At 36.6% G+C, this 72089-nt stretch overlaps 1 protein-coding gene across 1 annotated transcript; it reads left to right on the forward strand.

Moving 5' to 3' along the window:
* Positions 1 to 28513: 28513 nt before the first annotated feature.
* LOC127075460 (cyclic nucleotide-gated ion channel 4) lies at positions 28514 to 50279 on the forward strand. The gene is made up of 7 exons (XM_051016926.1): positions 28514 to 29199; positions 48241 to 48456; positions 48533 to 48849; positions 48938 to 49046; positions 49115 to 49351; positions 49428 to 49514; positions 49608 to 50279. The coding sequence occupies exons 1-7, from the start codon at positions 28669 to 28671 to the stop codon at positions 50121 to 50123; spliced, it is 2013 nt and encodes a 670-aa protein (XP_050872883.1). The 5' UTR covers positions 28514 to 28668; the 3' UTR covers positions 50124 to 50279.
* The last annotated feature ends 21810 nt before the right edge of the window (positions 50280 to 72089 follow it).

Consider the following 72089-nt stretch of genomic DNA (forward strand, 5'->3'; position numbering starts at 1 on the left):
TGGGGTTCTCAATCTAGTGGGATCAATTTCTGTTTTATGTCTCTAATTTTTTCCTGGATCGCCCTTGCGGATTTTCAATCCACCGAGACGCTCATTTTTGCCTAAGCCACCCTTTCAAGTTTTCAACTTAGCGATATGTTCTTTTCTTTTTAGGAGAAGTATTTCTTGATTGCATCGGCATTCACAGGACGAGTGAACTCTTCACCATCCATAGTTGTAAGAATCAAAGCACCGCCTGAAAAGGCTCTCTTCACAACATATGGGCCTTCATAATTAGGAGTCCGTTTGCCCCTGACATCTGGTTTGAAAGATAGAATTTTCTTGAGCACAAGGTCACCTTCTCTAAACGCACGAGGCATGACCTTCTTATCACTGCTTTCTTCATTATTTGCTAATATAACTGACCATGACACATGGAAGTTAATCTTTTATCTTCAATTAAATTCAACTGATCATATCTGGTCTGGCACCATTCAACTTCTGTCAACTTGGCCTCCATCAAGACACGCAATGATGGGATCTCAGTCTCTACTAGGAGCACAATTTACATGCCATAAACAAGTGAGAAAGGGGTTGCCCCTGTTGAAGTACGGACGGATGTACGGTACCCATGCAAAGCAAATGGGAGCATCTCATGCCAATCTTTATACGTCACAACCATCTTTTGAATAATCTTCTTGACGTTCTTATTTGCAGCTTCAACAATCTCATTCATCTTAGGTATGTAGGGAGAAGAATTATGATGTGCAATCTTGAAGTCTTTGCAAAGAGCTTCCACCATGTTACTGTTCAAGTTTGATCCATTGTCAGTAATGATCTTTCTTGGCACACCATACCGGCATATAATCTGATTCTTGATAAACCTTACAACAACTTGCTTGGTTACATTTGCATACGATGCCACTTCAACCCACTTGGTGAAGTAATCAATAGCCACCAGAATGAAACGATGTCCGTTCGAAGCTCTGGGCTCAATCATGCCAATCATATCAATTCCCCATATTGAGAAGTGCCATGGAGAGGAAATGACATTCAATAGTGTCGGAGGAACATGAATTTTATCTGCATAAACTTGACACTTGTGGCATTTTTTCACAAACTTGCAACAGCCAGATTCCATAGTCAACCAATAGTAACCTGCTTTCAACATCTTCTTCGCCATAGCATGTCCATTGGAATGAGTACCAAAGGAACCTTCATGGACTTCAGTCATCAATAACTTTGCTTCGTGTCTATCCACGCATCTCATAAAAACCATATCGAAGTTTCTCTTGTAAAGCACATCATCATTCAGGTAGAACTTTCCAGCTAATCTTCTCAAAGTCTTCTTATCTTTCAAAGATGCCCCAGCCGGGTAAATCTGACTTTGGAGGAAACACTTGATATTAAAATACCAGGTCTTTTCATCTTTGACCTCTTCAGCAGCAAACATATGAGCTGGCCTATCAAGACGCAACACAGTCAAATTGGGAACTTCATTCCAAAATTTCACCACAATAATTGAAGCCAATGTTGCAAGAGCATTTGTCATCTGATTTTCATCTCGAGGGATATGATTAAACTCAACTTTTGTAAAGAAAGTTGATATCCTTCTCGCATAGTCTCTATACGGTATCAAACCGGGTTGATTCATCTCCCATTCACCTTTGATCTGATTTACAACCAAAGTTGAATCTCCATAGACGTCAAGATACTTGATTCTAAGATCAATGGCCTCTTCAAGCCCCATAATGCAGGCTTCATACTCAGGCATATTTTATGTACATTTGAAAGTCAATCTAGCTGTAAACAAAAATGAGTGCCTTGAGGAGTAATAATTACTGGCTCAATGCCATTATCATACAAATTAACAGCTCCATCAAATATCATGCCCAACGGGAACCAGGTTATGGGTCTTCTTCAAGCGATGGTTCATCACAATCTTTCATTTTCAAGTACAAAGTCTCTTCATCAGGAAAATCATACTGCACTGACTGGTAATCTTCAATCGGTTGGTGAGCCAAATGGTCAGCCAAGACACTACCTTTAATCACTTTTTGAGATCGATATTCAATATCATACTCGGATAACAACATCTGCCAACGGGCAATCCTCCCAGTTAAAGTAGGCTTCTCAAAAAATGTACTTGATTGGATCCATTTTGGATATCAACCAAGTAGTATGATTTAGCATATACTGGCACAGACGCTTAGTAGCCCAAGCCAATGCGTAACAAGTATTTTCCAGCATAGAATATCGAGTCTCATAGTCGGTGAACTTCTTACTAAGGTAGTAAATTGCATATTCTTTCTTTCCTGATTCATCTTGCTGACTAAGAACACAACCCATACTCTCATCAAGCACAATCAAATACATGATCAAGGGTCTTCCTTCAACAAGTGGAGACAGAATCGAAGGCTCAAGCAGATACTCTTTGATACTATCAAAAGCTTTCTGGCAATCTTTGGTCCAATCGCAAGACTGATCTTTCCGAAGAAGCTTGAAAATAGGCGCACATGTGGGAGTCATATGCGATATAAAATCTTAAGATATAATTCAAGCGGCCGAGAAAACCTCTGACTTGCTTCTCAGTTTTGGGCGCATGCATTTCTTGTATTGCTTTGACCTTTGCAGGATCAACTTCAATACCCTTCTTACTGACGATAAAGCCCAACAACTTACCTGAATGAACACCAAAAGTACACTTATTGGGATTCAAGCGGAGTTTGTACCTCCTCAAACACTGGAATAACTTCAACAAATGCTCAACATGTTCTCCTTCATCACTAGATTTAGCAATCATATCATCAACATAAACTTCAATCTCTTTATGCATCATATCATGAAAAAGAGTGGTCATAGCTCTCTGGTACGTTACACCAGCATTCTTTAAACCGAAAGGCATCACTTTATAACAGAATGTTCCCCAGGGTGTAATGAATATGGTCTTCTCCATATCTTCAGTAGCCATCTTGATTTAATTATAACAAGAAATTCGTCCATAAACGAAAAGACTTTAAATTTGGTTGTATTGTCTACCAACATATCAATGTGTGGTAGAGGAAAGTCATCTTTCGGACTAGCTTTGTTCAAATATCTATAATCAACACACATGTGGACTTTTCCATCTTTCTTAGGAACAGGCACACCGTTGGCCACCCACTACGGATATTCGGAGGTAATAAGAAAACCAGCATCAATCTGCTTCTTCACTTCCTCTTTGATCTTCACTGCCATATCAGGATGAGTTCTTCTCAATTTCTGTTTGACAGGCGAGAATTCTGGCTTCAATGGCAATCTTTGCTCCACAATCTCAGAATCCAAACCAGACATGTCTTGATAGGACCAAGAAAACATATCTAAATACTCTCAAAGAAGATCAATCAACCCTTTATTAGCCTCTAGACACAGTTGAGACCCAATCTTGACTTCCTTCACATCATTTTCAGAACCCAAGTTGACTAATTCAATCTGCTCTTCGAACGACTGAATGGCTTTTTCCTCATGCTCAAGTAAATGAGATAATTCATCATATACTTCATCACTAGTTTCTTCCTCAGCCTCAAACACAGGGAAATCAAAGTTTGGAGAGGGAGTGAGATCATTGTATTCAATGGGTTTGAGAACCAACCTGCATAATGATTTGATATTTTTATTTTAGAGAAGTGAATTGTGACCAAATATCATGCAGATGGAAGATTATTATTTATTTATGTTTTTTTTGTGATTACCATTTTCACAAAAACAAAAAGTTTAAATAAAACATCATAGATGTGGATGAATAAAATTGTATTTTATTGATGATAATTGAAATGCCCAACAATGTTCACTTCTCCCTTAGGCATAGAAGAAGGATTTTCTTTAAAAAAATGAAAATAAAATTACTTAGAGCGATGAACAATAGTAGGAACATCAACAGCAACCCAATTGTTGCAAATCTGGCCATGCGTCACAAAGTTGGCGCAAGCTTCGTCTTCATTGTCCTCAATCACAGTAGTTGAGTGTTGATCATTCCCATGAATGAACCCTCCACTAGGGAAACTCGGTTGCATATCTTCAGATTTGACGTTGAACGTCCCTGGTTGAAATCCCAATCCAGCCCTATTCTTGTTCTCAGTTATCTCAATCGTACTTCCCCATTGATCAACGCAGCCAGCCTCAATATCCTTTTGTGCATCCTTTAAAGAGGACATAGGTGCCCTAGTTTTCTTTACTTCATCATCAATAGACAAGGCTTAAAACGGTGTTCTAACCTCCTCCTCAGCTTCAACGTAAGAAAAGGATGACAAATGGCTTACCAATAGTGCCTTCTCTCCACCAACAACGACAAGTTTGCCATTCTTCACAAATTTAAGCTTCTGGTGTAAAGTAGACGTCAATGCTCCAGCTTCATGGATCCACGGCCTTCCCAACAAGAAGCTATAGACCGGGTGGATATCCATTACCTGGAAAGTAATTTTGAAATCACTCGGACCTATCTTAACTGGAATGTCCACTTCACCAATGACGGTTTTACGGGAACCATCAAACGGTTTAACAATCATGCCACTGTACCTCATCGGGGCACCTTGGTAAGAAAGCCTGGACAGAGTTGACTTTGGAAGCACGTTCAGAGATGACCTAGTGTCAACCAATACATTGGACATAGCATCCTCCTTGCAGTTCATTGAAATATGGAGTGCCAGATTGTGATTTCTACCTTCCTCGGGAAGCTCTTCATCACAAAAAATCAAATTATTGCAAGAAGTAATATTGGCAACAATGTGGTCAAACTGATCCACAGTAACATCATGCTCCATGTAGGCTTGATCGAGCACTTTCTGCAATGCCTCCCTATGTGCTTCAGAATTCATTAATAAGGACAACATAGAGATTTTTGATGGGGTTTGGAGCAGTTGCTCCACCATATTAAACTCACTTCTCTTTATCAATTTTAACACTTCGTCATCATCATTAACCTTCAGTTTGTTGGATTCATCATACTGACATACTGGAGCACTAACTGAATTCACCACTGGAATCATGGACTTCTTTCTGATTGAAACATCTTCTGCCTCCTTTGGGAAAACCGGACTGAACACACGACCACTACGGGTCACCTTCGCAATATCAGCTATACTCACCATAGAGTCTGCAACTAGTAAAGGAACCTCTTGATCATTCTCCACCATTGTGGCGTTATATTGATAAGGCACAACTTTATCGGATGCATACGAAATAGGGCCCGATAACCGTATTACCAACGATGATACTGATCTATTAACATTGTTGCTATTGTTACTATCAAATTGAATGACTACCCGCTCAGAGGTCTTGAACACTGGCACGATCACATTTACATCATTTATATCCCTTGACTGTTGAATCTGGATTACATTCTCATCCATCAACTTCTAGATATCTCTCTTGACAATCATACACCCACAGGGGTTCACACTACAAATTGCACAACCATCATGGTCGTGCTTATAGTCACTGATCAAACACAAGGTTCTATGCATTTCCACCAACGACCTACGGATACGTCGTACATCGAATACTCAGAAATTCCCTAGACAACCGTCCACCATGTTGAAAGTAGCATTACCATGAGCAGGCAATGGATTATCTTTCACATTAGGTGCTCTGTACTCAAAGGACACCATTCCATTTTTCACAAGTTTTTGCACTTCATACTTCAACAGATAGCAATTCTCTATGTCGTGGCCAGGGGCTCCCTGGTGAAAGTCATAGCGAAGTTCAGGTTTGAACCACCATGGAAGTGGCTCAGGAATTTGTGGAGGATTTCTTGGTTAGATGAGGTTCTTGAGAATCAAAGATGGATACAATTCTGCATAGGACATAGGAATAGGGTCAAAGGAGACCTTCTTCCTCTCAAAATTTTGCTGGTTATTATTGTTGGTGGTGGTGGTGGTGGTGGTTCTTTGTTGCAGTTGTTATTGACATTGTTGTTGTTGAATCGGAACACACTAATTGTTGGAATTGTTGGAAAATACAGGAATCACTAAAGAAACTTGATGTTGATGTTGACGAGGTTGAGAACTCTTTCTAACATGGGGCCTCATCTGCCTCCTCACTGATACTGAATTAGTTTCCCCTTCCTTCCTCTTGGAGAAACTACCCCCATGCTTTTTGCTAGACGATGCTTCTTCTTTAGACAGACGTCCTTCACAGGTTCCTTCTTTTAACCTCATCCCCGTGTTTACCATTTCAGTAAATTCATTGGAGGCACTGACAATCATACGTTCGTAATAAAGCAAACTCAGTGTCTTCAAGAAAATCTTCGTCATCTCCATTTCTTCCAATAGTGGACTAATCTGGGAAGCAAGTTCCCTCCACCTCTGAGCGTACTCTTTGAATGTCTCCTTATCCTTCTGAGACATAGACCTCAGTTGGTCTCTATCAGGCGCCATATCAACATTGTATTTGTACTGCTTGACAAAGGCTTCACCCAAATCATTGAAAGTACAGACACTTGCATTGTCTAACCCTATATACCCTCTCAAAGCGGCACCAGTCAAACTGTCTTGGAAGTAGTGAATTAGTAACTGATCATTATTAGTTTGAGTTGACAGTTTTCTGGCGTACATCATAAGGTGGATTAATGGACAAGTATTTCCCTTATACTTTTCAAAGTTATGGACCTTGAACTTCATCGGGATTTTCACATTAGGCACTAGGCAGAGCTCAACAACACTCTTCCCAAACAAATCCTTTCCTTTCAGAGTCTTCAACTCTTTACGTAGATCGAGGAACTGATCCTTCATCTCGTCCATTTTTTCATATACATATGGGCCTTCAAATGGCTCAGAATGGTAGATGGTATCCTCAGCACGAGGCAAAGTATGAACGATTGGAGGTGGCACTATCATGATCGGGCTAGATGCCGGGAGAGAAACAAAAGTGGGTGCATACTCTTCAGGCATAAAATTTGGTGGCATTCCCCAAGGGAATCCAGCAGGCATGGAAGGACCGGATTGGCTGGCAGCAATAGGAACAGTCGAGGTGACAACCTCAGAAATAACAGTCCTCTGGGGTGGAGTTGCAGGAGTTGGTGAAGACTGATTCTGCGCAGCAAGAACAGACTCCATCATAGCAGTTAACCGTGCAATTTCATCCTTTAGCTCTCTATTCTCTTGCTCTAAGTGCTCCATGATCTTCAGTTGATTATCCTGAGTGTTGTATCGGTGAGTCAGCTTGGCTGAAGCACAGAAGAATAACCAATAATACATCTGGCGGAAGCAAACCTGCTACGCAAATGATGCATGAAATGCAATGTTTTTGTTTATTTAATTTTAAGGAACATACAAAGTTCTATTTGCAAATATTAAATAATAACAATAGTAACAATTTGATTGACCATAAAATATCTTTTTATTCATAAAATTTGGAAGGATTACACTGAGTACCATTTTAGAAACCAAAATACAAATACAAGAGAAAAGGAAACAAGTCATCCTAAGGACCCTTAGCAATGGTATCGACCGATCTGGTTGTGGGCATGTACTTCCTTCGGATGCGTCGAATCTCAGACTCAAAAGATGTCTTCATCTGAGCTTTCTCAAGGACAAGTTGATCAACAATCTTCTTCCAAGCACCAGAAGGCTGGGCATACTAGAGGAAGGTGGACCCTCTGGCTCTCTCTGTCTCTTCACTACTCAGTCTTCAATAAGTTCAATAAGTGCATCCTTGTCTTTCGACTCAAGTTGGAACTCCTCGTGCTTTCAGCTCAAAGCATGGAACCGCTCTTCCCATATATCTCTCTCTTGTTTCATCTTGGCGAGTGCGTCTTCCAACTCCTCTACATCTTGGTTAGGGAGAGCTGATTGCTCAACCACAACTATAGACATAGGTCTTTCACAACCATACGGCATTTTCAACTCCAAATCTCTCTTCTTCACCCAAGTAGTGTAAGCTTCTAAAGCTACACACTTGCACGGACCGAGCTCGGATCTTCCTTTCCTATGCACACTATGCCAAGCATGTATCATCTTCTGCTTCAAATGTTGGGGATCTTTACTCCATTGATAGAAAAGACCTTATAATTGAGTGTTATTAGGTTTATCTCTCAAGGGGAACCCAAGTTGACGACGAGCCAAAGCAGGGTTATAGTTGATTCCTCCTTGTGTACCAATGAGGGGCACATTAGAGAATTCATCAAAACTATCAATAATATCCACACTACTCAATGCAGAATCATACCAAACAATATCATCACTAGTGAGAGACATAAGTCTCTAAGACCACTGTAGACATTGCTTGTTCTCCAAGAAAGCAGGCATCTGAGGAAAGTGAGAAATAAACCACTTGTACAGAAGAGGAACACAACACACAATAGTCCCACCATCTTTAGAATTCCTCAAATGCAAAGATAAATACATGTCACCCAACAGAGTAGGAACAGGATTCCCAATCAAGAAAATTCTAATGGCGTTAACATCAACAAAACTGTCAATGTTAGGGAACAAAGCTAAACCATAGATGAGCAATGAAAATATGGCTTCAAAAGCATCCATACTACCGGCTTAAGCAAAGACAATAGCTTTTCCAATGAGGAACTCAGAACTCAACCCCATAATTCCTCCTTTCTTTACCCAATGAGCCTCAATCTCATATTTCTTCAGATGAAGAGCTTCGGCTATGATATGAGATCTGGGAATCTTCTTCAATCCACTAAAAGGCACCTTGTCAGAAATGGGTATTCCCAAGATAGGGGCATACTCCTATAACATAGGCACAAGCTGATAATCAGGAAAAGGGAAGCATCGGTAGAAAGGGTCATAGAATTGAACCAAGACACTTAAGAGTCCTTCAACCACATCAGCAGATAACACAGATAAAAGCTTCCCATGATGTTTCTTGAAGTCCAAGGAATCTAATACAAAAGATGACAACTTGCTTAGCTCTTTCAAATCAGGACATCTGAAATTGTACTTCTTAGTGTTCCTTCGTCCATAATCCATGGTCTGAAAATATTTGCAAATAAGACCTCAGTTCCTTGACATTTATTTTTTTGTGATGAATGTTATGATGCGCATGTATGCATGAATGCAACAATCATAAACAAGGGATTACACACAAGGCAAACACAAACAAAGGTCAAGGGATGGATCAAGTCATCATCAAGATCAATCATCCATTTTGGTGGATTATGATTTTTCACCTTATCAACACCTAAGTTCCATTGATATTGATGAGACTTGATCGGATCAGCCGAGAATCAAAGGGTTTGTTGTGAGTCAGGAGCATGGAGTCGGGTTAAGAATCATACCAAAGGAGTGTACTAAGAATAGAAACATGTAGGTCATGTTCTAAAAAGTTCCCAGAGTCTTAATCCCATCTATTGGATATTACAGATTATGATGACTGACTCATCAACCCATAATATTCTCAAGAGAAACTCGTCTGAGTGTAGTATCGCGTAACAACTGTTATTGGGTCTACACCTGAACAGTCTCTGCACTATGTCCTAAATAGGCCAAAATAGGTTAAATGTTCTACGGTCCTTAGCTTCTCGGACCCCAAATCAGAGAAATTAATGCCTAACCACAAATAACTTGTGTGACATTAGTAACTCCAAAAGGGTCTCCACTAAGTAAATGGGTCTCAAGCCAACTTGTTAAGGACTACTCCACACAAGTTGAACATGACTATACCATCCCCTATCTTAATTGCACTCAAGTTCGGGTTAGAACTTATCTCACCACTCAGAGATCACCAAGCGAAATAGATAGATTATATCATACAAACAAATATACAATCATCAAATATACAAATATACACATAAAAAGTAGGCTAAACCCACTAAGGACTACTCCCGAGCAGAGTCGCCACTTAATTTCTATAGCGGTAAATTCATGACCATCAATCTATGGATAAGCTTAACGTCAATAAAACCAGAGTCGCCACCGCGCTTTTATTGTTTTCAAAGGAAAAGGGAAAAGTACGAACAAAACCCAAAGATAAGAAGTTTTCAAATCAAAACTAATAAAATGCCAGAGATTACAGGTAAGGGGGTTGGTTACACATAGGAAAGGTGTTAGCACCCAAAGTGTCTTAAGTACTCCTAAGGAGACCTTTTTTATGTGTGTATGTGTTTTTGGTGTAAAAGATGTTTGAGAAAAATAGAGTATGGGGATGAGAAAAGAATTCATTGATTATATTTTTGTGTTTGACAAGACCTTTAGACTTGTGCCTACGTACCAACATAAAAATGAGGGATTAAAACCTCATAGTTCGTGGTAAAAATTTCAAAGTTGGTGAATTGCTTTTAACAAAAATTTAACTGATAAGGGCACAAAGGGGCCAAAGGTTTGAATGGGGTTGTTAGTTCTTTTTGTCTTTTGAAATTTTAAGTCAATATGATTAGATTTATTTACAAGTTTGACTTAAGAAAAAGAAGTTCAAAAATTCAATGGCATAAGGCCAAAGTTTCTATTTGCAATAAGGTCTAAGTTGAAATCACAAGCAAAGAAAGTTTTTGAAAAGGGGGGGAGATTTTGAAATTTAAGAAGTGGGAGGAGATGAAGAGACTAATCCTAAGCATAAATTTAAAAGTTAAGAGTTGAAATTCTGGTATCAGATATAAGATGTCGAAGGTAATGTTACAACACTAATATTTGTTAACACACAATGGATAAACAAAAACAGAATGGTAAAGAGAATAACACAAGCAATTGTTAACTCAGTTCGGTGCAACTCACCTACGTCTGGGGCTACCAAGCCAGGAAGGAAATTCACTAAAATAGAATTAGTTCAAATACTCTTCGTACACTTCAACAAGTTACAGTCTTTATCACCTAATCTCTACCCGTGCAACTTCTACCTAAGCACTCTTAGATATGAGAACCCACTCACTTCCCTTACAATCACACACCAGTGATTTTAAACAACAATCCCTTGTGAAAAGAAAATACTTTTCAATTACACACTCTTGATTTTACTTCACAGTTTCAATCAAGAAGACACACTCTTGATCTTGCTTCAAAGCTTTGATCAAGAAGACACATACTCTTGCTTAACAACTTTAGAGTGACAAATTACAACCACAAATCAGTCCAATTCAATCATCAATGGATGACTTGAATGACCTGCAAGTCTCACGACTAAACAGACACAAACCCTAGCTCTCTCTCTATATTTCGCTCAATATTGGTTGTGTGTTCAAACAGGTTTTCCAAGTCCCTTTTTATAGAAGCACCCAGCTGGGCTTGGACATCTTGAAAACCCTAAATCTATTTTCCAATCAAATCTTTTTATAACAGCTGTTTATATCTCCTTGGAAATTAAGTAAATCAGGTTGTAATCCATGATTGAATGCGCCAGCTAGCCATATCTTCAATCATACACAGATTGCCATTACTTGTGCAATCACAAAACACCAGACATTCATACTGAATGTTCTGTGTACAGGATGTCATGACATCGGGTCTGACATCCTGGAAAAATCCTGCAGAATCTAATAATTCCTTTTATAACTTCCAGCAGGTACATCCATATCAGATGCCATGACATTGTATGTGACATCTGAAACAATCCTGCATGAACATGTCTTTCATTTAAGCTCCAGCAGGTACAACCAATATCAGAAGCCTTGTCATTGTATGTGGCATTCTGAAACAATCCTGTATGCACAAGTTCTTGAACTCCAGCAGGAACATAGGATATCTCATGTTAAGACATCACACATGACATCTTGTGAACACTCTTTGTTTTACCAAAATTGCTGCCAACTCTTAGAATCAACAAACTCCCCCTTTGGCAAATTTTGGCTAAAACATATATTTGTCCGTTTTGTTCACAAGGTAAACTATCAGCAGTTAAACCATATAATAGAAGTTTAATCAGCAGCAGAAGCAAAACAATTACTAGCTATGGCTACTAGTAATACACACATGCACAAGGGTACTTCTCCTCCCCCTAAATCTGTGCAACAATCAACAAAATTACTAGTTATGGATGCAACTAGTAAGACACACAAATGCACAATGCACCAGGGTACTTCTTCTCCCCCTAAATCTGTGCATACAATAATCATAGCAGCTACTGAACTCCAGTACCTGTACCAGCCAGAATGTCATACTGACATCTGCTTCAACATCAACACCTGTGCACCATATCAGACATCCTCTTTGACATCTGTAGACAGAACATCATTCTGTTTTAGCACCTGTGCACTTCTTTTAATAATAGTTGTCCTTCTGTCCAGCCACATACAACTTCCACATCAGCTTCCATATCAAGCACTTCTCCCCCTTTTCAGTTAAAATTGACCAAAGGTGACCAATTAGACAAAATAAATATTTATTAGCCTAGCAGAGAATGTTAGATCAGATGTTATAACATTAAGCATGTTAAAACAAAATATTCAGGAAGTACACATCATCATTAAACACAGCTGTGATAGCTGGAATAATGAACAAATCTAAGGAACTCATTAAGAGCCCTAAATATTACATAACAGGCATCAATAAGGACTGCCACAAAATACATAAAAAAACAATCAAGACAACAGCCTTCCAAACAGCAGCCCAACTTCCACCAAACCTCTCAGTCTTCAATTCAGGCAGGAACCATTAATCAAAAGAAGAAGTATCACCTTTACCTTCATTTTCATCTTCAGAACACTCAGAGCTTCTAGAGCAGCCATTGGATTGTGCTTTTCCATCTGAGTCCTTACCAGCCTTCTCTAACTCCTCTTTTTCCAGGTTACAAATAAGAGCTTCCAAAGCTTCTTTTCTTGCCTTTGCCACCTTCATACCCTTCTCCAATTCCTTGCAGGTATCTTTCAATTGATCAATTAGGCTTCCTTGAGATGTAGGCTCTCTTCTAACAGATGTCATAACAACATCATTTATATGACTTCCCTCAAACAACTTATAATGAATGGATAGAGGGGTTTTTCTTCTGCTTGGCATGTCATTTGTATTGAGTATGCCTGGTTGTTGTCTCAGGATAATGCCACAAATCAGGGAAGGGAAGGCAATAGGTAACTTCACAGCATTTGTAGAAGCATGTCTGATGATTTGATCAAATATAAATTTTCCAAAATCATAGTTTATCTTGGTTCCAATTGCATGAATGATTCTTCCAAGAATAATGGAGATGGTAGAGACATGATTAGTAGGTACCCAATTTGCTGAACCAATCTTGTGAAGAATGGCATATTTAACAGTGACCTTACTAGCTGATAGATGTTTCCTACTAGGCCATTCCTTAACTTGGCCAACTGTAATAATTCTACAGACCTCATTGTCTGTGGTCTCTAGATCTACTCATCTATCAGTTCCTCTCTCTAGGAACTTGTTGATAATGGTAGGTGAAAGTTTAACACACTTGCCCCTAACATAAACTTTGCAGACCTCCATGTTGCTTCTTTCACAAATCTCCTCAGTGATGTTCACAATGAATTCTTTGACCAACCCCTCATAGCATTGAGGCAGAGCAGTCACAGTTTTCATAAGACCAGCTGCCTTAATTTACTCCATGACTTCATTTACTTCACTTGCCTCTTTTCCCAATTCTCTTTCAACTGCCACCCTTCTTTGAGTGATAAACTTCCATTTGGCAGCACCATCTTCTACGTGAAAGGAGATATTATCTAGATGAACAGCAACCACTTTGCTTGGAGATCTCTTTACAGATTTCCTTTTAACAGGGGGGATGTCTGAGACATCGTACTCGACATCCTCATCAGATTCAGAACTCTCACTTTCTTTCCTCTTCCCGACCTCTACTTTACTCCAAGATTTGGAGGGACCTATACCAGCAACCCTTTTAGCTGTCCTTATCTCAGCCATACTCTTCCTTTTTCTCAGTCTATCAGCTACACTTGTTTTCACAAGATTGACCAACGTGTCATCTTCTTCCTCAGACCTTTCTTCCTCAATGTCCTGAGCAGTATCAAGGGACATACTAGGTAAGTTTTTTCCAAGAGAACATAGTCCCTCAGCAGCTACTTCCTTTTCTGTTTTAGATGAGTCATCATCTTTCTCAGCTTGGATTTCCACCTTAGGAGAGGGGTCCCTTCTGGACAGAGGGGTAAAAATGTCCTTGACTCCATGCTCTTCATTCAGTATCCTAGTAACTTGCTTAGCTTCAGCCATGGAAGGGGAGCCTGAAACGTCACCTTTTCCACTCCACATTAATTTCCATATTTTCTCAAGAAACCAAGCCCCTAATTTTCCCTTTTCATATTTCAGTTGGACATCATACAAATCCCTTGCAGTCCTGTTGGTTAGTTGCCTTTCATGTTGTAGAACTATGAGTTTGTTTTCCATATATTTTCTACATGAGTGATGAAAGCAAATAATGTACTTGGTCCAGCTGTGCTGAATATGGTCTTTGGACATAGGTGTACCATACAGGTTGTCATAATACAATGTCATAGCATCGAGTGTGACATTGTGTATAATTATCAGTAATTTCATCCAACCTGGTTGAGCGTTGTTGCTTTCATCTGATATCTTTTCTATCTCAATTTTCTTTGCACAGATAGTCCCTTGTGTCTCAGTTCCAGCAAAGCTCTCACTACCTTTAGACTGTATACCACCAGTCATATGTTCAGGTGTTTGGGCCATCATGACCTTCTCTTCCTTGAGGTTAGGTCTTAGCTTCTGGTGTAACATCCTTGTCTGACATTTTTCCTTTCCCTTGAAGGTTCTTCTAGCAATTGTACTCATCTTAGAGGGGTCATCCATTTGAGAGCTCCACATGTAGCAGTTGTTTTTGGTCCTGATTCCTCTCATAATTACTTCACTATTTATGTCAAGGATTAGACATTCAGTCTTGGTGAAGTTAACATTCAGGCCTTGATCACATAGTTGGCTGATGCTTATGAGGTTTGCAGTCAAGCCTTTGACAAGTAGAACCTTGTCAAGTCTAGGTACTCCAAGGCAATCAAGCTTATCTGTTCCCTTGATTTCACCTTTTACTCCATCTCCAAAGGTTACATGACTTATGGTATGATGATGCAGATCAGTTAGCAGGTCTTGGTTTCCAGTCATGTGTCTGGAGCATCCACTATCAATGTACCATTCTTCTTTGGCTGAGATTCTGAGGGGAATGTGAGCTATCAGACTTGTGACATTAGTCTTAGGGACCCATTGCTTCTTGATGCTAGGCATGTGTTGTTTGGGTCTGAATTGATAGTGATCCTGATGATGAGCAGGCCTAAGATAGCAATACAGTTTATAGTAGAAAGGCTTTAGATGACCAAATTTCCCACAGTAATGGCATCTCCATCTTTGGTGTTTTCCTTTCAACTGTTTTCTCCTCTGGTGTTGTGACATATGATGTGACATCTTGGAACTGCTCTTACTATTGCTGCATTTAGGTTTAGCTTGAGGTTTGCAACTAGTGTAACTACTTTCAGCCTTAGTTTTATGGTACCCTATTCCAGATTTGACTCCTGTGATTTGTCCAGTTTGAAGAATCTTGTCTAAGGAGTCAGATCCATTGTTCGGCATCCTTACATACTTGGTTGTCTCTTCTAGTTTTGAGTTTAAGAGCACAACTTCAGTTTTTAGCTTAAAGATGGTTTCCACATGTTCTGCTTTTTCATTCTCCAGTTGTACTATCTTTTGGCTCTCAACTTGTTGACCTTCATCTAGCTTGGCCTTCAGAGCCACAACTTCTATTTTCAATTTGGAGATGGTTTCCAAGTATTCTACCTTCTCATTCTCAAGTTGAGTTATGTCTTTCTTCTGGTTTAAAGACTGCTTGTTCAGCTCTACACTTTTCTGACACAGCTCTCTGTAGGTAGAGGCCAATTCCTCAAAGGTTACTTCACCATCACTTGAGTCTTCATCAGATCCCCATCTTCCTGTCAAAGCAGTCACAAGATTTGCAGCCTCCTTTGTATCACTCTCATCTGACCAGGTGGCAGCAAGACTCATCTTCTGCTTCTTGAGGTAGGTACCACATTCTGTTCTAATGTGTCCATACCCATCACATTCATAGCACTTTACTTCTTTTCCTTCTTTGGGCTTTTCTTCTGACCTTACTCTTCTTCCATTGCTGATGTCAGATGAGATGTTCTTGACATTTGCCTTGGATCTTACATCCATTTTATTTAACAATCTGTTAAACTGTCTCCCCAGCATTGCAACTTCATTGGCCCACTCTTTATCCACATCTTGACTGTTTTCCTCTTCTGTGTTGGATACAAAGGCAATGCTCTTGCTTTTCTTTTCAGTTCCATCAATCAATCCCATCTCAAAGGTTTGGAGGGAACCAGTTAGCTCATCTACCCTCATGTTGGAGATGTCTTGAGACTCTTCTATGGCAGCCACCTTCATTGCAAATCTCTTAGGGAGTGACCTGAGTATTTTTCTCACCAACTTTTCATCTGTCATCTTCTCTCCCAGGGCCCCTGAAGCATTAGCAATCTCAAGGATACTCATGTGAAATTCATGAATGTTTTCATCTTCTTTCATCCTTAAGTTTTCAAACTTGGAGGTGAGCAGCTGAAGTCTAGACATCTTTACCCTAGAGGTGCCTTCATGAGTGATCTTGAGAATGTTCCAAGCATCTTTGGCCACTTCACAGTTATTTACCAGCCTGAAAATATTCTTGTCTACCCCATTGAATATTTCATTCAAGGCTTTAGAGTTTCCAAGAGCAAGATCATCCTCCTCCTTGGACCATTGTTCTTCAGGCTTCTTCTCAGTGGTGGCTTCTCCTTCTTTAGTAATGACAAGATGCACCCAACCTGTTACACAACTTTCCAAGCCTTGTTATCAAGGGATTTCAGAAACGCTACCATTCTAGGTTTCCAATAGTCATAGTTAGAACCATCCAAAATTGGTGGCCTATGAACAGATCCTCCATCTCTCTCCATTGTACCAGAAAGTATTGCCCCTAGATCTCACCCAGAACCAGAGCAGGATGCCTGCTCTGATACCAATTGAAATTCTGGGATCAGATATAAGATGTCGAAGGTAATGTTACGACACTAATATCTGTTAACACACAATGGATAAACAAAAACAGAATGGTAAAGAGAATAACACAAGCAATTGTTAACCCATTTCGGTGCAACTCACCTATGTCTGGGGGCTACCAAGCCAGGAAGGAAATTCACTAAAATAGAATTAGTTCAAAGACTCTCCGTACACTTCAACAAGTTACAGTCTTTATCACCTAATCTCTACCCGTGCAACTTCTACCTAAGCACTCTTAGATATGAGAACCCATTCACTTCCCTTACAATCACACACCAGTGATTTTAAACAACAATCCCTTGGGAAAAGAAAATACTTTTCAATTACACACTCTTGATTTTACTTCACAGTTTCAATCAAGAAGACACACTCTTGATCTTGCTACAAAGCTTTGATCAAGAAGACACACACTCTTGCTTAACAGCTTTAGAGTGACAAATTACAACCACAAATCAGTCCAATTCAATCATCAATGGATGACTTGAATGACCTACAAGTCTCACGAATAAACAGACACAAACCGTAGCTCTCTCTCTATATTTCACTCAGTATTGGTTGTGTGTTCAAACAGGTTTTCTAAGTCCCTTTTTATAGAAGCACCCAGTTGGGCTTGGACATCTTGAAAACCCTAAATCTATTTTCCAATCAAATCTTTTTATAACAGCTGTTTATATCTCCTTGGAAAATAAGTAAATCAGGTTGTAATCCATGATTGAATGCGCCAGCTAGCCATATCTTCAATCATACACAGATTTCCATTAATTGCGCAATCACAAAACACTAGACATTCATACTGAATGTTCTGTGTACAAGATGTCATGACATCGGGTCTGACATCCTGGAAAAATCCTGCAGAATCTAATAATTCCTTTTATAACTTCCAGCAGGTACAGCCATATCAGATGCCATGACATTGTATGTGACATCTGAAACAATCCTGCGTGAACATGTCTTTCATTTAAGCTCCAACAGGTACAACCAATATCAGAAGCCTTGTCATTGTATGTGGCATTCTGAAACAATCCTGCATGCACAAGTTCTTGAACTCCAGCAGGAACATAGGATATCTCATGTTAAGACATCACACATGACATCTTGTGAACACTCTTTGTTTTACCAAAATTGCTGCCAACCCTTAGAATCAACAAGAGTTGAAAAGATCTGACCAATGGGATGCAATCCAACTGACAAGTATGTCATATAGAAAACCCATTTTCCCTTTGGACTTTGAATCAAGAAATAATCAGCAAGCAATTAGCAATATTAGACATCATGAAGATTAAGGCATCAAATAAAGATAGCCAGATCCAAGAAAGCAAATCACATAGCTAGCAATCATCTTTGTCTTCTCATGTATCAAAGGAAATACTACTTGATTAACCCAGAATAAAGCATTATACACCAAATCAAAATAACAATATGTATCAAGACAATGTAGCAGATGAGTTTAAATGGATCCCAAGACTTGTATTAGATGAAGGCTCAATTCACAATAACTTGATCTAAGAATGTTGGCATTGGCCAAGTCCTTTTTACACAGGGAATGTTGCCTAGTTCTAAGTCCAAAAGTTCATATCAAGATCAACAGTCCACAAAACATTTTTTAAGGTTTTTGTTATTTATTAAGTATTTTAAAGTCCTAAGACCACATACACAATCAAAATACACAAACAAAATATATAGAATCACAATCTATGGCTCAAATGAGCAAAGTGAAAATGGCATAAACATAAACAAGTTAAATGAAATGTAAATGGAAATGAATGATAAATGACTTGAAATTAAATTGCGTAAAGTAAGTGACTTGAAAGTAAAGCAATATTAATAAGAGTTAGTCAAATGTTAGTCAAAGTTAATTGAATGTTAGTAGTGTTTTGCTTTTTAATTGATTAAGTCATTCTTTGGAGAACACTCAACCATTTATTCACAGGCATGAATCCTTGAACCTAGACATCTTCCATAGGAAGGAAAAAGGGTCAAGTTAACACACAATACCATGAAAGATGGGAGACTTACAATCTCACTTACTAGAATGCTATGCCTTTAGGGTCAAATTTAGCTCTATGTTAAGCAATCGTAATTGGACTTATGTAGAAGTACCAACTATCTGAGGTCGAGCAATAAAAATTTAGGTGTTAATGCATGTTAGAGATTTGGTATGATGAACCAAACTCCTAAAACATACCACACACTGAAAGAAAAGATCAAAAGGGGTGGACCTATCTCATCCATACTTGTATTGGTTCATCTGACACAAAGTCATTGATGGACCAATTAGCCTTAGGATATTTGAGATTTCATTGGTCAATGAAAGGAATGGGAAAGAATAGGGATGAAGATGAAGGGGGAGAGGAGTGAGAGAAACACAAATTGGTCTTGGGAGGAGTTTTATCAAATTAAAATCATTCATTCATTTTGGGAGATGAAATATATATTTCATCAATCCCCTAAATCCAAAGATTTTAATCCAACAAAAGTCAAATCAACCTTGTCCAAGGCCCAAACAAATAGTCAAACATCACAAGACCATAAAAATGGCTCAACATAATTTTTACACAATTAATCAATTAAAAATCAAATTAAAAATGCATTAAAATTCAATTTAATTTGGTCAAAACCTAAAACCTCTTCAAAACACCAAATAAATGGCCAAGAGATTTATCCTAGGTCAAACAAGGTCAAAAGACCTTAGACAAAAAATTCATGACTTTTGAAAAGTCAGAAGTAATTTTAAACAATTAAAAATATGCACAAAAACATTTAATTCATGAAAAATATCAAAATCTATCCAAAAAATAATTTTTATTCAGAAAGTGAAAGAGGAAAATATTTAAATATTTTTGGTAAAAGTCCCATATTTTTTGGATTAAAAATGAAATTATTATGAATTAAACAAAATAAAGCAATTAAACATAAATTCATAAATTAAAAGGAAATTGGAAAAAACAAGGGTCATCAGATCTCCCTCATTAATTTAGGTGGCAGATCTGATGGCCAGAAGCACGCATTCCACGTGTGCATACGCGTGGTAATTCAAACCAAAGGCTGAGATTAGATCTTTGGACCAAGATTAGATGGATGAGATGAAGCCAACTCACCATCGGAGCCCTAGCTCCGGTCATCTTCTCCGATGATGACCATCGGACTGGTTCGACCTCAACTTCATGAAAAATGAAAAAGAAGGACACTAATTTGAAGAAAAAATGCTCAGGAGCTCGAATCTGACCTTAATTTTCTCCAATTCCAAGTATATAAAAAGATACATGGATTTGAATTTTGAGGATCATGAACTAAATTGCTTCGATTTGACCTCAAAGCAACTCAATCTTCTTGCCTACATTGGTAGGACTTCAGCCAACCAAAAATCACAAAGAATAGTGAAGTATTGAGGGAGAATCGAAGAGATGAAAATTCTGGAAAGTTACCTTCGAGGGAGCTTCAACCTTGCTTGATCTTGATCCCAATTGTGCTTGGCTTTGTTTCAGAAGCTTGTAGGAAGTGATTAAGATCAGAAAATGGCTTGGACTCTTGGAGTTTCAATCTCAAAACAGAATGAGATTTGAAGCTTGATTTTCAAATGAAAACTTTCAAGATTATCCTTTAATGGTAAGGGTTTGAACTTTAGGTTCAAAGATTGGGTATGAGGTCCTCAATTATGAGCATGAGGGGTTGTATTTATAGGCAGTGTGATTCATTTCTACACAATTCCAAATTTTTCCAAATTTAGCAATTTTCATTGCATGCTTGCATGGGCATGTGATAGGCACATCAAGTGATGTATTCAGGTCCAAAATTTCATGAGAATCATGCTGAAATCATGTCATGTGGCCATGCATTTGAGTTTGAAATGTGAAGGTTAAAATTATCCAATTGGTCCCTTGAAAAGAACCCATGCCCAAGTCCTTCATTCTTGGGCCAAATGAGGTGATCTTAGACTTTTTGGAAAGGTGAGGTCAAAGGGAAAAACTTTCATGTTGAACACTTTTCCATTTGAATCTTTTATCATGATGAATTTTGAGATGGAAGTTTGGAAAATCAAACATGTTTAAAAAATTTCTAAGTACCAAGTCAAATGTTCACTTCGTCCACTTTGAATAACGTTTACTATGGGATTCCAATGGAAAAAGTTCCTTCATAAAAGTTGTATCTCTTTCAAACCTATTTAATTTGGTCATAAATTTGACCTCATTTGGATTTGGCATGAAGGAGTTATGCATTTTAGAAGTTGAGAAAAATCACTTGCTCAATGGTAATGGCCCAAAATGACCTATAATGTTTCCTCTTGGCACATGCATTTTAAAGTTGAATTTTAAATTCTTCCAAACATAAAAGTTGAAAATGACATCTTGAATTTGATTATGAAACTTTAATGGCTTTCATCTCATAAAAATTGAGCAAGTTATGGTCCTTGGAAATTGACCTCTTAACTAGGGTTTAGACAAAATGACCTATAATCTTTCACCATAAACAATGAATTTCCAAGAAAAACTAGATCTTAACTTCAACGTGAAAGTTGTTTGGAATGTAATTATGAGTAAAGTTTCTATTGAAATCATTTTCATATGACAAAACTTGTAGGAGATAGGGTCTAGGGAACCCCGGTTTTGACCAGTTGACTTTCTCTAGTCAACCACCATGAACCAACTTGCTAACTTGACATTCTCGTGATATTTGGGAATCATGGAGGATCATATATGTGTAAGATGATGTAATATGAATTATCCCTTGAAATATTTGATCAAATGTTGAAGAAATTTGTCGAGGAAGTCACACAAGCAACCTAGATGAATTAGGGCTTCCAAGACAAACAAGCTTCAAACTCTTGATGAATTCTTGATCAAAATGATAAATGAAGATCAAGGGGATCCATACATGATGTCTAGAGTCAATGTAAACCATATCTTGTTTGGTCTCCTTGCATTGAGGGTCTTAAACCCTATATATGAGCTTGATGGAGCATGGGTGAACTCACATACTACCTACAAAAGCGACAAACTATACATGGACATATTTTTGGTATTTTAGTTAGTAAATAATGAAAAATAAAGTATGACACAATCAAATGTGATTGGTGATCTCTCCCAATACAAACCCAATGAATGAGGGGTAATGAGGATGCCAAGGTGTGATCTCAATGCCAATGCATATGATGAGATAGCATGAGGGATCTTAGGGTCAAAATTGGGGTCTTACAATTACCATTTCTCCCGTCCCAGTATGACATATTTTCTAAGATTAATTTATCATGACTATATGCTATTCTTACACCAATATCCTACTCCAATACATACACCAAACACTGTTCACTGTATTTATACGGTGAACAGTATTTTTTTTAAATAAAATAATATTTATAAAAATTATTTTTTTTAAATTATTTTTGTAACAAAAATATATTTTTTATTAATCATTTTTATTATTGCATTAATCACAAAAATATATATTATTAACCACTTATTTTCCTGATAGTTTATTAACCAATTTCACAATTTCATTAATCAATAAAATACATAATATTAATCAAGTTCTGATCTCGATATTACATTTTGTTTATTACTTTTTGAAGTCACAAGATTTCCACCTAGGAAAGTGCAATAACCTATAATTGATCTCCTATCCACAATTGACCCTGCATAGTCGACATCGATATATGTTTCAAGACCTACACTCCCATTTATTTCAAATAAAATTCCTCTACTAGGTGTTCCTTTCAAATATTGTACAATTCATAACGCAACTTGTAAGTGAATCTCCTTTGGTCGGTGCATGAATTGGCTAACTAAGCTAACAACAAAAGCAACATCCGATCTAGTATGTGAGAGGTATATAAGTTTTCCGACTAATATATGATACATTTCCTTATCATCCAAAATATCTTCTTCTATATTTCTCAACTTTACACTTGGATCAACTAGTGTATTTGCAGGCTTGCATGTTGTCTTGCTAGTTTCCTGCAGAAGATTAGTAATATATTTCTATTTAAATATAAAAATTCCTTTCTTAGAGTGAACAACTTCAATTCCCATAAATTAATTTAATTTTTCCAAGGATTTAATCTTAAATTTCTTGGCTAAGTGTATATCCAACAATTCTTGTCCTTCTTCATCATTACTTGTGACTATAATATCATTCACATATATCAATAACACAGTTACTCCCCTATTTCAGAATGTCTGATAAATAAGTATAATCTCCTTGACTCTATTTAAAGTCCAAACGTATCATAACTTTAGTGAATCCTCCAAACCATGCTCGTGTTGATTGTTTTAACCCATATAAATATGTTTTTAACTTGCACACGGTATTGGTGGTAGTATGTTCACGAAATCCCGGAGGTACATCCATGTAGATTTCTTCTTCAAGTTCACCATGAAGGAATGCGTTATTCACATCGAATTAGTTTAGTTCCAATTACAATTAGTTACTAAATATAATATCACCGTAACTGTATTCATTTTTGCAACTAGAGCAAATATCTCTAAATAATCTACTCGATAGGTTTGAGTGAATCCTTTAGCTACCAATCTTGCCTTGTAACTCTCAATCGATCCTCCTGCCTTGTATTTAATAGTGTATACCCACTTGAATCCTACAGGTTTCTTTCCATTTGGTAAAGAAATCAATTCCCAAGTTTTGTTCTTTTCCAGTGCCTCTATCTCCAAATCCATGGTTTGTTTCCATTTCCTGCCAGACAATGCCTCAAATAGAGAGGTGGGTAGTTTTATAGTGTTCGGATTTGTAAGGAAGACTTTATGGTTAGATGAAACATGTTTAAAACTTAGGTAGTTGGATAGAGGGTAAAATGGTTATTTGGTACAGTTTCTGGTATCTTTCCTAAGGGCAATTGAAAGATGTAAATCTTGATAGTGTAATGGTAATGGTGGTGGAGTTGAATTGGATTCTGGTTCTTGTTTGTGAGAAAAATCAAAAGTTGAATCACTAGAGTTAGAATTTACGTCATGTAATGTTGGATCATACTCTTAGATATGAGTAGATTCATGAATGATCTTCCTTCTTGTATATAATAAATTCTTCCCATATCTTACATAAGTTTCGTCTTTTTTAGAATCACGTTCAATTCCAAAATTAAGGTCAGAAATTTTAAGGGACTCATCTTCCTTATTTACATTCTCCCATGGAGATAAGTTTGAACAAAGTAACTTTCTTGTTCATGGGAAGTGACGTCTCGAGAGACAAAGAAATTGTGAGACAATGGATGATAATATTTGTAACCTTTTTGGTGGAAAAATATCCTATAAAGACACAGTTTAAGGCTTTAGGATCAGGTTTCCCTCTACCATCACTATAAATATGGACGAATGATGTACACCCAAATATCCTAGGAGTGAGGTTACTATAGGTAGACACATTAGGATAGAACAAGGATAAGACTTTGATATGAGTTTTAGAAGTAAGGACAATAGAAGACAAATGATTTATAAGATAAGATGCATTTGAAACTGCCTCACCCAATATTTCTTGGGAACTTTATTTTGAAATATCATAGCATGTGTTTGATATAATAAATGCCCTTTTTTTTCTTTCAGCAATGCCATTTTATTGGGGTGTTTTAACACATGATACCTTCATTTTGACACAAAGAATTAAGATTATGATTAAAATTATCCTTGGAATTATCAGACTAGATCCTCTTAATACTAATACCAAATTGATTTTTAACCATAGAGAGAAATTTAGGAACCACATAACTAACTTCAGAATTTTATTTAAGTAAGTAAACCCAAGTAACCTGAATACAATCATCAATAAAGGTGATAAACCAACGGGCACGTGAAGTATTTGGAATATTAGATGGATCCCACACATTTGTATGAACTAGATAAAAAGGAAAAATACTCATTTTATTACTAATGGAGAAAGGTACACGCTTATGTTTAGTAAGCTCACACACCTCACAATGAACACTATCTACATCTAATGTTTCAAATAAAACAAGAAATAACTGCTTAATGACTTTAAATGAAGGATGACCCATGAGAAAATGGTATAAGAGAACCGTCTCCCTATTAGTCTTTATTGATTTTGACAAAAACGAATTGTTGTTGAGAAAATATTGAATCTTTGTTATCAAAGTAGTAAAAAATGTTCCATTCTCTAGCACTTCCAGTCACCCTCTCCGAATTCTTGTCCTGAAAAACACAAGAGTTGTTATAGAAAATAACATTACATGATAGGTAATTTGTGAGTTTATGCATGGAAATTAGGCTAGTAATCAATTTTGGGATATGAAGGAAGTTGTTAAGAGTCATGGATGAATTAAGTTTAATTGTTCCTTCACCTGCTATAGTTATAAGGGTGTCATCTGTAGTGGATATTTTTTTGTTACTAGGGCAAGGTGAATAGGCAGAGAAGTGTGTGAGTAAGGGTGTCATATGGTTAGTTGCTCCAGAATCTAGTATCTAGTATTGTTTAAAGGGTATATTTGAGCCATTAAGTCCAAACGAAAACAAAGAGTTGCCAAAAAATGGAAAAGATAATAGAAATGTACATTGGCGTGTTAAAGAATAAGTACCTGTTGGTTTCTATTAAAACAAGATTTGGTTTTGCATCTATACCTTGAATTTTGATGATAACAATGTTGTATTTGTATGAGAACAATTTTGCTACCCTAATGATTTGTTATTGTGTAACTTTAATAACCAGTTTTAATTCTGAGTATATGACGGGCAACGTCATCAATTTCTGAACATTGTGTTTCAATTCTGCTTTCGCGTCAGTCATGATAAGTTCTGAAAGATGTTCAAAGTTGTTGCTGCTGCAATAATCTTTCTTCTTCTGTGCTGATTCACTCTTGAGAAGCTTCTGAGGAAAGGCTATGTTGTTGTTGCAACGCTCTCTCAATTTGTGCTTCTGAACGTGACTCTGATCATTAAAATTATGAAGAATGGCAAGCTTCTGAAGTTGTGTTACTTAGTTGAAGATTCTGAAGATCTCAAGCCAGACGTTGAGGTTATCAAGGTCCTGGCTAAAGAGTCTGAAGAATCTAAAGATTCTGAAGATACTAAAGATCTCAAGCCAGACTACTGACAATGTCAAGGTTCAGACCTAAGACTCTGAAGTTTCTGAATCCAGCTTTATGTTTCTCCATTTCATGCTTCATCAAATTTCATCAGAAGCTAATGAACTTGAAGATAATATCAAAGGGGTACGTGATCAAATAGTACATAGTACAAATCAAATATTCTTTCCACTACCTGATTTCGTGAGCAAGGGAAGTACTATACATCACACATGTCACTGAATTTGTGGGCGAAGGATAATATGCAGTGTCACTCCTTTCACCATTCAACAGTGAACAACCACTCTATTTGGTTTCCCCATTTTCCCCTCAAACGGTCTTTTCCTTATGCTGTATAAGTGGGACTTGGAGACTTGAAGAAATATAGAGAATACTTAAGTGTTGCAAAACTTGACAAAGTTTATTTGTGAAAAGCTATCAATTTTCCATACATTTTTACTTTAAGTATTTGTTTATCATTTGTGTAAAATTTGTTTGTGTAGAAGCAACTTGTAACACACAAAATATTATTCAAACTATTTGTTTGATTCCTTAAGGAGACTAGGGTATAGTCAGATTCTTAAGAAGACAAAGAAAGTTATTCTTTATGAGTCCTTAAGGAGATTAGGGTATATTCAAATTCTTGAGAAGACAAAGAAGGTTATTCTTTGTGATTATTGTAATCAGTTGATTATAGTGGATTAAGTCCTTATGTATAAGGAAAAATTACCTTGGCAGGTGGACTGAAGTAGCTTTGAGTTTCAAGCGAACCAGGATAAAAATACTTGTGTTTTTATCTCTTTGTTATTAATATTTTAGTGGTGTTCTTGAGTTGGTAAAAAGATTTTGTTTTTAAAAACCAATTCAAACCTCCCCCCTTTCTTGTGTTTTTCACGCCTTTGATTTCTTCAACTTATTCAGGAGAAATCTCAAATTTTCTACTTCATTTAGGTTAAGGTGCACCCTTCCATCTAGATTGTCTTCACTATTACTTTCGACCATGTGTGTATGTCATCCCTTTCTGGATAAATCTTATTTTTGTCCCCACTCTCTATTAGGAGGTCAACCAATCAATTTCAAACATTTTTCTTGAGTATGATGAAGATTGTTGCAATAAGTATACCACACCCCTCTGCCCTTCTTCTCGATATATGTTTCTCCCAATTTCTTCTGATCAACTAACATGGTTGAACTCTTCTCGACTAGCATTATTGAGCTTTCCACAGATGGAGTTGTCAACATTAATTCCCTTTTACTTTCTTCACTTCTTACTATAGACACTACATCATTAATGTTTTGTACTTTTTCTTTCCAAGAATATGTACTCTAACATGGTCAAAGTCAGAGTTGATTCCTACCAGAAAGTCGTAGACTCTATCTTTCTCAATGTACTCCCTAGGTTTTGCTGCATTTGTTGTACATTTGGTTTTGATAACTCTATAGTGGTCTAACTCCATCCACAAGGCTTTGAGATGATCAGCGTATTCTGTAACTATTTTTCCCTCTTTAGTTCTCAATGTTTTCACCTTCACATCATATATTTGGGTAACATTTTTGGCTTTAGAATAAGTTTCTTCTAATAATTTCCAAATCTCTTTTTTCGTACTTAGATACATGCAAGTGTCACTAATTTCTGGAGTCATTGAAGCCCATGACCATTCAATGATCGCTGAATCTTTTGTACCCACTTGTCAAATTTTGTCTCTTTGGGAGGCGCATCTGTAAGGTGTTTTGCTTTTCCTTTAACTTTCAAGGTCGTTTTCACGAGTTGAGACGATTTTAAATAATTCTTTCCATTCAACTTGTAAACATGAGGAATAATAGGTAATTTTGATTCAGACTTGTACGCAATTGTTTTATCTTTACTATAAGCCATTGAAAAAATTTAGAAACAATGCAAGTAAAAAAACCACAAGTGAGTGTTAGGTTGAGAAGTCGATGGAGATATACGCGACTATTTAAACAATGTGATAAACAATACCACGAACATAAGTAGTGATGATATGTGCAGAACAGTACGGGACAATACCGAAAATAGTGTAAAACAGCCACATGAATAATTCTTGAAGCAATACGGGAACAATATCGAAAACAATGCAAAACAGTACTGGTGATCAATGCCACAAATGAAAAGTGACTAAGTTTTTTACCGAAGAACCACAATTAAGACGGCTAAAGTTTTTTATGCGGAAACGAGACCCTCTCGAATGAGAGCTCATGATACCATATCAAAATTGATATATTATTAATAAAAATATATAAATACTAATATCTTTAAATAAAGTATTCTAACATAATGGATCTTATTAAAGTTTCAAACTTGAATTACTAATAAAAAGAACAAACTAATTAGTTATTTATAACATTAACTAACATTTTATAATTCATTAACCAATTTTATTTGATCACATGTCATCATTCATATTAACCCAAATTTGAATATTAATAAAAGTTTTAGAAATATTAACCAAAGTTGTTTTTATAGAGAAATTGTAAAAATATCAAAACTAAAAATATTACTAATAATAGTATTTGTGAAGGGTATTTACGATGTAAATGTGAGAAAACTATGTCAAGATAACATTTGTCTAGTAATTGGAAAATCCCTTTAGTTCTATAGTAGAATTTAATTTTTGAGTCTACTTTCTTCGCTTCATATTCACTCAAGAAACAAAAATCCCTCGGCAACACTCTCTTCTCTCAACTAACTCCCACCTAATCATATCCATGGCGACGCCAACAACAGAACAAAACATGCCACGTGCTTTTCACATGCACGACACCATCACAGACGAAGACGGAGATGTAACTGAGGACAGCGAGCCGGAGAATCACAACGAAGAAGAAGAAGAGCAGCAAGCAGTGAATTATAGAAGCTCAATCACTTCTGTAGGTATTAGTCGAGTTGTGGACCCAAGAGCGAAATGGGTGCAAGAATGGAACAGAGTGTTCTTGCTAGTATGCGGAGCAGGGTTGTTTGTGGATCCACTGTTCTTCTACGCCCTTTCCATCAGCGACTCATTTATGTGCCTCTTCATCGACGGCTGGTTCGCCGTCACCGTAACGGTGCTCCGTTGCATGACTGACGCTTTACACCTTTGGCATATCTTCCTCCGCTTTAAGATGGCAAAACGCAACTCATTCGTAATCTCCGGGGATACTGCGGGAGCTGATGCCCGATGCTCGGTGGCTCTTGCTTATCTTAAGTCCCGCCGCGGCTTCTTCTTTGATCTCTTCGTTATTCTTCCTATACCTCAGGTCAGATTTTTTATTTCTTCAATTTCTCTTTAATTAAAAATAATTTTAAGTAAATAATAGTATTAATTAAAAATGATTGAGAATAGTTTATTTTTGTTTGAAATTGAAAAAAAAAATTAATAATTAGTTTTAGGACATTCTATTGTAACCACGTTATCCAACTCAATTATGAAGTTTGGCAGGTTATATATACGGCTCCTTTCAGGGATAGGTTTTTGTTTTTTATTTTGGTTGATGAAAGAGGTAAAGGAAAAAAAAAACAAAAAAACAAAATAGAGACGATATGTGTTGTATGTCGTCGCTTGCATGCGGACATTATCATTGATGATGGTTGTCAGGACATGCTGCATCTCCATGTGCTATTCCTATAGTATGGCAGGACGTGGGTTTGAACCCGCAAGTATGTTCTCAATTTTTTTATACAATTGAACTCTTATAACATCTAAAACATATAAAAAATAATTATTTTATTTTTAATTATAAAAAGATTTAGATATTCATCCTGATCTAAAACTATTTATTAAAACATAACTATAGTTAATATTAAGCAATTAAATATAAGGTAAAAAAAATTATCTTAATCTTGAAAGTTTATTATAACTTCAGATATTGGTAAATTGAATTTATTTATAGAACTAAAAATAATTAATTTATAGAATTGAATTTATACAATTAAAAAATAATACACCAATTGACATGCTTAACTATGTAAATAAAATTGATTCATTCTCAAATGCATTTAATTTTTAATTTTTTTATGTAATATTTTTTTTTTTTTGAAAATTCACCACAATCTATGGAGAATTTCAATCAATCTTGATGAATAAGATTGTTATCACCCACACAATAACAATGAAAAGAGAAGAGCAATGGAGAAAGAAAATAGAGAACGATAAAGGAGAAGAAGAATTAAATTCTGTAGAGTTTCTCTCTATCCACAAAATGTGGAAAACTTCTTATTCACTTTAAAACGGCAAAATACTGTAAATTACAATGTTACGAATACTCTATTCATTTCATTACAAGAATAAGAGTTACTCCCTTTATTTATAGATTTAAGTTAACTTGGACCACAAGCCAAAACCTAAAACTATAAAAGTCAAAAATAACTAACACAACTAAAATAGACCTAAGTCGAAATCATGTGTGAAGCAACATAATTCGACACTTCGACACTCTAACACAACTCAACACAATAGGTGGTTCGACACTTCCTCGTTCCAATCGAGCAATCTGCTTCGACACAATGAATTACAATTCAACACTTTTAAGTTATCAAATATTTTCATCGTTATTATTTTTTAATAGAGCGAATATCCTAATTCTGAATGCAATTATTTTGAGTTGTATGAAAATAATGAAGTGCACAACTATAAATTTTTAAATATTTAAAATGTGAGAAAAAAGATTTAGAAATCAACTAAAAGGACAAAACTGTTTAAAAAAAAATTAAGGATCAATCTATTACATAAAAATAACTTAAAGGATCTTTGATATAATTTTATCTCATGAAGAAAAACTTCACTTTATATATATATATATATATATATATATATATATATATATATATATATATATATATATATATATATATATATATATATATATATATATTATATATATATATAATATATATATATATATATATATATATATATATATATATATTCATTATCAAATAATAACAATGTGTCAAACTTAGTTATATGTTAAAATTTAATATAGATTATCTCTATAAAATTTAATATCAATCGAAAATCATTTTATATGTTAAAAAATGATCAAAAATAATGATTTTGTTAAAGTTTTATAAAACATTAATTTGTATGCATCTCGTTTACATATAAAATGATTTTCGATTGATGTTAATTTTTATATAAATGATTTCTATGATAATAACTTTCAATCCAATGATTGATTTTGTTAAAGGGATATGTGATAAAAAATTATCGAAATGTCGTATTATTAAGTTTGATACATTGGTGTCATTTGATATATATATATATATATATATATATATATATATATATATATATATATATATATATATATATATATATATATATATATATATATATATATATATATATATATATATATATATATATATATATATATATATATATATATATATATATATATATATATATATATCGTTGACATCAAATGTAATTCTAAAAGACTTAGATTAAATATTAATTATTAATATAAATAAATCAAACAATTATATAACTTTTCTAGTTTTTTTAAGAAAAGTAAATAGTCATATATATTATGTTTGTTTCATTTAATTATATTAACTAAGTTCAATTTTGTAGACTTATATCTAAAGCAATTGTCTCATTATTAAAGTGTTTGAGTCTAAGTAATAAATTATTATAGTCTTTAAGAAGATCATTTCACACTATACTTATGAAATTCAAAATCTATATACATACTTTTAAAAACGTTACATATCGATTTTTTAAACCAATTGAAAGAATCATTAAAGTCTACTTGATGGTTATGATAGGATTGAGAAACGTGCAATAAGAGAATTTGAAGGATATTTGGTAGAATTTTTTAGTATTAGTTTTTATCCTTTATATTATTTTGATATACACAGGGTAACAAAACGATGTATCACATATTTTTGTTTTGATGAATAGAAAAAATGACGTTTAATATCAACTTAATTTGATAAGAATTTTTTTTTATATCTTAAGTTATATCATATTACTAACTTTATATTTGAAGTTCTTTTTAATATTTTTTTACAAGAATTAATGAAAATTCATCATTTCATTTTATTCAACTGATAGATTTGAAAACTAGTTGAATATATTCTTTTTTTATTCTTTTTATATATATATATATATATATATATATATATATATATATATATATATATATATATATATATATATATATATATATGACAGTATTAATAGTGTTAATATGGCCTTTATTTAAAAGAAGTTGATTCTTCTTTCTTCCAAAGTAAAATATCCTTGGATCCCACGGACGGAGTAATATTAACAAGCATGTTCTTCAAACACTGCAACATATTCATAACGTCTCCACGTGCTTTCCGAAGAATACCAAAGTCACCCCATGACCAATTCCCGTTCGTCTAAGATCCCAGGTTAGCCACTCGCGCTACTTTCCTTCTGCTGATAAGGAACCGATCATGAAATGACTCTGCTAAAGAAGAAGACCCACACCAACCAGCTGGCCAGAAGGGCACAAATTTTCCATCTCCATGTTTATAATTAATCGAACCTGTAAAACAAAAACCTAGGTTAGTCGAAACTGCTCTGATCTTGTTTAGATCCTTCCAACAAGAAGAAGCTGATTTCTGGAACGATACTTCTCCATCTGAATATGGTGCTTCACGTCACCATATAGAGCTTTGAGAACCCTATTTATACCGATTAACCTGCTCTTATGAAAATTCACACCCAGCCCTGAAACAAGATCGAAGCCCCTAAGAATCGCTTTAATACTCCAAAGGTTCCTCCATCCTCCTCCTCCTATGATTAAGGTGTCATCTACGAATTGAATTAATTCCATCAAAATCTCCTCATTAACATTAACTCTCCCAAAGTTGATGCCTTGTTGATCAAACGCGTCAAACCTTCTGCCACAATCACAAACAGAAAAGGAGAATGAGGGTCTCTCTGTCGTAAACCTCTTTCCACTTCAAAATCATTCGTTGGACTCCCGTTTACGAAAATGGACAACTGACACTTGAAGATACAAGCCTCCATCCATCTCATCCAAGTTCTCCCAAAACCCATTATATATTCATCGTTGTTAGTAAGAAATCTCAGTTTACACAATCATACGCCTTTTCAAAATCCACTTTGAAAAGAACACATTCCTTATTATCTCTAGTAGCTTCATCAACAATTTCGTTAGCAATCAAAACCCCATCCAACATCTGCCTTCCGAGAACAAAAGCTGATTGGAAATTAGAAATGAGTTCTCCAATAACCATCCTTCAATGTAGTAGCCAACAACTTGGCCAAAATTTTATACAAACTACCTACCAAGCAAACAGGTTTATACTCACCAAGATTGGAAGGATGCGCCACCTTAAGGATGAGAGTAAGAAAAGCAGATATTACAACTTTAGGAAGATAAGCTTTCTCATGAAAATATTTCCCAAAAGAGATAATATCCTCCTTCATAAAAAACCAACATTTCTTGATGAACACAAAATTGAAACCATCAGGGCCTGGGCTTTTAGCCCCATCGCAGCTCCAAACAGCGGCTCTAATTTCCTCCTCAGTGAAAGGAGCCTCCAAGAGCAGTATTTCAGACTCAGAAATGGTATTAAGAGTTAAGCCTTCCAATGATGTCCTAATCACACCAGGTTCTGAAAATTTAGATTTAAAAAAGCTCCTAACTGCCTCTTTAACCTCCTCTACTGATTCCACCTTCCCTCTGTCAGTTTCTACCGACCCAATATACTTTTTCCTAGCTCTCGCCTTTATCAAATTGTGAAAACACTTAGAATTTAAGTCACCTTCCTTGTTCGACTTAACCCTAGATTTTGGGAAAAGTGTGTTATCTTTGATATAAAGATTCCTCCACGTAGATTTACACGCTAGAGAACGTCTTTCGACCAACTCTTGAACTTCGATTCCTTCGCACTGAAATAACAAATTGTCTATATCATTGATATCCTCCACTCTCTCAACAACTTTTAGGTCATGCCACCCAAAAACCTCTCTGTTCCATTTTCTGAAACTACCCTTCAGCAGCTTGATTTTTTCTTTAATAACAAACTCATTTCTCGCATCCACTTTCAACTTTTTCCACTCATTTTCAACAAACTTCATGAAATCTTTATTCTCGAACCAACCGTCATTAGATTTGAAAGGCTTTGAACCCCAGTTGATAGAATAAAACTTCAGCCAAATTAGACAGTGATCCGAAATATCCTTTTTCCTATGCTTTGCCCAACCACTCCCCATGTGTCAATGATCGCATCATCTAGCAAGAATATGTCTAGCATGCTCATAGATTTGTCGTCGCCACTGTACCAACTAAATCTATTGCCAGAATAAGGAAGATCAATTAAATTCAATCCGTTAATGAACGTTTTGAATTCCATATGTTCCAATTTTCTAATGCAAACAGAAGACCCCTTTCTTTCAGAGATAACGTTAGAATCTCCTCCCATGAGCCATAAACCATCATAATAAACTTCATTCTTCCAGATCAATTTTAAACCTCTTAAGGGCAAGTAATTCACTCCACAGTTTCCTCTTGGAAGATAAATCGCATGTTGAATACACATTAACAGCATAATAAACTTCATTCTTCCAGATCAATTTTAAACCAAGAAACCCCTCTCCTTTGAAAGGAAAAAAATAGTATTAATAGACTCCAAATTCCACATGGTAATGATTCCACCTGACTGGCCTAAAGCATTATTGTTATACCAACCCACCTCCTGATTACTCCATATACAGTTAATTTTAGAAGAATCAACCTCCCTCATTTTTTATTCTTGAATAAAAAATAACTCAGCTTTACCTGAAATAATAATGTTGCTGATCCTCAATCTCTTCGAGAAATTACCTCCCCACGAATATTTAAAGAAAGTATAATCATTGTTCACCAATTAAGTTCGCCTTCTTGCCGTTATATCTGCCCTTATCTTTGGCCTCCATATCCGCTATCTTTTTAGGATAATCCTTCAAGTTATTTGGTGTTACTACTCCAAGTTTGGAGATTGCACTCCAGACCTTGTCCCCGAAATTAGATTCAAGATATTCAAGAATTTGAAATTACACAGTCGGACGTCTGAATCCGAAATAGGCTCGCAACACAAAATTGAACCCCCAGAATATCTATCTGTCCCCTCCGAAGAATCTAACCATGGAATTTTAGGAACAGAAGAAGAAGAGCCGCATGATTTTCTATTCTTCATAATGTTTAAAAAAAGGTTGAGAGAATGATTCAATCGGGTCCTCAAAATGGTTGGGTTGAATCGAAGAAACTAGGCCCAACTGTCTTTTTTTGGGCTTAGTCAATTTCTTTCTCACGGGCACAATAACCTTTACAATACTCCTTAATTTTTGTTTCTTAACACATAACTTTTGTTAATTTTTGCAAATTTGTTTGTAAAAATTTATTTTAATAAGCCTTGTGTTAATTGCTGTAATTCAAATGTTTGTTAAAATAAATCCTATACAAACAACTATGATTTGAAGAAAAAAAAATGTGGTTTAAATCTTAGGCAACAATTTGACTTTGATTATATAAGTGTGCAGTATGTGGTGGTTATCTATTCTAATAAATCAATTGTCTAACATAGATATGAAAATATGTCATAGTCTCTATGGAGAGCATATTTTTGTTATAGATTGGATATGAACCTATTCCACAACATATTTTGTTGGATAACTCTTATTTATTTATCACAAAAAATGTTGAATAGAGTTATTAATTCTTAAATTAAAATGCATTGGAAAAATCTAAAATTTAATTTATTTACTAACTATTTATATATGATAAAATAAAATGGTAAATACATGGTTGATGGTTGATAAAAATGTTGAGAAAAATAAGTATGAATTTGAAGTGTTCAAAAATAAAGTGTAGAAAAATCTCATATTTATTAGAAAAGTGAAGATAGACCATTTTACAAGTGTCAAATTCATTAAAAAAATGTCAATGTACAAAATATTTGTTCATGTTATCTCTAAATTGATAACCCAACAGAAATGAGCCTATTTAATTTCCTATGTCACAGTTTTTTTTAAAACATATTTTAAAAGTTATTTATATGTAAAGCTATTTAAAATAATTTTAAATTTAATTAATTTTTTGATTTTTTTTAAATTATGTGTAAATTTCTTTTAAACAAAAAAATATAATACTATAAAAATTATAAATAAAAAAGTGAAACAAAAGACCTATAATTGAGAGTTATTTTAAAGTTAATAATAATAACGAATAAGAAAGACATTTTTGTTATGAATATTCTTAACAATCAAATATAAATTTATATGAGAGATAAATGATTTAGAAGTTGCTTATATACGTATAGAAAATCTTATGGAAATAAAAGAAATCGACATTATGAACAATTGTAGTTTAAGGTTAGTGTTATATTATCTTTTGAGATTATGAATCATTGTAGAAATATTTGGAGTTTAAAAATAGTGTTATATTTTTTATTTCATGAATTTATGCATGTGTTTGTCTCGCTATTTAAAAGTTCTGCATTCGTCTCAATTGTGGGTACCATATTCAACTTTTAGCGATGAATAGATAAATTACTCACCTATTTTATTTTGGAATTTGGAGGAGAACATTATTGTTAAAACTTAAAATAATGGTAAGAAGACGTTCAATTATTATTTTGATGGAATGCTTAAGAATTTTGATTTGATTTATAAATGTGAGACACTTCTCTTGCATATTCTTCATAGAAAACTTTTAAGAATTGGTATAATGGTGAAATTAATTCCCAAATGAGTTGATACTTAAATGAATATCAAATTTAATTAAGAAAAAAACCTTTAAAAGAGATCCTACATGCTACGCTCTGCCTTCAGTAACACACATCCCAATTATTATTTAAGTAATCATATCTATTTAAATAATATATTTAATTGAAATACTATGACAGTGTGACGTTGAATATTAAAATAAGTTTGACTTTTATTTTAAAAACCTATAAATAATACAAATTGGTGATGGTGATGAATCGATAGTGTAAAACTTTTTATATTGATAATGCATAGTAATTAATCTCTTGAATAATATCTTTTAAATTTTGAACAATATATTTCGCCTAAAAACATCTTGCACCTCAGTTTCTACCACCCACCGTCGTGTAGAATTATCCACTGCTTTGCTCAATGGAATGGCGTAAGTAGAAAGAAGGAGGCGACATGGATCATTCTTTCTAGTGGAATGCCCAAAAGGGTTCATGGAGTTATGAGGAGTCTAGAGTTATTTCATCCTTCCTTTTCACGGAGTTTTCCAATAACTTTGGTGCAAAAGAGATGTATGTAATTTTTAAAGATTATTGTTAGATTGATGAGATATTGATTCTCCCTAAGAGAGATGCAAGAGAAAGAAGATATGGTTTTGTAAGATTCTTAATGTTCAGGAGGAAAGGATCTTGGCAACAAAATTAGACAACATATTTATTGGGAGAAGAAAGATTCATGGAAACCTTTCAAGATTTAGGAGAGACTCTTTTAGATGGGACAACCCTAAGGACGTGTCAGGGAAGAGGGGCGAAGGAAAGAGGGAGAAAAAGGTTGTAGAAGTTCTAGTTCAAGCCAAGGCGGAGGGTGGTAAGTTGGTCAGGGAATGTCTTTCTTTCGCTCAGGCAGTGGGGAAAGCCCTTAATGTTTCAAACCTCTAAAGGCTTTCGAAAGGGGTGGAATACCCTTTAGGATTGTTCGTTGTGGAGGAAGATTCACTCTTAAGGTTTACGAAAGCTTATGTGGTTTTATGGAAAACCTAGAGATGTCTTATAATATTCAGGAAATATTTGATACTTTTTTTTCCATAAAGGCAACACCTTTAGGTGCATATGTATGTTTGCCAGAAGAAAGGGAAGCTTGCAAACTTTAGGTTTTAGTATCGAAACCAAGATATTGGTTGAGCTAATGGTTCAAGGAAATAAGAAAATGGAGTCATAAGGTAGTGGATAGGGAAAAAGCCACTTGGTTAAGATGTTATCGCATCCCTGGCCATGCTTGGAGTCCCAAGTTCTTTGGATTCCTATCCTCCCATTTTGGAGTTTATCTTTGTTTAGATAATGATATGAGCAAGAATTCCAAGTATGATGTGGCTATATTTATTGTTTGTACTAGCTTCAATGGATTTCTCATCAAGGTTCTTAACGTGGTGGTCAATGGTGTCTTATTTAATATCAAGATTATGGAAGATTTTCAGGATCTGTTGTGTATTATTATTCCATCCTCTTCATTTCCTAATCCAATTGTTGTGTCATTGAACTTGGATTATATTTTGATGGATAACTCAGGGGATTGTTCCAATGAGGAAGGGGAGGAAGATGCATTAGAAAGTGGTTTGGAAAGATCCGTTGCAAGATGCTCCCTTGGCCAAATCCTAGGCAAAAATGTGGCATGTGATGTAAGGAGTAGAAAGGCTAAGGATTTTCATTCAGATAATAAAGGGAAGTAGTTATGTATGGGAAGTTAGGGAGAAGTGAAACAATATATTACCTGGATAGTTAAGTTGTGTTGTCTCTACTTAAACAAAGAAGAAGGTTTTGTCCACCGGGAAAAAAATGTTGGAGTTAGATGGAGCAGGAAGTAGCGGTGTCAAGAAAAGGTTAATGTAGACTTTATTAATAAGGGATCAGAGAAACAATATTTTTCCTTAATTCCTGCTAATCATGTTAAAGGTTATCCTAATTTATGGTAAAAAAAATAATGCTTTGGGCCGGTCTGTGTTAGGCCAGAGGATAAAAAAACATCCAGTCACAAAAAATTTATCAAGGGGCATGTCTAGGCCCAATTTGAAAAAAAAAGCTTCAATGCAGTGGATGAGTCTACTGAGGACGTTATTGAATCCTCTTTATTAGCTTCCCTAATTCCTTCGAAGTCAATTAAGGAGAGGAAGAAGAAGATCTGGCCCATTAGCAATATGAATGGGGATTCACGTGGATAAAAGGGGATAAGAGCTCCATGTCTAGAATTGAAATGTTATTTTTAAGTGATGATCTTATTGAAAGGTGGAGAATTGTAGGCCAAGAGATAGGGGTAGGGACATATCTGACCACTTTCCTATTTGGTTGAAAGATAATGTCCTGAATTGGGTCCTAAGTCGTTTAGAACCCTAAATTATTGGTTTAATCATCCTGGTTTTTTGTCTTTTGTGGAGAAAGAATGGGTGTACTTTACTGTGTGGGAAACTCAGGATTTTACCATAAAAGAAAAATTCAGAATGTTAAGAGATAAATTGAGATGGTGGAATAATGAGATGTTTAGGTGGATTGATATGAAGATTGAGACTTCTGTCAATGACTTGAATCATACGGATAGGATCCTTGAGAACATTGATAGGGATGATACTACAGAGGTGTTGGGCAAGAAGAAAGATTCTTTAAATTCCTTTTGGAGTAATATGCATCTTAAAGAGATCTTATTGAGACACAAATATAGGGAAACATGAATGAATAAATGTGACCTTAATTCCAGGTTCTTTCATGCATTGATTAAATCTAGATTGAGGAGAAATTCCGTATCAGGTGTTAATATTAGTGAGAGCATAATAGAAAGTGTAGATGGAGTTAAAGGAGAGGTAAGAAGTTTTTTTGAAAACAGGTTTGTGGAAGTTAGCTGGGAAAGACCAACTCTAGATGGTATTCCATTCAAGGTGTTATATAAGTTGGATATGGCTTCATTAGAGGACCTCACTATGGAAAAGTTGAAGGAAGCGATGTGGGATAGTGAAGGGGACACATGTTCAGGCCCAGACGATATCAATGTCGGTTTCATCAAGCAGTGTTAGAATGTGATGAAAGATGATCTTTTTATGTTTATAGTTGAATTTAATATGCAAGTTAAACTTCCTAAGGCTATCTCTTCTTCCTTTTTGGAATTAGTCCCTAAGTTTGACAATCCTCAAGGCTTAGATTACTATAGTATAATCTTTTTAGTAAGTAACCTTTATAAGTTACGAGCAAACGTTTTGGCTTAAATCTTAAAAAGGGTGATTGGCAAGATTATTTCATCTTGTCAGAGTGATTTTATCCCTAGAAGAAAAATTCCGGATGGAATAATGGTGGTGAATGAAATTATTGAGTTGGCAAGAAGGAATAAAAAATAAATCCTAATGTTCAAGGTACACTTTGAGAAAGCTTATGAAAATGTGAGTCAGAGCTTTCTCAATTTAATGCTTAGAATATTAGGTTTTGGTTATATGTAGGTTAGGTAAAGGGATGCGTGTGTGAACTCTAGCAGTATTTCTATGTTGTTGAATGGGAGTCCAACTAATGATTTAAAGGTTGGTAAGGGGTTCAGACATGGGGACCCTTTCTTCCCTTTTATCTTTTCAATTGTAGTAGAGGGTTTGGTTGGGATGATGGGAACGACTGTCGGCTCAAAGTATCTTTAAAGGTTTAAAAATTAATAATATGGTGGAGTACAAAATTTTCCAGTTTGCAGATGATACCATTATTATTATAGTCAATTCTTGGCATAATTTATGGGACATCAAAGCTTTGTTAAGATATTTCTAACTAGTGGTTGGCTTAAGTGTGGAATTTTTCAAGATTAAGTTTTATGGTATTAACATTTATGGTGATTTTATGATATCTGCTTCGCATTTCCTTTTATGTAGCATTGATTTGACGCCCTTCAAATTCCTTGGTATCCCTGTGGGCTTCAACCACATGAGATTTACAACTTGGAGGCCTATTTTGGATTCTCTAAAACGGAAACTCTTTTCTTGGAAGAGAATATTTTTGTCTTTTGGCGGTAGGATTACTCTAATAAATTAGGTTTTGAGCAATTTGCCTATTTATTTCCTATATGTTTTTAAGGCTCTAAACAAAGTGGTGAAAGAGATCATAGAAATTCAAAGGGACTTTTTGTGGAATGGTTGCATGGATAAGAAAGGGATTTGTTGGGTTAGTTGGAAGGAAGTGTGAAAATCAAGAAAATAGGGGGGGGGGGCTTGGAATCAAAGATGTGGAAGCCTTTAACTTAGCTCTTTTTAGAAAATGGAGATTAAGAGCTTTATCTGATAAAGAAGCCATTTGGAGAGGTATCATTCATCATAGATATGGAAGGTAATTTTATTCTGGACGATTTTAGGAAGTGGGTGTGGCATATGTTATGGCTAACCAAAATTCCTCCTAGGATTCAAGTGTTTGGGTGGAGAATAATCTTAATTAGGCTGCTTACTAAAGACTAATTGGTGGTGAGAGGGTTAATTCTTGATGATCATAGTAAAGCTTGTATTCTTTGCTTTAGTGAGGGAGAATATCTCAATCATTTTTTGTTTTCATGTCATTTTTTAATTAAAGTTTGGGAAAGCGTAAATTGTTTTAATAGAGTATTTGGTCCATGAGAAATAACATTCTTTTTAGAGGTGACATTGTGGATGTAGGAGAAGTGGTGAATAACACTAAAGTTGTTGATTGGTTGTGGCACATAATAGGTTTAAAATATAGAGGATGTTCTAATTTCTATGACTGTAGCAAGGCTTCATTGCTGTATCTTAATTTGTGTAAAACTTTTTTCTTTGGATTGAGTATCCATAATACTCACATTAATCCAATTGCTTATCAAAAAAATGAATCTTATATTTAAATGACAAACATAATAAACAAAGATAGAAATGTTCCCTAGATGACTGGAAGAATATTGAAAATCAACTCCAGGTCATAAACAAAGAGAGAGTTTCTTCATCTCATATTCCAAACAGAAAATCATCATCTCATATAGCTACCTCACCCAAGGACGGATGGACCAAACCCACGTGTTAACCCAGAAGAACATGTGAATAGTTGATCCCATTATCTTGCTAATACTACCCACAATTTGAGAAATCACATGCTTTGAATCTAAGAAGAGGTACGCCTTTCAACCAAGTGAATAAAAAAGGAAACCAGAAGACCCACCACCTATCAAGGAGGAAACAACACAAACTCTTTATCTAGAAGATAAGATATCATACTAGAGATCAGAAGCACCCATATCAACATCCATCTCCATTTGTCCAAAAGAGCCAAGTTAACAAAGCAAAGGTTTTGAATATCTAGCCCATCTTTCTAGTTAGGCTTGTAGACATCTGACCGCTTGGCCCTAAAAATCTTAATGCCACCCTTCACACCACCCTTAACAACTATTTTAAAGAAAAACAAGAATCCAATAAAGTAATATCACCATCCCCCAAAGTGACATATGTATGCTTTCACAAGAGTAACTTCCTAAATAAAAGATTAATCAATGGATCCTACATAGCATCAAGGAGGGGGTTGACCCCAAAGGCAAACCAATGCTCCTAAATGATGAGATCTCTATATTACATCAAAGGAAATCACTAGCTAAATAAAAAACTAGATCCACGTTAACCCCTATAAAACTACTCATTCCAAAGTTAATCCGAAAGCTCGAGGTAAACACAAAGCCCCAAAGGATAGCCTTATTAAGTCGAATATTTTCAACTGAAGGATCAACCAAGATTAAGATGTCATTCACATATTGAAGACGAGAGACTACCAGATCCAACAAGCCCATCTTAAAGCCATTTAAAATATTAAAGTTAACAACTCTACTAAAAGCCCTTATGTCTTCTGCCACAAGTCATAAAAGAAATATAGCTAATGGATGTTCTTGCTTCAACCCCCTGTGAATGTTAATCTCTTAATGCATCTTTAATGGGGTGAACTAAATTGAGACAATTAAGTTACTTTTTGTGGGACCAAATCGTCACGTAGGATTTAAAGAATCTTTAGTTGATCTAACTTATTATTATTTAAATGGTGGTTGCTTATAAATAATTTAAATTTGACCCCACATATTTATATTTATTTATTTGTAGTAATTTTAATTCAAATTTAATATTAATTTAACTATTATAATAAAAATGCATAAAAATATAATTATTAAAATTGAACAAGAATTATTCTAATACATTTTTTAATATTATAAAATAAAAATGATACAAAATTACACAACAAAAATACATAAAATTAAATTTTAATTAAAATACAAAAATAAAACAAAAATAACTTTCATTATTCTCATGACTAAACTTCTTCCAAGTATGTTCCACCAGCTAGAAGTTGGCGATGATTTTGTCTATGATGAATAATTATTATCAATATGGTTGTAATCAAAGTTTCCAGCATATGTGTCTCGTTCAGCTTCGAATTAAAATGTTGAAGATTTTAAGAACAATCACCGATAAGGGTTGTAAAAAATTATAATAAATTTGGTATGAATTCCACTTGTTTGGGTCCATTTGATAGCAAAAATAAAATACAATTTATAGAAAATTTGTGTAAAAAATGTGATATTACACGGTTGGATCAATTTAAACATATTTATAGTAAAATTATACAATATTTATTACCATTTTTTTATAGTCTTGCCAAAAATTTTAATGTCAATTAATGTTGCAAGTATCAAAATTTTCCTTAACTAGAAAAATGCTATTTATACACCAAAACATACACTACACCGTATTTTACTGTTCATCAATAAGGTGAATAGTAAAAAACTATAATAATAAATTATTTTATAAAAAAAATTTAAATATATTTTTTTTTATTAAAGAGTACGGTGTGATTAACCAACTTTATAACTTCATTAACCAATATTTAACATTTTATTAACTAACTTTGTTTTACTACTAAAAATTATTTTTATATCCGGGTATTAATTAACCAACTTCATAACTTCGTTAACCAATTATTTACATTTCATTAACCAAATTTATTTTAATATACAAATAACGGTTCATGCACAGCATATGAACACTGTTCATAGAGGTATTGTTCATGTGCACGCACTATTCACATGGTACTGTTCATAAACCGTTCACACCACTGTTCATGTACAAATTTACTATTCACATCAGTGTTCACCGTATTTGTGAACAGTGCATACGGTATAGGTGTAAGTTAGAATGCAAGAATAGCAATGTTGTTTTTTTAGTGCTAGATACTGTTGCAAACAACGTTAATTGTCGTTCGCTATGGAAAACACGAGATGCTATAGTTATTGCCGCATAGATTTGGTCCAATGGTAGTAAACTATAAATACTAGTAGCTATAACAAACCAATGTCTTACTTCACCTGCACTAAAGTTGCTCTTAGGTCTGACAACTAACTATCAATTGTGCAAGATTACCAACAAACAGACAAGCACACACCTGAGATATACACTTACAATTAAACCAAAATAAGATAAACATATAGTCCATAAAACTCAAACTAATTGCATCGTACTCTTTATCAAAATCCACCTTAGAAATGAAAAACGTTTTTTTTAGTTTTTTTCTGCGAAATCATTCAACTCGTTCACATCTATCCCACGTCGACCACATCCTCCGAATTAAATAGTCCAATAGTGTACACTTCAACACCCTCTCTTAAATTTTATTTCTCATTTTAAGTAGGCTACTTAACATGATAAAGTCTTCAGAGTTTAATAGTTTAGTAAAGATACGTTTGGAAATAAAACCTTTTGTGTTTAGAGAAAATATGTGAGAATATTAGAGACTTGAATAGAAACTTGATAGATAGGAGAATTCTTTGTGGAATAAATAACTTTTTATTTTTATTTGATACAAAATTTTAGGATTGCATCTCTATTTATAGTACACTAAGGAGAATCTAGACACATTAATTCTAGACATTTATCAACTCCAGAAATCCCAAGAGTATTCTAGAAAATATTACAATCTTAAGAAATATCTAAACACTACAAGAGTTTTCTAGAAACATTACCCAAAATTACCTAAACTGAAAATAACTAAACCCAAAAAGCCAAAATACAAATAATAAGATTAGGCCCAAATAAAATTTAATATTTCAACAACCCCTCTTAAACTTGATTTGCTCGATATAAACTTCTTCTTCGATAAAACCATTCAAGAAGGCCGACTTCAAATCCATTTGATAGATCTTCTATTCATTTTGGGCTGCCAAAGAAATGGCCAGTCTAATAGTTTCAAGACGAACAACAGGATAAACTACCTCATCATAGTCAATTCCTTGTCTTTGACTATAGCATTTCGCCACCAGTCTTGCTTTGTATCTATCCACGTCTCCTTTTGAATTCTTCTTCTCCTTGTACACTCACCGTACTCCAATTTCTTTGTGTCCTCGTGGAAGTGTAGTAAGTTCCCACATATCATTCTACATTATTGACTTGATTTCTCCGTCCATGTTGTCTCTCCACTTTACGTTTTCAACCGCTTCTTGATAGCTTAGAGGCTCGTAATCACCTAAAAGACAAAAGAGGTTAATGTAATTTTGGTTTTCAGTTACCTCATAAATCTATTCAATGCTCCTTAGTCGTGGTGTCCTCTTACTTGAGATTGTTTCATCTAACCTTGGTTTCAGTGAGGAAAGTTGTGTAATATGTTCCTCTATCATTGGCTGTTCTATTTCATCTTTTTCTTCAAAGTAAGGAAGAAAATCGTACGTGTCTTCTTGAACACTTCAATCCCAATAATCTTCTTCTTCGAACTGTACATTACGATTTATGACGATCTTTCCACTATTTGGATTATAGAGCTTGTACCTTTTGGAGCTTGAGTCGTAACCCACAAACATATACTTCTCACTTTTATCACCAAACTTTGTTATCCTTTCATCTGGAATGTGGGTATATGCAATGCTTCCAAACATTTTAAGGTGAGAGATTATGAGCTTCCTTCCACTCCATGATTCTTGTGATGTCTTCTCATGCACGCTTATTCTTGTTTGGGAATGGTTTGTCAAGTAAATCGCACATGCCACTGCTTCGGCCCAAAACTCCTTCAACATCTTCTTTCTCTTAAGCATGTTTCACACCATGTTAAATATGGTCTAGTTATTTCTCTCCACTCCTCTATTTTTTCATGGATATCTTGTTACTGTTAGTGGGCGGAGGATTCCATGGTCTTCACAACATTTGTGGAACTCATTTGAAGTGAACTCTTATCCTCGGTCAAATCTTATGGCCTTAATGGAAAGATCACTTTCTTTCTCCACAAGGGCTTTGAACTTCTTAAAGTTTTCAAACACTTCTGACTTCTCCTTCAAGAAATAAACCCATTTTTTTCTTAAATAATCATCAACAAAGAGGAGAAAGTATTTACTCTTACCAAAAGAGTTTGGTTTGATTGGTCCACGAACATCAGTGTGTATGAGCTCTAACGATTCTGTCGATCTTGCCGTTGATTCCTTTGGAAAGCTTTTCCGGAATTTCTTCCCAATTATACATCCTTCGCAGAGATGGTCTGAGTGGTTTATTCTAGGCAAGCCTCTCACCATATCCTTCTTTGCTAAATGTTCTAGATTGTCGAAGTTAAGGTGTCGGAATCCTAGATGTCATAGCCATGAAGAGTCGGTATAAAAAGCCTCGAGACACTTTGCCACATCATTTTGAATGTTCAAGACGTATATTCTATTCTTTGAAATAGGCACCTTAACAATCAAGTTATGTCTACAATCTCTTAAGCAAAGACTATGTTCTTTCAAGTGGATGCCATAGTCTTTCTCTAATAATCATCTCAAGCTCAAAATATTATTCTTCATGTTATAGTAGACATTGGATATGAATTTATGACTCTCATTCTTCAAGTATGAGAATTATACCTTTTCCTTTAACCGGTATCTTTGAGTCATCTCCAAATGAGACATTGTCAGTTATCGTTTCATTGATCTCTATGGACATGCTTCGATCGCCACACATGTGGTTGCTTGTGTTGGTGTCGAGGTACCCCTTGTTTCTTTTCTCTTCAACTTGGTTTTGGCACGCGAGCAACAAAGTTTCTTCTTCTCCATCTTTTTCTCATACAAAGTTATATTTCTCTAGAACCTTCTTGAGAATCTACACTCATATGCGTAGTAACCTATACTTTTGCAGTTGAAGCACTTAATTTGTGATTTGTCGCACCTCGATCATGAATTTTCTCTTCCACGACCTCTTGTTACTTGTGGATTCCAACTTATTTCTCCATTGTTAAAGTTGTTAGAGTAATTGTTGTAACCGCCTGTTCCTTCTCCTCCATGTCCTAGTCCACGTCCACGATCTTGTCCACAACCACATCCTATTTGACTCTTGTAATTTGCATAATTTGCTTCTTTTATGTTCAGTTGTAGTAGTTTCTCCATAGCCTCCTTTTGTTTACCTTTTCTCTTTTGTTTCTCTGCGTATACTTGTAAGGAACTCATGGGTTGATCAATAGTCATGATCTTTAAATCCTTATTTTCTTCAATGTTGGTACAATGAAGTCAAAAGTTGGATTTAAAGTGCGAAGTATTTTCTCCATGACTTTCACCTCATTAACATCTTCACCATTTCTTTTAAGTTGATTGACTACGACCAATACTCGAGAAAAATAATCAGAATTTGACTCGGACTCTTCCATAAGTAAACGCTCAAGGTCACCTCTATGAGTTTGAAGACATGTCTTTTTCACCTGCTCCACTCCTTTGTTGCAAGTTTGAAGCTTGTCTCATGCTTCTTTGGTCGTCGTTGCGTTGGAGATCTTCTGAAATGTATTTTCATCCAATGATTAATAAATGAGGAAGAAAGCTTTTTTATCTCTCTTTCTTGACTTCTTCAATGTCTCCTTTACACCTTGGCTTAGCGAGACTTCGACTTCATCTTACTCCTTGAAGCATTTCTCAATGATATCCCACACATCTTGAGCTCCTAGTAGTGCCTTCATCTTGATACTCAAGTTTTCATAGTTGTTCTTTGTGAGTATCGATATTTGGAAAGGGAAACCTCCATTCACCATCTTTTGAGGACCTTGAAGCTCTGGTATTACTCTGATGGAAATAAGACCATTTGTGTTTAGGGAAAGTTTGTGGGGATATTAGAGACTTGTATAGAAACTTGATAGATAGGAGAATTCTTTGTGGAAAAGAGAACTTTTTATTTTTGTTTGATGCAAAAGTGTAGGATTACATCTCTATTTATAATACTCTAAGGAGAACTCTATACACATTAATTTTAGAGATTTCTCAACTCTAGAAATCTTAAGAGTATTCTAGAAAATATTATAACCCTAAAAAATATCTAGACACTCCAAACACTACAAGAATTTTCTAAAAATATTACTCAAAATTACCTAAGCACAAAATAATTAAACCTAAAAAGCCAAAATACAAATAAGATTATCCATAAATCAAGTTTAACATTTGTAACATATACATCCACTTACTTAACATATTCAGCTTGTGACCATTTCTTGTTAAGTGAATGATACTTTCAAATTTTAATTAAAAGTTTTGAAAATAATCTAATATATAACAATATCTAAAGCATTATTTTAGCTTGAATAATAATAGTAATAATAATTTCTTTGTTGTTGTCGTTCAGATTGTGCTTTGGGTGGCAATCCCTTCTCTGTTGGAGCAAGGTTCAGTTACGTTGGTGATGACAATATTATTAATTGTATTTCTGTTCCAATACCTTCCCAAAATTTATCACTCAGTATGCCATCTTAGACGCACACAAAACCTGTCTGGCTACATTTTTGGAACTGTTTGGTGGGGTATTGCTCTTAACATGATCGCCTATTTTGTAGCTTCCCATGTAAGCCTTCAAACCATCAAAATCTAATATGATCGAAATTGTTACTGCTTGTTTTTAAATAAAGTTAAATTAATAGGCTGCAGGCGCATGTTGGTACTTGTTGGGGATCCAAAGAGCAACGAAATGTCTGAAAGAGCAATGTCTGAAAACAAATGGTTGTGGCATAAAAATATTGTCTTGTCATAAGCCAATATATTATGGAAGTACAAGTTTGTTGAATAAAGAAATTAGAAGAATGTGGTGGGCAGATAATAGGGAAGCAAGGTCTACATGCATAAATGGTCCAGATAACTTCAACTATGGAGCTTATAAATGGACTGTTCAACTTGTCACTAATGATAACAGACTTGAAAAGATACTTTTTCCTATCTTTTGGGGCCTAATGACTCTCAGGTACATTATCACTAAGATGCTTTAATAAGTTATAAGATGTTTATTCCTCCATCCATCATAATAACTTGTCTATTTTTGGTGTGATAAGCACTTTCGGGAACCTAGAAAGCACAACGGACTGGCTAGAAGTAGTTTTCAATATCATAGTCTTGACTAGTGGCCTTCTTCTTGTGACTATGCTGATTGGAAACATCAAGGTAAATCAATCACCTCGCTCTATGAAGGCGCATGTTGATATATTATGAGAGTGTGAATGATGATGCAGGTGTTTTTGCATGCAACAACATCAAAGAAACAAGTGATGCAATTGAAGATGAGAAATGTTGAATGGTGGATGAGGAAAAAACATTTGCCGCAGGGGTTTCGACAACGTGTGCGTAACTATGAAAGACAGCGCTGGGCTGCTATGCGTGGGGTTGATGAATGTGAAATGACCAAAAATCTTCCTGAAGGTTTAAGAAGAGACATCAAATATCATCTTTGTTTGGATTTGGTCAGACAGGTAAAATTGTATTAGCCGAGTGAATGAATCCAAATATGGGAGAGAAAGCTTAAGTCGCTCACATATTGGTTTTCAGGTGCCATTGTTTCAACATATGGACGAGCTGGTTCTTGAGAATATATGTGACCGAGTTAAATCTCTCATATTCACCAAGGGAGAAACAGTAAGGCGTAAGCTATAATATATATATTCTTCAAAAACAAGTATTAACTAATGGATAAATTAGCAAGTAATATATGAATTGAATTGCATGCAGATAGCAAGAGAAGGAGACCCAGTTCAAAGAATGCTATTTGTGGTGAGGGGACACCTTCAAAGTAGCCAAGTATTAAGGGACGGGTTAAAAAGTTGCTGCATGTTAGGGCCAGGAAATTTCAGTGGTGATGAGCTTCTTTCATGGTGTTTGAGAAGACCCTTCATAGAGCGACTTCCACTGTCAACATCAACACTTGTCACACTTGAAACAACAGAGGCTTTTGGTCTTGAAGCACAAGATGTCAAGTATGTCACACAACATTTCAGGTACACGTTTGTGAAGGAAAAGGTCAAGAGAAGTGCTAGGTATTACTCACCGGGGTGGCGAACTTGGGCTGCTGTGGCCATTCAGTTAGCATGGAGAAGGTACAGACATAGGTTGACATTGAACTCATTGTCTTTTATAAGACCTAGGAGACCATTGTCAAGATGCTCTTCCTTGGGAGAGGATAGGCTTCGACTCTACACAGCTTTGTTAACTTCACCAAAGCCTAATCAGGATGATTTTGATTTTTGAAAACAACTTGTCAATGTCTTGCCATGTTTTTCTTGTCATTTATTATTTTTACAACATTTATCAACATGTTTACGAATTTATCAAACATATATCAGGCCATGTTTTGTGTGCTTGTAGTATTTTCTTAATAAAATTAGTTTTTTTTTTATTACTGAATTTTTTTTCTAGATTAACCATATACAAATATTTTATTAATTCAATTCTTTACATGAGGAACTAAAGAATTATCACATCTTATTATAAATAAAAAAATAATCGGTCTAAATTTGAGAGTCACTACTACAAATAATTTATTTTATTTTGATTGGAAAATGGTTATCTTGGTTTTATCGTGCCGTGGTACACACAACTTTTTCACTAAATGCACATGTAATCGAGGAGAAAGGTGAAACTTATAGTAGGTTCAATTCCTAACAACGACATGTTTTTTTAATATGTGTGTGTGCGCATGCGTGTGTGCGTGTGTGCGTGCGTGCGTGCGTGTGCGTGCGTGTGTGTGTGTGTGTGTGTTTCTTCTTGAAGAGTCGAAGGAGAACTTAAATGAGAAGTTGGAAAGTTGGAGACGAGCTTTAGAAACACGTGATTTTTGCCTAATCGGAAGTAAGACGGTAGCAACACACATTAGTAGCATAAATTCAGAAGACACATGTTTCTCCACACAATAGTCAGTCATGCAATCACATTGTCAGTAATGCATGATCATTTAGTTAGTTGTTAATTTAGAATCAACAGAAGATATTACTAACATGAATATCAGTCAGCACACACAATTGAGGGCCAAATGTCGGGTCAGGTGCTTCAACATGTGTGCATACATAAGATAGGAACATTTTGAACCCAATCTATTCACACCAGAGTCACTAGCATGAAAAACCTCCACACCACATAGTCAGTAGAGTCAGTAGACAAATCATACTACCCTACACAATAACACAATGAAGGAAGCAATAATGGGTTGAGATAAAACATCTCCAACACTTCTACATACAAACCAACTCAGAGCAATTGGTACACATTGTCGCATCACGCGAAAAACCGGCGGGAAAAGAAGAAACAACAGAGCCGCCACCGTGCGTTATTTATCCCAAAAGAGGGAAAGGAAACGCTCAGAGTAAACCTGGGAAAGAACATGGTCTCGCGACCAAAGAGAATGGGTTCGGGAGTCGGTTATGCGAAGGGAAGGTATTAGCACCCCTACGCATCCGTAGTACTCTACGGGATCCACGCACGATAGGAAGGAATATTGGTTGCTATAACACTGCTCACACTCACACACACACTGGCTGAAAGAGACACAAGAAACAGACAAGAAACTGACTCGGCAGGACATCGTATCCTGGGCCTACTTAGTCTATCAGGCATAGACATCAGAGTCGAAGTAGTTCGGACTGGGGAGACAACACATGCTCGCTAGGATATCGCATCCTATGCATACGTATCTTCTCGGACGAGAGAAGAATCAGAGCATTCGTAGCTCGGCTGACACGCACACAAACAAAACAAGACACAGGCAAACGTGGAGCCCGACTGCCAATCACTGGACTTATATCAGCATCCGAACCAAAAACACACACAAGGAGGCAAACATGGAGCCTGAATGCCAATCACTGGGCTTACATCAGCATCCGAACCAAAACACTCGCAACAGGTTGATAGGGAGTCGGGGACTCAGCCTATAACTGTCAAACACACACAAACAGACGGACAGCAAATGCTAAGGAGTCACAGACTCGAGCCTAGCAAAGGTCAGACAACACACACAAAAAAAGAAAAAGGGCGCCCGGAGAGATCAGCTCAATCTCCTGCCTACATACTTCATCTGGTATGAAGATCAGGGCGATGTAGTTCCCCTACGCAGGGATAAAGGACTAGCCTAACCAGATAACAGAGGGAGACACAACTAGGGAGACTACGACTCGAGCCTAGATGTTATCATGCAAATCATCCCTAAGTTAAGGTTTCTAGCTACATGGCACAAGGGCCAACCTATCCTAAGCAAGACTTGCACAGGAAGCAAGAGTCTCGATTGCAACTAGGGCAAGAGAAATGGGATATCTCAATCACAACAGGGGTGAGAGAAAAGAAAAAGATATTAGTGGTTAGTCAAACTCGACAAGACATCGCGTCTAGTGCCTACGTATCTCACCTGAACGTGAGAATCAGAGTTGCCGTAGTTCGGCTAAACAACTCTAAACATGGCTCACACAGGAAGTAAGCCACACAGACTTGACTTGCACAGGAAGCAAGTCAAGCACAACCTACCTTGCACAAGGGCAAGTCAAAGCTAAACCTAAAGAGGCAAAGCAAACAAGCAAACCCAATCACAAGAAGCACACTCTATATGCATACAAGAGGCTCAAGCAAAGGCTAGGTTTTAGTCGAGGGGTCATATCAACCTCGACAAACAAACCTCTGGAACTGGGTGAAGGGTGCTCTTAACCTTGCCATTGAGGGGCTAAGGTGAAGCAGATGAAAGGTGAGTGAAGGTAAGACTTCACAGCTCTTATCCCTGGCCTGGGAGAGCTTAAGACATGAATGTGTGGGTTCAGAAAGTGGGAACCCTTCTACACATTTAAAACTGACTCGACTGTACAATTGTACAAGATCTTGGGTTTGTATCTGCAATGCATCAACACAGTGGTGTGAGCAAAGCAGATGACACACTGAATAGTGGGGGATAGATTGCATATCCCTACCTTCCACCAATTGCCTCTTCACTTAGGAGGACTTTGACTCTATGCAAGGACAAAATTAAACAATCACAAACATTGCCTCTTAAGGAGGACTTCAGACAGTTGCCTGGCCAAGTAACAGGCCAGGTCTTCCAGACTACATGAAGTAAAAGAGACATACCTCGATGCAAATTGCTTATACAAGCAAAGCAAAGCAAAAAGTTCACAAGGAACTAAGCAACTAAAGTACCTGAAATCAGTCAAGCACAGTTAGTATACAAGTCAGAGTTAAATCAAAATGAAACAGACATCAACCAGTCAACACAAGCAAGTGAATGTGCAAGGCACAAAGCTTAAGGCATGTGAGCCAAGCTACCTACAAAACAAACAAGTTAGTCATGGTATTTAGGCAAGCTCAATCAAATTGTAATGATCTCTTTGAAGCATTTGTAGCTTAACCTGAAAACATAAGCTCAAAAGTGAGTACCAGGACCACTAGGGCAAGCCTAGGGTCAAAAATAAATGAGAAAGTCAAAACAGCAAGGGATATCCAATCAAAGTCAAGTTTAAACATTCAAGAAACAAACTCAATTGGGTTCACATTCATATCAATCATCATCATCATTTCATGAACCATTTAGGTCAAAGTATGGCAAACAGAAGCTCATAGAAGTCAACAGCAAGACTTGCATCAAAAGTAAACTTAGACATTTCCAAAAATCACCAAATAAATCATGATCAATCCTAACACATAGCATGGTAAGAATGTCAAATTTCATCTCATTTGGACAAGTGGAAGGCAGTCAATGAAAATCAGAAAGTCAAAGCAACTTTGAACATGCTCAAAGAAGCCAACCAAACATGCATCAACTTAGAAAAATCATAAGTCAAGAATGGTGTATGATAAATGAATGGGATCAAAACCATGGCAAAGATGAGGATGTCTAGTTATCTCATGTAAAATTTCATGTCCATCCAATAAAGTATGAGAATTTCACAAATGAAATGGGAACATGTGTCACACAAAGTCAACATATGACCAAGCAGGAGAGAAAATCTCAAACAATTAGGAAATGCCACAAATAATTCCAAGAAAATTCACATGTAAACTAGACATACAAGAGTAGGTTCATGCAAAAAATAAGATCAATTGGAGGTCAAGAAGCATGGCTATGAAAATCATGAAGTTGGACATCAATGGTGTGACACAAATTGTAACACCCTAATTCAAAAAATCATAACTCACAAACCAGCAATGATAAATTCACAAACTCTACACCAAAATCACCATGAGTGTGTCTAGTTTAAGCACAAAAAATTTGGGAGCCATTGGATACATTCTCATCATTTCACAAATGTTTTGGCAAAGTGTACAAGAATTGGTCACATGTCACAAACCCTAGCCCCATTTAAAAACCATCCATCAAAAAAATTCTGGAAAAATAATGACAAAAAAGTAGAGATCATGATGAACACAACACAAAAAATCCCATTGAATTTGGATCAAAATTGGGCAAGTTATGAATCTTGGAAGATTGGTAATCAAAGTGAAGAAATTAATTGAATTAACATTGAAAGAATGGCATTTTGGTAATATTGGAATCCACTAATCAAAACACAGTCGTTTTGGGCAAGGATTGAAATGTTTCTATTGGTTGTTGGAAAAAAGGCCATGCACGTGAGAAATGGGGCAGAAAATTCCGGAAAAACACAATTGGGAATTAGGGTTCATGTTCATCCCTCTCAAAAATCATGATTTCACAAACTTGCCCAAAAACCAAAATTGAATATATGGAAATGATCAGCATGGCAAGGTCAACATGAATCCACCATCATTTTTCATTAAAACACTACACAAGCCAAGAATCGAGCAAAAGACAAATTTGACATCAAACTTGTTTTCCAAATAACTTCATGCATAAGCAACCATTTCAAAAAGTGAAAGCATCATGACAATCAGCATGGATAGACCTACACTAAGCATGTATCAATTTGAAAAATCATGGAGCTCGAAATTTTACCAGTTTGGAGGGACAGTGGTGATTCAGTTGGTATTTAGTGACTTTGACTCCAAACAGGTACACTTTAAGCTTTCCAATGATGAGTGTGAGATTGGCTTAGCTTGCAGATGTTTGGAATGACTCAAGCAATTTCTACCATGGCTAATGCTCTCTTGAAACAGTGCTGGAAATGTGACTTCCAGTTGGAGAATGCTAGTGAAAAACCACTTCCAAATGTTGTGTGACTGTTGTTTTGGCAAGGCAAAGTTCTGTTCCTCTTTGGAAGTTTTGAATTGTTGTTTGAAGAGGCAAGCAAAGTGAGATTTTTGAGTGTGTGGAGTTCTATTGTGCAAGGTGTTATGTTGGCTAGTTGGTTGGCAATGATGAAAAGTTGAGATGAAACAAATGGTTGGCAAGGCAGGGTTTGGAGTTTTTGGACTAAAAATGAAAAAGAGTCAAGGTATGATTTTTTGAGTGAATGAGTGCATAATGGCTTTTGGTATGGTGTGGCTCCTTTGTGTTTGGACAAAAAGATTTGGAATGCCAAAGCAGCAAGGTGATTTGAGAGAGTGAATGAAGTTGGTTTTTGTTTTTGGTAAATGCAAGTGGGAGGGGTTTTTGTTGGTCTGCTACTGCAGGGTTTGACAGATAATGTTAAAATGCCAAAGCAAACAAGGTCATGTTTTAGGATGAGGGGAACATGCTTCTACTGTTGGATGGATGCTAATGGTTCCACATGATGAAAGGTTGGTGAAAAGGCAATGGCTAGGTTTTGTCCCTTTTGAGGTTTGGACAGGGTTTTTAGAAATGCAACATGGCAAGGTGAGTTAGGCTTCTTGGTTTTGCTGGTTTTGTTATGACAGCCAATGAAAAAATGCCCAGCAAGCAAGGATGAGGTTGGAAAATTAGTGAAGGTGATTGTGGTTGCAATTAGTGTTTGGTTTTGTGTCTTTTGCCTTTTCTCTTGACAGTTCTTGACAGAAAATCTTGAATGCCAAAACAGCCAAGTCAGTTTTTTTTGAGACAGTGTGTTGGTTTGTGGCTGTTCTTCTGTGACAGTACCAGCTATGCTCTTTTCTTGTGTGGCAATATGACAGAAAATGGGGAAAAATTCTGCTGTGAGAGTACAAGGCATGGCATACTTTTGGTCCTTTCTTCCCAATTTCAAGCAAGCCAACATGGTCTTTGTTTTGCTGTTTGGTTAGGTTGCTAATCAGGTCTCAAACTGACAGAAAATGATCAGTATAAACTCTGTTTGAAGGTACCAAGGCATGGTTCAAATGCAAGCATGGGGTAGCATGGTGAAAATGTCCTTTCGCCAAATTTCAAGCAAGCTAAGCAATGGCTTCATGTACTGCATAATTGAGCTTGCAAACATGTTTTAAATGACTTTTCTGAGCTGTTCCAATTGGCCAAATGTTAGAAAAATGTTTATATCAAAAAGTCAACTCTTGGTCAAACTTGCATTTAAATGAGAAAAGTCAAAATATGTCATTTTGATTGGTGAAGTTTTGGCTCACGAAATTTATATTTTTGGAAAGAGGGGATCAAATGTGACTTGTAGGAAAAAACCCCACCAAAATTGGCCAAACGGTTTGAGAGATATGGCCTTTTGAAGTTCAAGATTTTCTGAAATCGATTCGATCATAACTTGCCAACCACACATGGGAATTGAGAGTTCTAGGACTTTTTGGAAATGGGAGAACAAGATCTTCAACTTTCATGTTGGGCAAAAATTCATTTGAAGCTCGTATCATGATGTAAGTTTGAGGATCAAGACTTTCCATTTATGGCAGGTTTCAGTTACAGGCCCAGTTTCCATTTTGGGAATTTTTGATCTGGCTTCAAATTCTTCCATGATGGTGTTTGGCATGATGTATGATGACTATTTGGACATGAATGAACTCTCACAAACCAATTCCAATCATCCAATCACTGATTAAATGGACAGTTGACCAACAGTTGACTTTTAGGGTTTCTGACTGTCTGTGTATGAACTGATGATCTCTGAGCCTTCAACCCTTGACCAAAATACTTCAAATGGACCTCCAAGTTATGTGAACTTGTTGGACAAACCCTAGGGCCTTGGTTCCTTGAGAAACACCTTTGCTTGATTGACTGACTGATCTCCTGATCAGTTTGACCTAATTCCTTGATTGGCTTGCACTTGAGGCAAAAGAGGCAATGCAATGCTATGCAATGGACCATGATATGCTATGACCTAATGTGAAAATGTATGTATGATGATAGGTGCAAATTTGAGGTGCTACAGCTGCCCCTATTCAATCAGCTGGGAACCCGAATGGATGATAGCAACGGCTGTCAGACTTTCAGGGTAAACAGGGATTGAATACCAAAGAACCGTAGAATTTGCACAATACAAGGATCCACCAATGGAAACGTCCACTGGGATTTGATCTTTATTACTGGGTATATAGATTTTTGGTTTTTGTTTTCAGAGGGTATAACCACATCCAAACATCGCAACGACGATGAATGGGAAAAGAAATCACAACTAGCTGCCGACGGACAACTAGGAAAAACTCAACGCTTTATCGGAACCAACGGAGAGGTAACCAGACATTATTGAATGACTGGAAGGAATACAACCATACGTCAACGAACGAAATGGGAAAAACTCAACGTTTACCAAGACCAACGGAGAGGTAACCAGACATTAATGAATGATTGGAAGGAATACAACCATACGTCAACGGACGAAATGGGAAAAACTCAACGTTTACCAAGACCAACGGAGAGGTAACCAACTGGGGACGACCAGGAAAAACTCGACGTTTATCGAAACCAACGGAGAGGTAACCAGACATTAATGAATGACTGGGAGGACTCGACCAGACATCAACGGATGAATGGGAGAAAACTCGACGTTTACAGACATCGGAAGATGATGTTTACAGACACCAAAAGGATCGACCAGACATTTACAGATGAATGGGAATACTCGACGTTTACAGACATCGAAAGATGATGTTTACAGACACCAAAAGGATCGACCAGACATTTACAGATGAATGGGAATGAGAGAAACACATCCAGACGTCAACGGACGACTGGGAAAAACTCGTCGTTTATCGAAACCAACGGAGAGGTAAGTCCACACGGGGAGGGTACAACTAGACATCACCGGATGACTAGGAAAAACTCGACGTTTATCGACACCAACAGAGAGGAGGAATACTTCACTAGGGAAGAAGGACACAAACAAATCATCAACGGATGATCGGGAAAAACTCGACGTTTATCGAAACCAACGGAGAGGTAACTCTGCATGGAGAGGGGTACAACTAGACATCATCGGATGACTAGGAAAAACTCGACGTTTATCGACACCAACGGAGAGGAGGAAACCCTACTGGGGAGAGTGAGCACAACCAAATCATCAACGGATGATTGGGAAAAACTCGACGTTTATCGACACCAACGGAGAGGAGAATACTTCACTAGGGGAGGGGCGACGTTACGAACATCGAAAGATGATGTTTATAGACGTCAAAGAAGACCAGACACTTACGCATGACTGGGAAATCACCGAAAGATGGTGTTTACCGACACCAAAGAAGACCAGACACTTACGCATGACTGGAAATCACCGAAAGATGGTGTTTACCGACACCAAAGAAGACCAGACACTTACGCATGACTGGAAATCACCGAAGGATGGTGTTTACCGACACCAAAGAAATAACACACGCGGGTGCTGACGGGATACTGACATTTACAAGATGACAGGGCAAAGCTGAACACTTGCAGGGGGTCTCACTGGGGAGAGGCAGGCTTTTCTTTCACCAACGGATGAGGAAATAAACCTCTGTGGGGATTGTCAACACCAAAAATTGACTGGAGCAACTGTAGCAAACATGCTGTACAGGTTGAGCAAAAAATCTGTCTCTGCAGGGGATACGGTTTGATGGGGTTTCGAACACATGAATGCATATGTTTGAATTTTTCTATGGCGTAATGCTCCATTTTAGGAATGGAAATGCTACGCGGTTTTGAGGATGCAATGATTACTACATGTAAAATGCAAAATGATGAAAAACTCCGGCTGGGGAGCCACAACTGATTGGGTACTCCAACTCTGTGGGGAGACTCTGACTGAGGAAATACTCTGCGGAGAACTCTGCTTGGGGAATGGTACAGCGACTTCACTAGGAGAAAGACTCAACCCACCTTCAGATAGGATAAACCCTGCTTGGGAGAATGTCTGTTACTCCGCTAGGGATAACCCACGCGATCCATGGGTAGACTCAACTCAGCTGAGGATGCAGATATCAGTCTACTACAAAAACCCGTCCAATCCACTGGTAGGATGTACTCTGCTGGAGAAATAAATGCTACTCCATTAGGGACGACCCAACCAATCCATATGTAGGAGAATCACTGCTGGAGATGTATTTCATGAGACCCGCTCCACTCGGGGAACTTGCTGAGGAAAAACCACGCCATTCTGCTGAGGAGAACAATCCTAGCGGAGAGAACAACCGTAGTGGCAAGAGTAACAACTCTGTCAAGGATGATAGCACGTCATATCATGCTGGAGATGAATTCCCACAAACCTGCTTAGGATAAGCACTCACGGCCATACCGGAGATAACAGCGTCACAAAACCAATTGTTGGGGAACACACCAACAGTCTACTGATAAACTCCACTAGGGGACTCCCAGGGAAGATGACTGCCAGGCGCTCAGCGGGGATTCTCAACTGGGGAAATCTGTAAGCATAGGCCTGCTGGGGATAAACAACCCTTAGATCTGTTGGGGAAAGAAGGTACTGTCCACAGACACCTTTGTAGGGGAAAATAACTCTGATAGCTTTAATACTGGCTTGGGCTGGGGAGACGTCCTCCACCCTGAGAAACATTCTGCCCCTGCCCCTGCTGGGGAGAGATGAAGACTGCTCTGCTGGAGAGGCGAAAGTTGAAGTCTTTGGTAAACACTCTGCTAGGGGAGCTGCCCCATAATAATGTCCGAAACAGCAAACTTGCTGGGGATGCCCCACGATAGGGCTCAAACAACACTCTACTGGGGATGCCCCACAATAGAGCTAACAGGGATTTGGAGGAAGAATCTGTACTGCCGGGAACATGAAGATGAACAACTTCAAACAACACTGCATCGGGCAACTTCACTGAGGAGAGACCATACGAGGTTCTGCAGGACAAAGATACAGTCACGCTTGAGATACGAACAATTGTCTTACCTGTTGGTAATCATACCACCCCCGGGAGAGCACTGCGGGTCCCCTAAGTATTCTTTCCATCATTGTGAAGGTTCGCTTTGTTTAAGAACAATTTTTTTGAAAAATTTGTTTATTTTGAAAACAATGATACTTTATCAATTAAAACATGCAAAACATTTGTTGAATTGAAACAAATAAGAGTGCAAATAATTGGATAAAGGCTCAAATTGATGTGATGGAATGGTAGTCTGCAAAGGGCGAGACTCCATAGATCTGTACAAATTTGAAACCGGTGATATATATTGGAGAGGGCTACATTGAACATAATGACCTTTCCTCTACCATTCTGAATTTTCGATGTATTCAAAGTTTCAGTCGACGATGAATCGAGAATCCCTGACGGATGACAGATATAGAGCATAGTCTTGTCAAGGTGCAGTTACTTGCCAAATCCCTAATTTTTGCCTAGATTGCCTCAGTGTGAGGTGTTCAATCTAGCGGGATGCAAATTCTTTTTTTTTTTGTCTCTAATTTTTGCCTGGATTGCCCTTTCGGGTTTTCAATCCACCGAGACGCTCCTTTTTGCCTAAGTCGCCCTTTGGGGTGTTCAACTTAGCGAGCTGTTTGATTTTTTTTCTTTTTGTTTATGCGAAGTATTTCTTGACTGCACCAGGATTCACAGGACGAGTGAACTTCTTCATCCATTGTAGTAAGTGTCAGAACACTGCCTGAAGAGGCTCTTTTGACAACATATGGACATTCATAGCTTGGGGGTTCGCTTGCCCCTGGAATCGGGTACAAAAGACAAGACTTTCTTGAGCACAAGGTTCCTCGGAACACACGAGGCTTGATCTTCTTGTCGAATGCTTTTTCACTCTCTGCTGATATGACTGACCATGACACATGGCAGTTGATCTCTTCCTTTCGATCGGATTCACTTGGTCGTAGTGACTCTGAATCCATTCAGCATCAGTCAACTTGGGACTTTGAGGGTGCTTTTTTTTTTGTTTCTTTCTTTGTTTCTTTTTCTTTTGATTTGGATTTCTTTTGATTTGGTTTTGCACCCTCCTCTTTCTTTTTTCTTTTTTTCTCTTTTTTTTCCGATGCCCCAGTTGGCTGTTCTGCTGATTCTCGAGATGCAGCTGAGTGATCTTCTTTTCTTGCTCAAGAAGTCGGGAAATCTCGTCAGGAATCCCTTCAACATCATCTTCTTCCGCTTCGAATACAGGGAATTCAAAATTGGGAGATGACGTCCGATCACTATGTTCAATGGGTTTGAGAAACAACCCGCATAAAGATTTTGATATGAAAAGCTTTTTTGAAACAAACAAGACAATCGTTATGCAGATGAAAAGATTGCTTTTATTCTTGTTTTTAGGTTTTTTGTGATCACCAATTTCATGCAAAAAGCAAAAAGGGAAAACAATTGGAAAAACAAATGTTTAACATGAATTATTTGAATGAAAATATCATTGCACAAAATGTTGCCAACAATGTCATCACTTCTCCTTTTGGCATGGGAGAAGGGCTTTTAAACAAAGTGTTTATTACAAAGACTTATGAACAACTATAGGAAAGCCCACAGTGACCCAATTGTGGCAGACACCACCAGGAATGGTGAAATTGTTCAAGTCCTCTGCGTCCTCTTCCAAGATAGCAGTATCCTCTTCTTCAGGTTGATCGTCATGGACGAATCCTCCACTCTTGAACAAATCTTGCTCATTAAGTGCCCCAGAACAGTAGCCAATACCAGCCCGGGATCGGTTAACCAGGAATAAATCCATCAACAGTACAAATTCTGGCAAATATCTCTCTGAGTTCACGATTCTCTTGCTCAGGATGATCCATCAATCTGGCAGAGATGGCTCTGGTATAATACCGGCAAAGTGCGTCTTCAAAATAAATGAAGATCACAGGGTCAGACCACAGGACGGGAGACCGGAACAGAACCTGCTGATGCAAATGATGCATGAAGTGTTTATGCATATGCTTGTTTTTATTTCAAAGGAACTCGAGGGTTTTATTTGCAAACTTTGAAATATTTAGCATTTTGATCATATATGAGAATATCTCATCAGATATATCAGGTGAAAAAATTTTCCCGGTTTTTTCATGTTTTGAAATTTTTGCAAATAAACTCCTTTGAGTTCCTTGAAAATTTTCTTTTTTTCTTTTTTTCTTCCCTTTTTTTTTTGATTTCTTTTTTTGATTTTTTTTTGATTTTTTTCATTGCGTTTCTTTTGAAAAATAAATATGCTATGATGCACATGATGCAGACTGGACTGGCTGGTTGTGCAAACTCTGACTAGGTCGAAGCTTCAGTCAAGATCAGAACATAAATCCAACTTATGGTCAAACTGATCACACTGTTGTCTGAACTAGAGTCACCAACAGAACCAAAGTCACCAACGGTACCTGTTAAAATGATCAAACCCTTCCCCACTCACGGGTGTCGTCTAGGCCAGGGTAAGGTCGAAAGAAACGCAGCATAAATAACCTTTCGCAGAATATCATCCTGTGCACACCCGATGTATGCACTGATAATATCCCACCAGGGTCTGAACTGCTCGTGATATCAATGTTCCGCTAAGTGGCGCCATACCACCCGCTTCCCATGAATCACTCTATTCCTAATCATCCTAGATTTTCACTCATGGTCTGGGTATTGGACCTTTTACCTCAACTGACTCCCCCCCACACAGAGAAAAACAGACAACCAGCAGATGATAATGAATGAATGCAAACATTAATGCACATAATAAATGTAAACAGTAAATGTACATATATACAATGAATGCAATAAATACAACAGCAAACAGCAACCAAAATCCTAACCTAGAGAGCGCTAGGAGAGACTCGCTCAGGGAAGATGGACCAGCATAGGTCAACTTCTCTACATCCCCAGCAGAGTCGCCAGCTGTCGCATCACGCGAAAAACCGGCGGGAAAAGAAGAAACAACAGAGCCGCCACCGTGCGTTATTTATCCCAAAAGAGGGAAAGGAAACGCTCAGAGTAAACCTGGGAAAGAACATGGTCTCGCGACCAAAGAGAATGGGTTCGGGAGTCGGTTATGCGAAGGGAAGGTATTAGCACCCCTACGCATCCGTAGTACTCTACGGGATCCACGCACGATAGGAAGGAATATTGGTTGCTATAACACTGCTCACACTCACACACACACTGGCTGAAAGAGACACAAGAAACAGACAAGAAACTGACTCGGCAGGACATCGTATCCTGGGCCTACTTAGTCTATCAGGCATAGACATCAGAGTCGAAGTAGTTCGGACTGGGGAGACAACACATGCTCGCTAGGATATCGCATCCTATGCATACGTATCTTCTCGGACGAGAGAAGAATCAGAGCATTCGTAGCTCGGCTGACACGCACACAAACAAAACAAGACACAGGCAAACGTGGAGCCCGACTGCCAATCACTGGACTTATATCAGCATCCGAACCAAAAACACACACAAGGAGGCAAACATGGAGCCTGAATGCCAATCACTGGGCTTACATCAGCATCCGAACCAAAACACTCGCAACAGGTTGATAGGGAGTCGGGGACTCAGCCTATAACTGTCAAACACACACAAACAGACGGACAGCAAATGCTAAGGAGTCACAGACTCGAGCCTAGCAAAGGTCAGACAACACACACAAAAAAAGAAAAAGGGCGCCCGGAGAGATCAGCTCAATCTCCTGCCTACATACTTCATCTGGTATGAAGATCAGGGCGATGTAGTTCCCTACGCAGGGATAAAGGACTAGCCTAACCAGATAACAGAGGGAGACACAACTAGGGAGACTACGACTCGAGCCTAGATGTTATCATGCAAATCATCCCTAAGTTAAGGTTTCTAGCTACATGGCACAAGGGCCAACCTATCCTAAGCAAGACTTGCACAGGAAGCAAGAGTCTCGATTGCAACTAGGGCAAGAGAAATGGGATATCTCAATCACAACAGGGGTGAGAGAAAAGAAAAAGATATTAGTGGTTAGTCAAACTCGACAAGACATCGCGTCTAGTGCCTACGTATCTCACCTGAACGTGAGAATCAGAGTTGCCGTAGTTCGGCTAAACAACTCTAAACATGGCTCACACAGGAAGTAAGCCACACAGACTTGACTTGCACAGGAAGCAAGTCAAGCACAACCTACCTTGCACAAGGGCAAGTCAAAGCTAAACCTAAAGAGGCAAAGCAAACAAGCAAACCCAATCACAAGAAGCACACTCTATATGCATACAAGAGGCTCAAGCAAAGGCTAGGTTTTAGTCGAGGGGTCATATCAACCTCGACAAACAAACCTCTGGAACTGGGTGAAGGGTGCTCTTAACCTTGCCATTGAGGGGCTAAGGTGAAGCAGATGAAAGGTGAGTGAAGGTAAGACTTCACAGCTCTTATCCCTGGCCTGGGAGAGCTTAAGACATGAATGTGTGGGTTCAGAAAGTGGGAACCCTTCTACACATTTAAAACTGACTCGACTGTACAATTGTACAAGATCTTGGGTTTGTATCTGCAATGCATCAACACAGTGGTGTGAGCAAAGCAGATGACACACTGAATAGTGGGGGATAGATTGCATATCCCTACCTTCCACCAATTGCCTCTTCACTTAGGAGGACTTTGACTCTATGCAAGGACAAAATTAAACAATCACAAACATTGCCTCTTAAGGAGGACTTCAGACAGTTGCCTGGCCAAGTAACAGGCCAGGTCTTCCAGACTACATGAAGTAAAAGAGACATACCTCGATGCAAATTGCTTATACAAGCAAAGCAAAGCAAAAAGTTCACAAGGAACTAAGCAACTAAAGTACCTGAAATCAGTCAAGCACAGTTAGTATACAAGTCAGAGTTAAATCAAAATGAAACAGACATCAACCAGTCAACACAAGCAAGTGAATGTGCAAGGCACAAAGCTTAAGGCATGTGAGCCAAGCTACCTACAAAACAAACAAGTTAGTCATGGTATTTAGGCAAGCTCAATCAAATTGTAATGATCTCTTTGAAGCATTTGTAGCTTAACCTGAAAACATAAGCTCAAAAGTGAGTACCAGGACCACTAGGGCAAGCCTAGGGTCAAAAATAAATGAGAAAGTCAAAACAGCAAGGGATATCCAATCAAAGTCAAGTTTAAACATTCAAGAAACAAACTCAATTGGGTTCACATTCATATCAATCATCATCATCATTTCATGAACCATTTAGGTCAAAGTATGGCAAACAGAAGCTCATAGAAGTCAACAGCAAGACTTGCATCAAAAGTAAACTTAGACATTTCCAAAAATCACCAAATAAATCATGATCAATCCTAACACATAGCATGGTAAGAATGTCAAATTTCATCTCATTTGGACAAGTGGAAGGCAGTCAATGAAAATCAGAAAGTCAAAGCAACTTTGAACATGCTCAAAGAAGCCAACCAAACATGCATCAACTTAGAAAAATCATAAGTCAAGAATGGTGTATGATAAATGAATGGGATCAAAACCATGGCAAAGATGAGGATGTCTAGTTATCTCATGTAAAATTTCATGTCCATCCAATAAAGTATGAGAATTTCACAAATGAAATGGGAACATGTGTCACACAAAGTCAACATATGACCAAGCAGGAGAGAAAATCTCAAACAATTAGGAAATGCCACAAATAATTCCAAGAAAATTCACATGTAAACTAGACATACAAGAGTAGGTTCATGCAAAAAATAAGATCAATTGGAGGTCAAGAAGCATGGCTATGAAAATCATGAAGTTGGACATCAATGGTGTGACACAAATTGTAACACCCTAATTCAAAAAATCATAACTCACAAACCAGCAATGATAAATTCACAAACTCTACACCAAAATCACCATGAGTGTGTCTAGTTTAAGCACAAAAAATTTGGGAGCCATTGGATACATTCTCATCATTTCACAAATGTTTTGGCAAAGTGTACAAGAATTGGTCACATGTCACAAACCCTAGCCCCATTTAAAAACCATCCATCAAAAAAATTCTGGAAAAATAATGACAAAAAAGTAGAGATCATGATGAACACAACACAAAAAATCCCATTGAATTTGGATCAAAATTGGGCAAGTTATGAATCTTGGAAGATTGGTAATCAAAGTGAAGAAATTAATTGAATTAACATTGAAAGAATGGCATTTTGGTAATATTGGAATCCACTAATCAAAACACAGTCGTTTTGGGCAAGGATTGAAATGTTTCTATTGGTTGTTGGAAAAAAGGCCATGCACGTGAGAAATGGGGCAGAAAATTCCGGAAAAACACAATTGGGAATTAGGGTTCATGTTCATCCCTCTCAAAAATCATGATTTCACAAACTTGCCCAAAAACCAAAATTGAATATATGGAAATGATCAGCATGGCAAGGTCAACATGAATCCACCATCATTTTTCATTAAAACACTACACAAGCCAAGAATCGAGCAAAAGACAAATTTGACATCAAACTTGTTTTCCAAATAACTTCATGCATAAGCAACCATTTCAAAAAGTGAAAGCATCATGACAATCAGCATGGATAGACCTACACTAAGCATGTATCAATTTGAAAAATCATGGAGCTCGAAATTTTACCAGTTTGGAGGGACAGTGGTGATTCAGTTGGTATTTAGTGACTTTGACTCCAAACAGGTACACTTTAAGCTTTCCAATGATGAGTGTGAGATTGGCTTAGCTTGCAGATGTTTGGAATGACTCAAGCAATTTCTACCATGGCTAATGCTCTCTTGAAACAGTGCTGGAAATGTGACTTCCAGTTGGAGAATGCTAGTGAAAAACCACTTCCAAATGTTGTGTGACTGTTGTTTTGGCAAGGCAAAGTTCTGTTCCTCTTTGGAAGTTTTGAATTGTTGTTTGAAGAGGCAAGCAAAGTGAGATTTTTGAGTGTGTGGAGTTCTATTGTGCAAGGTGTTATGTTGGCTAGTTGGTTGGCAATGATGAAAAGTTGAGATGAAACAAATGGTTGGCAAGGCAGGGTTTGGAGTTTTTGGACTAAAAATGAAAAAGAGTCAAGGTATGATTTTTTGAGTGAATGAGTGCATAATGGCTTTTGGTATGGTGTGGCTCCTTTGTGTTTGGACAAAAAGATTTGGAATGCCAAAGCAGCAAGGTGATTTGAGAGAGTGAATGAAGTTGGTTTTTGTTTTTGGTAAATGCAAGTGGGAGGGGTTTTTGTTGGTCTGCTACTGCAGGGTTTGACAGATAATGTTAAAATGCCAAAGCAAACAAGGTCATGTTTTAGGATGAGGGGAACATGCTTCTACTGTTGGATGGATGCTAATGGTTCCACATGATGAAAGGTTGGTGAAAAGGCAATGGCTAGGTTTTGTCCCTTTTGAGGTTTGGACAGGGTTTTTAGAAATGCAACATGGCAAGGTGAGTTAGGCTTCTTGGTTTTGCTGGTTTTGTTATGACAGCCAATGAAAAAATGCCCAGCAAGCAAGGATGAGGTTGGAAAATTAGTGAAGGTGATTGTGGTTGCAATTAGTGTTTGGTTTTGTGTCTTTTGCCTTTTCTCTTGACAGTTCTTGACAGAAAATCTTGAATGCCAAAACAGCCAAGTCAGTTTTTTTTGAGACAGTGTGTTGGTTTGTGGCTGTTCTTCTGTGACAGTACCAGCTATGCTCTTTTCTTGTGTGGCAATATGACAGAAAATGGGGAAAAATTCTGCTGTGAGAGTACAAGGCATGGCATACTTTTGGTCCTTTCTTCCCAATTTCAAGCAAGCCAACATGGTCTTTGTTTTGCTGTTTGGTTAGGCTGCTAATCAGGTCTCAAACTGACAGAAAATGATCAGTATAAACTCTGTTTGAAGGTACCAAGGCATGGTTCAAATGCAAGCATGGGGTAGCATGGTGAAAATGTCCTTTCGCCAAATTTCAAGCAAGCTAAGCAATGGCTTCATGTACTGCATAATTGAGCTTGCAAACATGTTTTAAATGACTTTTCTGAGCTGTTCCAATTGGCCAAATGTTAGAAAAATGTTTATATCAAAAAGTCAACTCTTGGTCAAACTTGCATTTAAATGAGAAAAGTCAAAATATGTCATTTTGATTGGTGAAGTTTTGGCTCACGAAATTTATATTTTTGGAAAGAGGGGATCAAATGTGACTTGTAGGAAAAAACCCCACCAAAATTGGCCAAACGGTTTGAGAGATATGGCCTTTTGAAGTTCAAGATTTTCTGAAATCGATTCGATCATAACTTGCCAACCACACATGGGAATTGAGAGTTCTAGGACTTTTTGGAAATGGGAGAACAAGATCTTCAACTTTCATGTTGGGCAAAAATTCATTTGAAGCTCGTATCATGATGTAAGTTTGAGGATCAAGACTTTCCATTTATGGCAGGTTTCAGTTACAGGCCCAGTTTCCATTTTGGGAAATTTTTGATCTGGCTTCAAATTCTTCCATGATGGTGTTTGGCATGATGTATGATGACTATTTGGACATGAATGAACTCTCACAAACCAATTCCAATCATCCAATCACTGATTAAATGGACAGTTGACCAACAGTTGACTTTTAGGGTTTCTGACTGTCTGTGTATGAACTGATGATCTCTGAGCCTTCAACCCTTGACCAAAATACTTCAAATGGACCTCCAAGTTATGTGAACTTGTTGGACAAACCCTAGGGCCTTGGTTCCTTGAGAAACACCTTTGCTTGATTGACTGACTGATCTCCTGATCAGTTTGACCTAATTCCTTGATTGGCTTGCACTTGAGGCAAAAGAGGCAATGCAATGCTATGCAATGGACCATGATATGCTATGACCTAATGTGAAAATGTATGTATGATGATAGGTGCAAATTTGAGGTGCTACACACATATGATGGATGTAAAGTCTAAGACTTCTTTCCCTAACATACAACTTGTCTTCAATAACTCATGCGGAATACCAATATCCTTAACCTCAATCTTCAAACGCTCCAAGATTATCTTCAATAATTTGTTGGAACAATTTTTTTTGTACCATACCTCTAAGGTTTTGATGATAACAAAGCAGTTAAAGAACAATTGGGTATACTAACATGTTTTCAAGTGTGCAAGACCATAAACTAAAATTTCGGAAGTAAACTTAGTATTGGTACTGAAAAAGAACATCTAAAGAGAAGCTAAGAGAACCAAATTTTGAAGACTCGTACTCTGAAGGAGGTCAACTTCTAAAGGCCATACTCTGAAGAAAGTCAACCTTTAAAGACTCGGACTCGGAAGGATAAAAACTTCAAATCTAGACTCTAAAGTTCTCAATCTGAAGTCAGTGAACACAAGGATCAAGAAGACTCTGATAGGTCAATATTAGACTCTAAGGTCACTCAACACAAGGGTCGAGAATACTCTGATAGACCACTTTCAGACTCAGAGAGCAATTTGTCTTCTTTTGATCACGTGAAGATTTAAACAAAAATATATAATCAGGAAACTAGAATGTAATGAATAATTCCTCTTAAAGAAAATGGATTTCAAATGGATTAACCATATCAAGTAACATGCCAAGGTATCTGATCAAGCTTCTCTAAGACTAACTTGTGCCAGCTATTCTCTTCAACGACTCTTTTCTATCTCTCTATATAAGGAGATAAAGACATGAAGAAATATGAACCAACCCATGACAATAAAAGAGTTGTTACTCTGTCAAACAAAAAGCATAAGTTTAACTTAGAATTTCTTATCATTTGTGCATCTTATAAATTCTTAAGTCTTAAAGAGTCTTATTGAGTAGTATTTTGTTTGCACCAATGATTGTATATCAAATGTAAGAAACTAACAATATTTTCCTTGTAAGTTAGATTGAAAGAAGTCTTTTTCTTGTGTGCTTGAGCATTTGAAGTCTCTTGTTGTGTGCTTGAGCATTATAAGTCTCTTAGTTGTGTGTTTGAGCATTTGAAGTCTCTTGGTTGTATGCTTAAGCATTTGTAATAAGTTATGATTATAGTGAAGTCCTTTGGAAATGAAAGGGGACTAGAGTACTCTCGGTTTATGGGAGGAACCAGGATAAATATGTTTATGTCTCTATTTCTTTCCCACTCTAACTCTAAACTAGTTCTTATCTGCTGCAATCACTTAACTCTATTTCAGATTCCAGACTTTTAGTTTAGAATCTGATAAGATATTTTAAGAAAAGAAAGAAAAAGCTAGCACAATTCAACCCCCTTCTTGTATTTTTCTCACCTTTAGTTGGCATCAGAGCAAGGTTTGTGCTCTAACTCTCTAACACTTAACAGTGGTACAAAAAAATCCTGAGAGAAAAACATGATTGACGTGTTTGAAACCTATAGTGGTCCTAGAAACAATGTTGTGAACTATGATTATAATGCTTCTGAATAAACAACTATACTTCTAAACCTCCAATCTTCAGTGGAGATTCCACAGAGTTTGAATGGTGGAAAAGTAAGATGTACACTCATATAATTGGCATTGGTGATGAGTTTCGGGACATTCTTGAAGATGGCATTGATATTCTAGTTGATGGAGTAAGAATGGTTACTGATAGAAAGAGCCTCACTCTGGCTCAAAAGAAAATCTATAGAAAACAACACAGAGTGCGAGGAATTTTGGTAGATAATCTACCTTATTATGAGTATCTCAAGATAATCAACAAGTCTACTACAAAAGACATCTTTGAATCTTTGGTTGATACCTATAAAGGCAATAAACACGTAAAAGAAGCAAAGGATAACCTTATGGTCCAATAATATGAATTGTTTAGAATGAAGGAAGATGAAAATATTAAAACCATATTCTCAAGGTTTCAAGTTCTTGTATCAGGACTTCATGTTCTGAACAAGAGTTATACAATTTCTGATAAGTCAAGAAGATTCTTAGGAGTCTTCTTGTCAATTATAGACTAAAGGTGACATCCATCCAAGAAGTCAAGGACTTGAATACAATAAGTCTAGAAAGTCTAATAAGCAATCTCCATAGCCATGAGATGAAGCTCATATAAGATGAACCTACAAAGAAATTAAATTCTCTTACTTTAAAATCTGTTGGTCAATCTGCTAAGTCTCCTAAAGTTTGAGAACATGAAGAAGCGACTCATGTAGGAGCTTTTCAACAATATTCAGATGATGAAGAGATGGAGTTTATAATCAATAAATTTTAGTATCTGACTAAAATAAGAAAATGTTCTCTAGAAGAAGCAGTGGCTTCAAAGGATCAAGTTCCAGAGACAAGAAAGATGACCAAAATGGATGCTTCAACTATAAGAATCCTAGTCATTTTATTATTGTCTGTCTAGAGTTGCAGAAGGACAAGTCAAAGAAAATACGCTATCAAAAGGACAACTTCAGAAACAAAGTCAAGAAGAGTCTCATGGAAACATGGGATAAACTTGTAAAAGAAGAAGAAACTGAAAAAGACGACGAAGAAGCCAATCTAGCATTGATAGCTCTAACATCTTCTGACACAAAATCTGACTCAGACTCTTGCTCAGATTCTGATGAATAAGAAGAGGTATTTTTTAAACTATCTTGTTCCAATTTAATTAATATTGTTCAAGACCTTATGGGTTAGTGTCAAGATAAAGCTTGACACTTTAAAATTTTGAAAAAGCAATATGAGCAAGTGACAATTGAATTAAAAAAATTTCAAAATAGAAATGAAGTCTAAGAAAAAGATCATATTGTTTCAAAAAATGTCTTATAAATCTTCAGATGAGCATGAATTTGCTCTTCAGGAATTTGTCATAAATGGCTTTGATAGGACAAAACTTGCATCCATGATTTATGGTGTAAGTAGGAGCAAACGAGAAGGCGTTGGTTTTTCACAAAAATATGTAAATCCAAGGTATGGAGTTGTGGTTAAACCAATGAATCCTTCTTCTTCAAGCTCTGATCAGAAAGGGCTATATTCTCACTTTGTACTAGCTGCTGAAAAGTAAAGGTTCTGATCTCGTTAAAACCAAAGACTAAAGAGTCAAAGGTTTTGAAGAAACCAAAACCAAAAATTTCTTAGTCAAAGGTTTTGAAGAAAGTAGAACCACAAACTTTTAAGTAAAAGGTTCTGAAGAAACCAGAACCAGACACTTCAAAGTCAAAGTTTTTGAAGAAAGAAGCCAAAACCAGACACTT

This window comes from Lathyrus oleraceus, chromosome 4 (assembly GCF_024323335.1).
Source record: "Lathyrus oleraceus cultivar Zhongwan6 chromosome 4, CAAS_Psat_ZW6_1.0, whole genome shotgun sequence".
NCBI lineage: Eukaryota > Viridiplantae > Streptophyta > Magnoliopsida > Fabales > Fabaceae > Lathyrus > Lathyrus oleraceus.

Bases quoted from the DNA above. Each gene is read 5' to 3' on its own strand.
- LOC127075460 (XM_051016926.1), top strand. From the start codon at position 28,669: ATGGCGACGCCAACAACAGAACAAAACATGCCACGTGCTTTTCACATG. The intron at 49,047-49,114 runs GTAAATCAATCA...ATGATGATGCAG, and splicing joins TGCTGATTGGAAACATCAAG to GTGTTTTTGCATGCAACAAC. The intron at 49,352-49,427 runs GTAAAATTGTAT...ATTGGTTTTCAG, and splicing joins GTTTGGATTTGGTCAGACAG to GTGCCATTGTTTCAACATAT.